Below are 72,089 nucleotides of genomic sequence, written 5' to 3' on the forward strand. Positions count from 1 at the left end.
ACAAACTACTTTTTGTTTTGTTTTTTTTTAAAGTTTGATAGTAAGCTACTTACTAATTAAATGCATGTAATACTTGTAAATTGTTATAGTTTATTGTGGAATGAATTCCACAATAAATTGGATTAAAATATATTGAAATTGGATTTGTTAAAAAATGAATGGCATAGAGACGAAATAGTGGACTCACGTTCTCTTTGTTTCATTAGAAACACTCCCACTCCCAGGTTCACACTTAATATTACTTTAGCAACATATTTTAGAAATTACCACATGTTGGTCCAATGCATTATTTTTGGAATTTGGAGATTTAGCTTGGTTGTTTGTCATTTAATGTGGTGACATTTTTTGTTGGTTTTGCAGTGGTTTGATGATTTGATCAGCGGCTGGGAAAGAACTTAGCTAGAGAAATGGAGAAAGATGGGAGAAGAGGGCCAAATTTGCCGAACAGTACAATTTTAAGAAAAAAGCAATTGGACAAAATTATTTAGTTATGTAGCACATTTTTGGAGCACTCAGGTTTGGCAAACTAGAGTTCCAAGCAATATGGGCTCCACTGTTTGGTGTGCTGCTTGAAACTTAAGTTTGAAAAACTCTAGTTCTAAAAATATGCTACATAATTAAATAACTTTGTTTGAGTACTATTTTCCTAAATTTTTTTTTTTTGGAAATTTTTCCAGAGAAGAGTAAGAGGAGAGAGAAAGGGTAGCAAGTGTGGCATAGGACACATTAATAGCAGAGAAAGAAAATAAAAAACTAAAGTAGGACGCAATAAATATTAATTGATGATATGGAAAATAGTATTTTTCGACCGTTAGATCTTTTGAAAATTTACGATTTATATATATATATAGATATAGATATATATATATATATATATATATATAGAAATTAAATCCAATTAGATTTCAAGTTAGATTTCAATTGAAGTCTAAATTTGTACTAGGGGTGGCAAAATCCGACACGACCCGCGAACCCGACATGACTAACCCATTTATAAATAGGTCATGGGTTGAGGTTGAACGGGTTCGGGTCATATTCGGGTTGACACGATTGACCCGTTTATTAAACGGGTCGTGTTCGTGTTCAACGTGTTTAACCCGTTTAACCAGTTTGACCCGATTAGGTTGTAAAAGTTATTTTACCATTTTACCCTTATAACCTAGGTATATAAGCTTAGATATTTGGTCTTCCCCTCAGAACCAAACCTCACGCCTCTCTCAAATCTCAATCTCAATCTCGTGTCTCTTCGTTTTCGTCGTAAATCCTTACTCTGTCTCTAACTCTTGTTCTTCTCCTCAAAGCTCCAACTGCCCCTCTTTCATTTAGACTACACTACGGATACAGATCTACAGATTGATTCTACACTATAAAATCAAAGCCTTCCCATGTCTCTCAACCTTCTACTCTCTTCCCCTCAAATCCCTAGCCGACCCTTCTAATTTCTCTTCTCCTCAAAACCGTGGCTGCACTCTGTTCTTTTTCTTCAGCTTTCAACCACCGAATCCACTAGCAAGATATATATGTCACATCAAGATAGGGGAAAACCAAACCCTATTCTGCAGAAAAACAAATACTGCAGAAAACAACATAGCAGGAAAACTACACTGCAGAAAAATAACACTGAGCAGAAAACATCACTGTGCGGAAAAACAGACACGACAGAAAATAACACTGCAGAAAACACCACTATGCAGAAAATAGACACTGTGCAGAAAAACAGACATTGTGTAGAAAATCTAGTAATTTTATTGAATTTGATAGTATGGAGGGTGGAACCTTTTGGACTAGTAATTTTATTTTGAAGGAATGAAAGAATTATTTGCTTTTGTTATTATTTGAATTTTTATTACTTGATTTATGGTTGAATTATAAATTTAGATATATGAGAGTTGATAACAGGTTATTCGGTTTAAGTTTAATTAAACAGGTTGTTTGGGTCATAATCAAACAGGTTGTTAATAGGTTATTTTTGTCGACCTTAACATAACCTACTAATTAAACGGGTTAAACGTGTTGTGTTGGGTTACCCGTTTAATAAACAAGTTGTGTTAGAGTTGAGGAGTCCTGACCCGTTTACTAAACAGGTCGGGTTCGTGTTGACCCATATAACATAATACTTACAGCTCAACCCGATATGAACCCGACACGTGAACACAAATTGCCACCCCTAATTTGTACTGTATGTCTTATTTAAAGTTTTTTTTATAAAATTTTTGTGTCAAGTGAGTTGATCCAATGCAAAATACGATGAGTTTAATATAAATGAAGAATAAGAAATCCAATTATATATCTATGAAGTCGTAAGTGTTGGGCCAGCGAACCCATTCCATGGAGTAATTAGATTTGGGCTTCTGAACGCATTTTTTATTATGAAAATTGGGGGTTTGAGTCCATTCTATATAAAGTAATATGTTTTGGGCTTACCCAATGTGAAACTTGAGGATTATTGGGGGGAAAAGCCTAGTTTGTGCAGCTTTTAAGGGTTTTAAGCCTTTTGGGCTTTCCTCGGGCTTTAGTATGGTTCGGTCCGGAGTCTAATATTTATATTTTTGTTAGATTTTATTGATATGACATGGGTTGTCTAAAACAAGTGAGACATTTGGCCTAAGAGGGGAAAAGAAAAAAAAATGAACAGAGTAATTCTTCTCGATGACTTATAAACTATTAAAATTAATGATTGAATTACATGAAAGAATAGTGTAGTTCTCCATGAATTCCACGTTTTTGAAAACATGTTCACTGTAATCAGTAATTTCCCTAGCTTGCAAATAAACTATTCAGGTAATTTTGACTGTGCAATTGCAATTTGCATACAATTATCCTCGCCTATACATGTAGAGAGGGTTTTACTAACGTATACTTTTAGGCATATATTAATAAACTTTTTTTTTTTAATATAAAAAATGAAAAAGTGGCTAATTTTTTTGACAATTTTTTCAAATTTCTATAAAAAAAATTTCTAAAATTAATGATTAATGTTAATTGCACCCATGAATAAGAGTAAAGATTTGTTGCAAACTAAGTTGTACCAATTCTTGCAAAATGCACACATGTCAAGTGGTTATTTGGTGAAAAATTCAATCTTCATTGTGAAGTTTTTATTTAAATATAATCTTGAATAGGTGTCTATTTAAGGTATTGGCATATTTGTATTTTTGCAGGAACTGCTGCAACTTAGTTTGGAACAAATCATCTTTTCATGTATAAAACTAGTTTTTTTTGAAAAATTATTGAAATATAGATGAAATTTTCTACTTTCATACACAAAAAAAGAAAGATCTGACTTTTGTTTAGTGACCAGTACCACTGGACACGTTAGATTCACGACACGTGTCCAATTTTAAATACGTATTGTCAATCTAACGTGTTCAATGGCCACTATATAGAAGTTGAACCCAAAAAGAAAAAGAAAAAGAAAAAGAAAAAGAAAAAAAGAGCAAGGTCATATTTGTGTATGCAGATTGCAGTGTGTGGAGAAGAATTGTCACTGTTAGTAACAGTCAATTATTTAGAAGGGACGGAAAAAAACAGGCAGGTTTCCATGCAGATGAGCATAAGAGAGAGGCAATGATTATAGATTGGTGACTGGAAATCCGAGCCCATGCACTGACCACGACTAAACCTCAAACCCACTTCCCACACGAATCGCTTTTAACAAACCCACCCACCTCTAGCTATCTTTTCTGTCAAGCTTTTTAACTGTCCGAATCTTGGTCGATATTAATCACAGCCTTTCAGCCTTTCAGGTAAAACAAGGATAGGACTTATAAAACAAGGATAAAAAAAGTGTGTCTGTTTCCTTCAAAGGTTCCTAACCATGTTTTTTTTTTACCGGCAAAGAACCATTTCTTGCAAAAACACACACGCATGCCCACTGTACAAAGAGAGCGGGGCTATAAATGAACAGTGGACACTGAATTCATGGTTATTACATGTCTAAGCATCTTCATCAAGAGAGAGAGAGTTGAGGGGACCAAGCAGTACACAGCCAAGAAAATTGAAATCATGAAATACGTGCTGTCTTAGCTGGCTCTCTGTGTCAACTGTCAAGGTAAGGATTTTTGTTTTGGGGGTCCACGACAAGATAATGTTAGTATTAAGAGGATCATCAATGACTCTATGTGTGGTACTTGAATATACAAAAGTTCACACAAAGATACAGTATCTTTGGAAGAAAAAGTACTTGACAGTAAAAGTTTCGAGCCACTATCTTTCTTTCTTGGAAACGCAACTCATTGAACGTGACGTGATACAAACGTATTCAGTGTACTGTACCTAATTCATATTTCTTTCTTTCTTTTTTTTTCTTTTTTTTTGATAGGTATTTCTTTCTTACTTAATTAGTCGAATTTGTGAAATCAAAGGTGAGTTTGGATAGAGAAGGTTGCGTCCATGATTGAGATTTTTACGTTTTAGACTTTTTTTTTTCTTTGCACATGGGTTTCAACTACGGGACAAGGGGTATTGTTTAGAGTGTTCACTATTGTACGGTTACTGTTCACGCACAGTGGCACACTGTTCATGCACTGTTTCAGCTACTTTTTTTTATTAAAAATGAGACCTGCGGTACTATTCATACATTTAAAAATTATTTTACTACAGTATTTTCAGTTTTCAGCTGTTTCCAAACGGACCCCAAATATATTGAGTTATGGCTATCAACTAGTCATGCTTTGTTGAGTAGTAAGTGTTTGACACTTTCATGAACTTGAAACAAACTTAAAAACAATGTTTAAACTCGAGCTTGTGAGAATACTAAAAAGTTTGAACTTAATTAATTAATTAAGTCAAGCTCGAGCTTAATATCAAGTTCAAACTCGAGAGTTCAAGTTAAAACTTTTTAGCTTGGGATCCAAAAAGCAAAAAAAATTGCATCATCAAATGCTTATATTATCAAAAATCAAGTAAACAAAAAAAAAATCATTTTATCATGCTTCTAATTACACTCGTGATTAGAAATTATTCAAATTATAACTTTATATAATTAAATCCATCCATTCATCATTCATTGTCTATAGTTTGAGTAGTTGTTCAAAATACAATTTTTACATCCATGCACATTTGTCATCCGTGCAACTATAATATTCACAAATCTAAATAAATTAACATTAAAAAACATAGATGAATTTATAAATTAAGATTCCAAAACATATGTGTAATGTCATAATAATGAGTTTGTTTAGTAAATAAATATCAAGCTATAAATGAATCTAAGCTCAACATGTTTTGTATTAAGCCCTATTTTTTACGAATAATTTTTTTTTCTTGGGCTCAACTTATTTATCAAACAAGCCTAAAATTAAGGCTCAAACTTGGCTTATTTATAAACAACAAACATGAACGAGTTTTTTATGGAGCTGAGCCCGAGTTGTTCACGAACAACTTGATTCATTTACAGCCCTAAACTGAGTAGTGGCACAATGACTATTCTCATTCTGTACAATTTTTTTTGTACTTTTTTCCTTTAATCTCATTGATTTGAGCATTTATTTGTAATTAACTAATTATTAAGGAAAATGTTAACAAGCACCATGCGGTGTTTGTTAAGATTTCCCTAATGTGGGTCTTATTTAATAAAAAAAAATTATAAATAAAAGAAAAAGACATAAAAGTAATTCCACAGTTTATTTTAATATTTTTTCTCTCATGAAGTTTGCCTCATAGTTTATAAAGCTGAACAAATGAGATAAAGTTGCAAAAAAGACAAAAAACTGCAAAAAAAAGAGTAAAAAAAGTTGTTGTTAAGGCGCCTGTTAACACAACCCAATTATTAATAGTATGTTTGTAGTTTGTCAAGGAGAGAGTATAAGGTTTGTTGAGTATATTAGATAAGCTATGTATAACTGGTTATCCATTTTTCGGACCTTTCTCTTTACTTCCTTTTCAAACTCTTCCACAAGATTTCCACAATTCTTAAAAACATTTTCTTGTCACTGAAGAGACTACCAAAGTCTCATTTGAGATTCTTGTGCCCCTAGGATTAGGGACAGAACCAGGATTCGAACCTGGGTGGCCAAAGCTTAAAACAAGTTTTTTTTATTTTTTTATTTTATTTTTTTATGAAAATAAAAACTAACATCTATTTCATATTCAACAAAATACTACATATAAAATAAGTGTTTCTTAAACATTTGATATTATAAAAATGTCAACAAAGTATAACATATAAAATAAGTGTTTCTTAAATATTTCAACACATTTATCAAAATGGAATTCGACGCTATTTCAAAGGAGATCCAAAAATATATATATTTAAGGGCAAATCTTAATTTTTCAAATTACATATGTATACTAGTTTTTTTTTAATTGGGGGGGGGGCTACTAGGACCAAAATTTAAAATTTCATCACATATATATATACACTAGCTTTTTTTTTTTTTTTTTTTTATTGTGGGGGGGGGGGGCAATGCCCCCCTTGCCCTAGTGTAGGTCCGTCCCTACCTAGGATGCTATTGATGATGTTCCTAGAAACAAGTGATTTACTTGAGAGAACACTCAAAAATTATACTTACATTTTTTTTTTGTTCTCACAATTTCTCTCTTAGTCTTCTATTCTGACTATTGTAAGATATTTAAATATAATTTTGCTAATGTGTGCCTTAAGGGCACACAATAATTAATCATTTTTAAAAATATTATCTCGAAAACTTAAACTCATAGTCATAGTAGGATCACTTTAAATTTGAACCCAAATTTAGGCTGAGTTTGGATACAGCGTTTTGTGGCCACGTCCAGCGATTCTGCGTTTTTTTTTCTTTTTCTTTTCAACGTGCATGAACAGTAATCGGTACTGTTCATGCATGGTATTTTACTGTGTGGGAGACCAATTTCACTGTTCACGCACTGTTTATGGGACCCACAAGCACTTTATTCAAAAAAAAAAATTAAAAATGGGTCCCACAATCTATTCACACATTTAAAAATTATTTTACTACAATGTTTTCAATTTTCAACAATAAACTCTATCCAAATGGACCCTTAAGCAAACAAATGCTTGTGCAGAGTGCATTAAGATCGGCTAGAAGCTTATTTCCTCCCGACTCCCAAAAAAAGAAAAAAAGAGAAAAGAAAAGAAAATCAGTGATCTAGAGAATGTTTTGCTTTCTTTTGGAAGGAAAGATCTGAATTGGTGAAAAGGTACTGCTTTGAGGCTACTTGCTGCATGTGTAGCCCTACCTATGTATCTACCCTAACAACACTCCACGAAGTACGAAATCAGCCGATTTTCTTCACAGCTCATTCACGGTCTAATTGCAATAATTTTTTTTTAAAAGATTTAATATATATGAGAGATATTCACTCACTAACTGCCGGGTAGCTATTGAATTTGAAACTGCAACTGATCAGTCCACAAGAACAAAAATTTATTAAAAAAATAAAGAAACTATCACTTTCACTGCTGAAAATTTACAATTTCATTAATTTTAATGTGCAAGTTAGGTAAAAGCTAAAGGTTAAATGGTGTTTTTTTAGATTGTATGAGAGAGATTAAAATAAATCCGATTTTCACCTGGATTGAAGGGTTTATGAGTAAAAAAGGTTAAGAGGTGTTTGGTATATGTACTTAAAAAGCGAAAATATGTATGAAAATACGTGTGGGTAAAAAATTGTGTAAAAATATGTGTAATATTGTTTAAAAACTGAAAACATGTGTTTGAGTGGGTGTACCAAACATGACCTAATTATCTTTGTTTTATTTTCCAAATTTTTGAAAAAAAAGCAAGAATAAAAAACAAAAAGTATTATTGAAAACATTTTGTTTGCGTGAGAATGAGAATGCTATTTATCATTTGACTATATCCATTCAAAATAGTCATCTCTGGAGTGATAATATTGGTAATTATAATAATTCATTGATTGAACGTGACATTATTTAATTACAGATACAAGTGGTCCTATACTCCTATGCAAGCCTACTCTTCCATTATGATTCTTTTAAAAGGAACTAGCGGCTTTACTAAAATAAATTGAGGTTCTTTGATCAATAGAATTTTTTTTTAGAAAGACAAAGATTAACTACAAAATTGGTTGTAGCCTAAAACTATAACTTTATTCAATAAAATGTACGTTAATACATGTTTTTAAAATTTAATTGTTGAATCGTATGTTCTTTACACTCTTAATAAGTATGTCAAATTTTGTGTCAATCATATATTATTTACTATATGTTCTAGAAATTTATATTTTATGCTTAATTTTAAACTACAAAAACTTGCAATTTAAAAAATTTATTGATCATATAGCTATTGATCTTTAATTTTTTTTGAAATTTTGTAAGTATGGAGTATATAAGAAGAACAAGTAATCCAATAGTGGATTTGTCAAAATTCACCTCCAATAAAATAATATTTTGTGAGGTTGTACTCTTAAACTACAACAAATTTTATAGCTAAATTTTGTCATTCTTAGAATAGATTCTATAAAATTTTAGAGTACAATCCAATAATCCATTACAGTCCTAATAGAGACAGAGGTACCACATAATTTTCTGAATTTAATCATTTAATGACAATTATTCCTAAACTCCTCAACTGTTTCTTTCATGCGCCCTTCAGTACCAAACACTTTCTATATTGTTTTGATGTTTGATATGACATAAAATACAAGCAAATAGCTATAGAAAACATTATCCATAATCAATGGAAAATAAGAAAAGAGAAGCAAAATGTTACTTTTATCAAAGGTTATGTGACCGTTAATACATGGTCTTTTCCCACCCTTAATTTTGAGATATTTATTAACGGTATTTTCCATTAAGATAAATACCTTTTTGAGTTTTTTAGATAATTGGTTGACCATTGAAAATTTTATTTCGAAGATCCAGAAGGCTGTGAAAAATTCTTTTCCATGGTATTTGTATTACTTTCAACGCCATCTTGACCGTCGAAAATACCATTCTTCTCTTTTTTTTCTTTTTTTTTTATACGTTTTTTTTTTTTTGCTCTTCCATTCAAGGGTTTTAACTCTCGGTAACTATTATTATATCTTGTACTGATCATACTGTGACTATTGCAGCCACCGTACCACACCACTATTACTGCAACCATTGCCACTGTTATCGTCACATAATCACTGCCACCGTAGGCTTATTAGTTCCTCTCTTTGTTATTGTCCTTTTCCCCCTCTAATTTCCTAATCATCCTAGATCTTATTTGGGTTATGGAATCTTAAAATGAGCAACATCTTCCTAGGAAATGGATATTATGATCTTTCTAATGTAATTCTGATATCGCTACTCCTTTTTAGACAATATATTGATTAAGAAAGTTTTTATAATAATAATTAGCATAAAGCATAGGTATTTTCTATCCATGATCTTTTCTCTTTGGTCGGAATTTCGTACAACATATATTTTTATTTTTGGTTAGGATCGTACAACATATTAACAACACACATTTGGTTGATATATGAAAGTTCAATTCATACAGTTACTTTATTTTTATAATGGACACGGAGGAAATATTAAAGTTATTACAAAAAAAAAATTACAAACTTATATCACTAATAATGTGTCACTTAATAATATAATAAAATAAATATTGAAATTATTTTTTGTAATTGGTAAGAAATCAATTTATAAAGAGTAATATTACAATCACAAACTATTTTACATTACATTTTCAAAAAAACAAATACCATTTTGCAATATTTTTAGAAACTGTTGATGTGGTTATCTTCTTACTGATTTTCATTTAAATCCATTATTAGCATCATTTTTCATTTACTAATTATCATTTACCACATCAGCAGCTTGTAAATTTTTTTGTAAAAACTTTGTATCTCTAGCTTTACTTATTTATAAAACGTATGTAGTAAATTTGTATTAGCCCTAGTATCACTCTTGACAAAATGTATATATGCTGAGGCTTTTGTGTCAGTATGATGCCTATTTGTGAAGGATATGCTCACTTCACAAGGGAAAAGTTTACGTTCAAACCAGTTTGAAGGAATTTGTTTTCAACTCACTGCATAATGATTAATAAAACCATCTACATATACATTGAGTTACATAATCTATTTAATTAGTTGCATGACTTATTTAAATACTAAACATTAATACTTTTTTCAATCACTATGTAACGGATTAGAGACGTTTAAAGGAAAATTGTGTCCTTTTGCATGGCTTTTGTTGAGGATTTTTAGTGCAGGATGCGGCCTTAAATTGAACCTAAATCATGAAAGAAAATCCCCAGTAATTGAGACTTGATGCCTATATTGAGTTTTTTTTTTTTTGAAGTATTGAGAGTCTAAGATTTAAAATACCATTAATATGGAAATACTAGTACAACACGCTGCCGTGGGGCGGGTGTGGGAGAGAAGAGGTATTCAAATCAGGGTACTCTCGAATTAGATCATTTCTGTGTAACTATGTAATGTACTATCTTTAAAAAGAAAAGAAAAAATTATTTGTCCTTGCATATATAATAAATCTTATATACGAATAACATGTTTAGTGATTATTCAACATAAAAACACATCACCAAAGAAAAAGTGTTTTTTAATTTTTCAATAGAAAATAGGTTCTTACGGTCTACAATCTAATCTGATCAGATCCAATCCAACTTGACCCTCCAACAATCTTATGTAAGATCTTAATTTTAACAACTTTGATTAAAACCACTATTGAGTGGATATTATGTTAATTTTATTACTGAGAAAATAAGGAAATTATTTATTGAATCTTATTACCCTAAATTCAGTCTTTCGTTTTATTTTTCCATATTACCATTCTAATATAAATATTTTATTTCAGTTTTTAGAGTAAGAAATAGTATTAAATTGTGGTAGTTTAAACTAATTACATCCAAAGTAGGTACAAGTAGGAAAATTATCTCCATTATAAATTTAGGAACAATATATTAACTAGCATGTAACTTGCACTATGTGCGGCTACAAGTAGGAGTGTTTGTGGTGTGGTGTGGTGCGTTTTTGGACCATTTTTAGCACCGTACTTTGCAGTATGATTTAGGCAAAATCATAACCACACCGTACCTCATTTTTGCAGTCACATGTGTAGTGTGGTGCAGTTTAGAGTATAGTCAAAACTATAACCGCACCACACCTCATTTTTGTGATCACATGTGCAGTGTGGTGTATAAGATGCAGTTTGAATAATTTGAAATCAATATATTTTTCAAATTTTAGATTTTTCCTACTTAGCAAAAAACTAATTTTTCTCTTTGTTTTAGGCCAAGTTTTAAACTATTGATCGAGCTAGTTTTTCTTTATTTTGGGTAGGCTTTCCTAATCAATACTTGCTTGGGTTATTAAACTTTTTTTTTTTTTTGAAAACTAGGGTTATTAAACTATTAATAATATATTTTATATTAAAAAAATAAATATATTAATATATAGAGAGGGTGAGGTGCGGTGCAGTTTGTGGGTTTGTGCGGTTTTCTTATTATAAAACCGCAAATTGTACTACACAATGTAGTGCAGTGCATTGTTACTTACGGTGCAATACATTTACGCCATTTTGTGGGTTGTTTTGATGCATTTTGTGCGGTTTGGTGAATACTACAACATATACTAAGACTTGTAAAATGTAGACTCTTTATATATATATATATATATATATATATATATTTGTAGATCATATATTTAGCTATCGTATTTTAATATTTTTGGGTTGTATTTTTATTTTAACTTAAACCATGATAATTTCATGTAATTTTTTGTTAGCACATTTCTTTTTTTTAAAAAAATTCAATCATATAGTTTTAAGGTGGTGTTTTGATCGTAATTAACTTGTATATACTTATTATAATTTGGTCAATAACAAATATTTATAATTTTTTTGGATACTAAAACAAAACTTATCAGTTACCCACATGGGTGATTCTACCATACTACATGGTCCATAAAATGCGACATATTATCCCAAGATCAACCTTAAAGTGGTTTAGATTATAGGTATTTATACAATGAAATGATTAGATTAGGTGTATGATTGGTTTTTATTTTTTATTTTTTTTTCATATATATACTTCATTTAATATTGGACTTAACTTGGCACAAAGAGTTAGAATCTTGAATATATAGGACATGTGGTGCAAAATTGGATCTTAATTGAAATCCAATTTAGAATTTAATTAGATTTACTCTCAGTTTTGACTTTATATATATATATATATTTATTTATTTATTTTCCTAAATTTAATGTATGAAATATTAAAACCAGCAACTAACAAACATGATTTTTCCTCAATTTATTTTTGTTCATGCCTTTCCTGTAAAACAAGTACAGGTTAAGTAGATGCAAATTTTCAAACATGGTCTTACCTGGAAAGTATGAGCTTTTGAATAAAATTTTTTTTTTCTTTGAAATATAATTAACGAATGGGAAGAACGACAAAGATGTATGTTTCTGAAGTAAAAGGAAAAAAAAAAAAAAAACCCTTCAAAAACATACAAATCCATTTATATATTCCGTTATAGGCTTTTGAATTTTTGTTAACAAGAAAAATGTTTGGCTCCAAACATGTTTGGAAGCACCAATAAAAAGATGATATGTATTTTGTCATGTGCAATACACATAACTAACTTGGTTAGTTGGGTTAAATAATTATATGTATTGCATATGACAAAGACAAATGTCATCTTCCTATTGGTGATTGGAGACCAAGGTTCCAAACAAATTTAAACCCAAACTTTATACATACTGTTAGGTTTTTGAGTTTGAAATGTTGACAAAGCATGACAAAAATTAAGTCTCATTGGTTTAGAATGGTCTACATTGAAGTCCAAGACAAAAAACTCAAGTCCGGGATGAAAAAAATGAGTTACAATCCATTTCATTTGATTGGTAATCGATCGATCGAAAATCGCATATCGGCAAAAAATCAGCAAACGTAAAAAACTCATAACTTGACCATTTGAAGCCCAAATCGCAAGCTATTTTTTCCAGTATTTAAAGGACATTATAAGCTAATCCTAGAGAGGGTTTTCAAATTTTTTTAGAGAGATTAGAGTGCATCTTGTGCCTCCTTTGTATCTAGGGTATTGTACCTAAAAAGCTCTCTTATATCTTCTACCAGTGTTATTCCTTAAAGAATCTCAAGATTCGGTATTATAGAAGTTGCTGCTTTCTCTAGTCATCAAAAGTGCTGATGATCTAAACCTTCAAGGGTGGTCTTGGAGTCACAAATAGGAAAGTTTTTGTTGATAAACCTTTGAGTGGAGTCTCAAAGTCACAAGTGTGGGTGCTTGTGTTGTAAAGGCCAAGGAAAGAAGTAGTCCATGGACTCGAAACTATCATGTGGTCGTGGTAGTAAGTTTTACATGTAGTAGCAATAGGACGTTAGTGGTCTAAGTCTTATTATAAATTTCAATTCGTTCTAGTGAATTTGTTTTTTATCTTGAGGATAGCTAAGTTAAATCTTCTCTAGGTTTTTTACCGGTTTAGTATTCCTGGGTCATCATATCGTTGTGTTATTTACTTTTCAACTGTTTTTCATGATATAAATTAAATTGTTATTCACTTGGTTAATTAATTATGTTAAATAATCTAGTTTACATGGATCTAAAACTTAACACATACATGATGACCATTACTTAATTAAACCAAAAATCCCAATTTTCAATTTTTAGAAAGTCCTTAAAGGATTAGAGAGGAGCAGAGATACAACATTATTTACTCGTTCTCACCCGAGTGAAAAGATTTGAGTTCTTACATCCCCTAATTACAATTTAGGAGGTTTCTCAAAAAAGAAAAGAAAAAAAATTACAATTTAGGAATGTTCCACGACTTCACTTTTAGAGAGTTCAAGTCAACGCAAAAATAGTACCAAACTATTGTAGACTTGTAGTATCCAGAATAAAATCTGAGATAAATAAATTAATAAGGTCCAAGGAAGCATGGGACCTCCTTGTTTATTACATCCCCCTCACGCAGTAATAACAGTAAGGTTAAAGTATATGCTAGTAAATTTGTATTAATCCTAGAATCACCCGATTTGAAAACTAATAAGCCTCTATCCCAAAAAATAAAATAAAATAAAATAAAAAAGAACAAAGTTTAGCTATAAAATTAGTTCTAACTCTAGACTACAATTTTACTTAATAACTTTTTATTGGAGGTGAATTTTGACAAATTCATCATTGAATTATATCTTCTTATTATATCCTCCATGCTTGTAATATAGAAAATTAGAGATCAATAGCTATGTCATCAATAAATTGTTTAAATTGCAAGTTTTTGTAGTTTAATATTATGCATAAAATGTAAGCTTATAGATCATATAGTAAATAATATCTGATTGATATAAAATTTGAAATGTATATTAAGAACATATAATTTAATGGTTGGATTTTCAAAATATATAGTAATATTTATTTTATTGAGTAAAATTGTAGTTTTAGGCTACAACAAATTTTGTAGCTAAAATTTGTCCAATAAAAAATATAAGTAAAAATATAAAGCCTAATTATATTGTAAACAAACATGTTGTAGAGAAAGTGGGAATTAGAAAAGCCAAATTGCTCCACTTTGGGTGATTGTTGATTAGTTTTAAAATTGTGCCATCTCATCAAAACAAATCTGCTTCATAAGCTAATTCTATCGTACTATTTGGTATGGTAAGGGGAAGGACCAAAACGAAGCTTTTTGGAAAACATAAAGACCAATTTTACATGTGAAATTTTCTAGGGATAATTTTTCAAGGATGAAACATATAGGAGAAATTGTACAAAATCCCCATTATAGTTTTTCAATAAAACACAAAACCCCTTTGAGATTTTGTGTGTGACACTTAATCCCCTTGTTGTATTTTTTTTTATGTATAAATCATTAATTATGTAACATTTGATCCTCTGAAATTTTTGAATAACAAAAAGCCCTGTTGTGGTATTGTGTCGTGAAAATGCAATTCTAATAAATATGGATACATGTCATCACATGAACAACTGACTATTTATTTTAATAGATGTTTTATGGCTTACATATTAAACAATACCACATGATGGTTAAGTGTTTCATTTAGAATTCAAGAAAGTTCCGTATCTTAGAGAAAAACCATAAGGAGGTTTGTGTACTTTTCCCAAACTCACACACATGTATTTAATAAGAAAGGGCTTCTAAGTATATATAGGTTAACATAGCTATATAATTATTTTTATAGGAGATATGAAAATTCGCAAAATGCATAACGTTCACTTGATTTTTTATACAAAACAACTTGAAAAATATATTAAAGGTGATATTAATAATTTGGTCCTCCAATTAATGGACACATTTCAATTTAATCTCTGAATTTTAAAAATAAAGTTTATATTATCCTTAAGTCTCCTCTCTATTTAAATCTTAATAGGATTAATAGTTGCAATGAACTTCATTTTAAAAATTTTATACTTTCTATAATAACCTTTTAATGTGTATTCAATTTGTCACTTCAACTAATAGAGTTTAAATTTGAATAAATAGAAAATATAAGAATAAAATTGACCTGATTTAAAAGTAGAGAGATTAAATTGACACAATTTACAATTGACAGACCAATTGATTTTTTTTTAATAATTGGAGGACCAAATTAACAAATGTAAACTTTATTAAATTAAAGTTGAAAAAAAATTACGAAACTTAAAAATTTATGCAAAGCTAAGTAAGAAAAAAAACTAATAAAAGTGGTTGAATTTCAAATTCTTTAACCGTAATTATAAGAAAATAATTATAATAAGTGATCAACATTGATAAGTTTAAATACAAGGAAAGATATAATTTGAAATGAGGAAATTTGCTTAAAAGAAAGGTTTGGTTTTTATTGATGAAAAAAAAATGCGGAAAACTTACATGAGATGATTTGGTCATATGCAGAAAAAAAAAGTGATTAATGTATCAGTGAGAATGAGTCAATCAATTGAAGTACTTAAGGGAAAAGAAAATAGAGAAAGACCTAAAATAACTTTAGTGGAAGTAGAAAAAATGAACATGCCAATTAAAGAAGTAACAGAGAACATGGTTTAGATATAATAGAATTTGTGATGAAAAATAATACATGTGAATGACCTTAATTAGTTTGTTGAGGATTCGTGATCGACTCTAAAATTTTGACATTAAGGCTTTGATTTTTGTTATCACTACAACAAAAGTGGACTATGGTGACGAAACGTTTCGTCACCACATGTCCTTATTTCGTCACCAAAGACATATGGTGACGAAACCTCATTCGTCACCTAAGCCCCGTCATTGCATCGTCTGGTGACGAAAATTTTTCGTCACCAATAAAAATATGATAGGTGACGAAATATTTTCGTCACCAATAAAAATAATAGGTGACGAAACTTTTTCATCACCTAATATTTTGCGTCACCAAACCAATGATTTTTCATTTGTAATTTTTTTTTTATTTGACCATATAAGGTGACGAAATAATTCGTCACCAATGGTTACTTGCCATTACATTAACCTGTTCATTTCCAATCACTTCCATAAACAAATCATCCATATAATTTCAACCACATTCATAAACAAATCATCCATTCATTTCCAACCACATCCATAAAAAAAATCATCCATACAATCTACAAAGGAAATAAAGAACCATTATACTTTTAAAACCATTGAACCGAGTTGTTCACAAAATAATTACAACCATTTATGTATAAATGATGTCTTCTCATACTTTACAAAAAGTGATATGAGTTCAAGTTGCACCACAAAAACACTCTTTGCCACCAATCTCAAATCTGCACAAGTATAAAGAAAAATACATTAATACTCTATCTATTGAAAGAAGCAACTACTTGTACAAATAATCACAAGATTGCCTAAAATTCATCTAAATTTGATACATTGATATTACTATCATGGATCCAACTTAAAAATAAAGTTTGATACAAGGAATATGTTGCCCAACATGTTAAAAGTTTCAATATCACCAGTGTGGCAAACACTAAGCTTATACTGAAACTCTACTAAGTGATCTATTTATAGAGAAGAATTCAAATATGCCTTTAATGGCTTCAAAGTTCATTATTCCTTTAAATTGCTCCAAAACAACAAAAGATTAGAGAAATTACCAATAACAACAAAAAACTTATAGTCCAGTCCATTTAGATTGCAAACCTATATCCCTGATAAGATGTACAAAAAAAAAAAAAAGAGTCATAACTATTAGTAAGACAATGCCAAAAATGTCCACAGAAAACCCAATTACATAATGTAACTAGTTATGCTATCTAAATCACACAACCGAATGAAAAAGTACTAACTGTACTGCACAAACATGACCCAAACAACTAGAATCAAATAGAGATAGAGACAAAGAAATATAGTACCTCAACAGTCCAAAATAAAGAAAATCTAGAGAATATCCAAGAGGACCTAAACCATTTGCAACCAAAAAATGTTTGTAAGACCTCAAAATTCCACAAATATCCAAGACAATGAGAGGTTAATAAACATTGCTTATTAGGTAGGAAAATAAAATGCTAACCAAGGTGTGTTCTAGTTAGTAGATGAGCTCCCCCCACTGCCACAAATGTCATTGAAACTCTTGCTCCTCAAAAATTGTATGATGCTAGCTATTTGAGTATTTTGCAAATATTCAATATAGAGTACTTACTATATACTAAAGTCACTTGCCCTTCTCTTTTTGCTTTAGTGCACTAGTACACTACAAATAATTTTAAGAAAAATGAATCATAGATTGTAATAAGATGTGCATGCACATATCAAGTAATAATGATACATGCGTGTGTGTGTATGTGTATATATACATACATACATATATATATATATATATAGGTGATTAACCATAAATTAAATTAATTGAAAATTTTAAATTTAGGTTATGTGGACTGTGTGTAACTACTCAATTATGAGCATGACTACCACTACCCCTACACGTGGACAAGCCCCCAATCATCACACCCGTTTGAATTGCAAGTAGTCATTATTTTATTTTGTGTTAAAGACTTAAAGTTACTACAATGGAAGGCAGTCCCAAAAGTGTAGGGCTTGTGGGACTCTATGACTCTATAATCTATTTGCCTTTCTTTTTGAGAATGAACCCAGGTGCACTTGCACCTATATATCTTTTCATTTTTCCCATTAAGCACAAAACCAAAGTACCCTTATTAGCAAAAGTTTCTAACAGCTACTTTCTCTCTTTTGAACCTTTTCATTCAAACAAACTCAACTGTCAAAAAAAACCCAATAGATCAAACCAAAAGAACCAATAGAGCAAACCAACAGTTGAAATTTGAAAAAAAAAAAAAATTACAATCCAATTGTAAAATTTAACAGTTTCAAAAAAAATATTTTACAATCCAAAGTACAAGGGTACCTTCACTGAGTGTTTCATCTTTATCTTAAGCTTTTAGATGTAATAAATATAAATATAATGTTATATAAGTAGGACAAAATATATGATAAGTTATGCATTTTACCAATTCCAAACCATTTTCCAATCAAAAAAGTATAAAAGAAATATTGGATCAATCTCAATATTTCTAAAAAAATAACTGTCAAATTTTGTGTGTATCTAACATTTTCTGTACCCACTATAAATCTAACCAATAAAATATTAAAATCCATTATTAAGCACAACCTGGAACTGTCCTATCTAGCTAGTGTCCCTACAAGTTGAAAGCTATTGACACAATCCCATGTACTTATTTAAGAGTTTTCTTTTTTTACTTTTTCCCCTGAGACCTGTGCTTTCATTCAACAAAACCACGTGTAAGACATTTGTTATATATTGCATTAAATTAATGCTTACAACCATATGAATCTTCGAAATCTTCAAACTTTTTGGATTTACATATAAATGGGACTAGACTGAAGTGGAAGGCAAGTGTTGCGGCTTCATATGCTTATTTTTGAGTCACATGGATTGCCCATACTTGAAAGATAAATTAATTAAGGTTCTACAAAATTTAATTCCATGCTTATCAGTGTGGGACTTGAATACCGGAGCAGATAGCTCCCTTTCATAATCATCACAGTGAATGAATGTGTTAAGACTCTTTCATTCACAAAATAAGTAATTTCATTATACAGTATTCATGTGTGTGTGTGTTGTTGGGACGTACAAAAATCCTCAGCTCCCTCAGCTTTTTAAACTGATACATAGCAGAACAAAGCATATAACATAAAAATATCAAAATTTAAGTTTCCTTTCGAATTCCCTCAGCTTCCTAAGCAACCAAACAGAGACTAAAAATTAGCCACTACTAAATTATCCAGCAACATAAAAATCATGCATGTCCAGTATGATTGTCCCCAAAATTTCACCTAAAAAACGTTGCACATTTCACCACAGTCAAAATTTAATTTTGAAGAAACTAAAATTTGACAGATTCCTCATCTTTTTAAACTAATACACAGCAGAACAAAGTATATATAACATAAAAAGATCAAAGCATTCATTTCCTTTCGAATTTGCCCAGTTTCTAAGCAAATAAACAGAGACTAAATTTTTTTTAACTAATACCATTTCTCCAGCACTCCACTGTTTGGCTACTCAGAAAAATGAAAGGAAAAAAAAACATTCACATGGGTTTCGATCAAAGCCACCACCAACGCCAAAATTTGACACACATACAATTGGGCATCATACCCGGCCATCCTCAATGGAAAAACTTTCAGATGGGTTTCGATTGGGATGAATAAACTTTGGGGGAAAATCGAAGCATACCTGAATTGGGTTTCCTTGCGTCGGTGAAATCGACGAATGAACTCTCCTCTTTACTGAAAATTTCGCAAAGAGAAAAACAATTCGTACAAATAGAGAGAGGATTGGTGAGAGAGAAAGAGAGAGAGGATCTATGAGAGAGAAAGAGAGAGAGAGAGAGAGAGAGCTTACCGATTGATGAGGGAGGCTAAGAGGCGTGAGGTTTGTGTGTATTTGGGTTTTGTTTAGGCGTGAGGTTGAGAGTTTTTTTTTTTTTTTTTTAAGAAGGTGGGAAGCTGAAACTTGAAAGGCTAAAAGGTTGGTATTGGGTTTTGTTTAGGCGTGAGGTTGAGAGTTTTTTTTTTTTTTTGAGAAGGTGGGAAGCTGAAAGGCCAAAAGCTGAATAAAAATAATAATTTTGAAGGCGCTGAAAATTGGGCATGGGCACCGCGCAAAAAATTGAGAGCGCGCTATTATATTTGGTGACAAATTTGGAATTTCGTCACCCAAGTTAGGGCTTTGGTGATGCAAATAAATATTTCGTCACCAATTTGAACATTTTTAGTGATGAAATATTGATTTTGTCACCCATTTAAACTATTTGGTGACGAAATCTTCTTTACCTCACCTAATGCTAACATCCAGTGACGTAATTGTTTATCCTCACCAGATTTCGTCACCATAGCCCACTTTTGTTGTAGTGTATTATAGTAGTAATCAACCCCTTAAAAATTGGTAAATATAAATAATTGATTGATTGATTTTATGTCATATAAATTAAAAAAAGGGTAGATGATGCTTTCACTTGTACATGCTGTAAAGTTTTAGATTATGATATTGATGATAGTAACATAAAATATCAATTGATAATTGTAACTATGGTAGATTTTTTTTTTGTAATAATAATAATAATAATAATGAAAAATACAAAAAGAAGAAGAAGGATGAAAGAAAGGAAACTAGATCTAAGAGATCAGCACATCTTAGAACATTCACATTAATTTGTGTAAATTTTTAATTATCTATCATAGTATAAGATCTTATTTTTCCTATTTTACAAACACACTTTTTAAAACACCCAACATCAAATTATCTATTTTACACAACAATTTATTAAGATATTATTTTTTCTTGATTTTTTAACTTGTTTTTCTTTCTTCACATATTACAACCACCATTCACTCTCTTCATTCATATTCGAAAATACGTAAAAAATGAATTAAAAACTAAATACAAAATAAATAGTGTAAGTGTAAATTTATGGAATTATTGTAACAAACTTGTAAATTTATATAATTATTCACTTACTTATATAAGTTATTTTTAAGTAAAAATACGTCAATTTTATATTTTTTTTTTATAGTTTAATAAATAAAAATACTGCATGTGTATTATTTGATAACTGTTCTGTTTAGTGTGAGTATCTGTAACTGTGTAGCTTCTTGTCTAGCTAAGAAAGGACGGGAGATAGAAAACATGTTTGATTGATTACATTGATAGAAGAAGTTCCCTTTGTTTCCCTGGTTTCTACTTGTTCTTACATATGATGATGATGATGATGATGTAATTTGTTTTTTTAGTAGAATGATGATGACGTAATTAAAGTTCGAAATTGAAGAAATGTACGTACTTCTATTATCTATTACTTAAAAAAAAGAACTGGCAGGTTGGAAATCTCTCCACAGGGTATTCTACAAAAATGGGTAACTATTTAGATGGTAAATTAAAAAAGTTTTACTCCTGTTTACATTTAGTAAACTATTTTAGAAAATCCTTAATTGAGAACTGAAAAAATTATAAAATTTTATGAAAACTTTTTCAATTCTTGATAAAATTTTTACTAAGATGAATGGTTAATACATATACTTTAATTAAGAGCATACATTAATCGGACCTAAATTAAAACAATATAATGAAAAATGGCATACCTGTAATTTGCACTAAAAAGAGGTGCGAAACCCTTAGCTTCTGTGATAAAAATGGAAAGACATGCCCAGACAGACTTTACTCAGAAATCTGGAACAGAAAATGACACTGCACTGCAACCATTACCAGTACATCACTCAAAACCCTAATCTTCTTTCATTACTCTTTTCTTTTTTAAATAAATCCTTCCTTTTCTTTTTTCCTTTTTTGCTTTGATTTTACAGGGTGCTGCTTTCTCTTTTTGGCTTTTGGTTTTTTGTATAATCAATTTGCACATTCAATTTCACTCACACACAAACAGTACTGCAAGGCACACAAAATGAAATATAAGAACCATCAGATAATATGAAAAAAAAAGAGACTGTATCTTAAACATCTCAGTGCTACTCTCTTCCTCAAACTGCAAAGCATAAACCTAGTACACACCCTCACACACTGTGTTGTCTTGCTTATTACGATGGCATCGGTCTTTGCCCCAAGCGAAGTTCTAGATCAAGATCTTCAATATTGTTATAATTATCTGTGGTTGGCGAGTAATAAGAAGAAGAAGAATTGGTACCTGGTTGTGTCCCCAATGGAAAATTCGCGGGTGGTGATGCATAGGGTGAAATAGATAGGAGAGTGGAAGGTGACTGATCAATACATGCTGTACTATCTATTGGTGTTGAAGTAGTGAAAGCAGCAGCGTTATAGTTTGGCAATTGGTAGAGCAAGCATAACCCTCCACCATTTGCAAGGAATTCTTGAGTTGGGATTATAAATGGGGTATTGGAATTAGGCGATGAGGTTGGAATATTGCCAGAATTGGGCTGCGCTTGGTGGAGGCGTGCACGGTCACGGCGGTGCACGTTCATGTGGCCGCCCAGGGCTTGAGCCGACCGGAATTCCCGTCTGCAAAAGGTGCAAGTGTAAGACCTAGGAGGCCAAGTAGTGCCCAAAATATTCCCAGTGTCTTCAGCAAAGGCTTTCACCTCCCATGACTCGTCGTCTTCTTGCTGCTGGGCTTGCTTTTGGTTCCACATCCACGCACTAGGGTTTAATTGATTTTGATTTTGTTGGGATTGAGACAATTTTTGGAGCTGGGTCAAGGAGAGAAGGCCAAGTTCAGCGCCCATAGGACCAATACCAACATTTAAGACAGATGATGATGGAGTTTAATGTGGAAGGAAATGGAGGAAAAAAAAAAGGTTAAATAGGGGATGGGCTAAAGAGTGAGAGTAGAGACAAAAAATGAAGCCCTTACACCGGATATATCACCAAATTTGAAGTAAGTAATTGGATTTTAGCGAGATTGACACAAATAATTTAGACAACCCAACTAGATATTTACTGCCTACAAGGACGATTTGTTACTTTGGCTTCACCGCCCAACTATTTACTGGTTCATATTTTAATCCAATCGTTGAGAAACATTAAATAAAATATAGGTTGTATGTATAATTTGGATAGCTACATTACATATATGATAAAGAAATCAAAACACAAATGTCAGGAAAGAGAGCAAAGCTTCAGACTCATTAGAAATTAGTGATATGCGATTAGCTAGAATTCAAGCAATTGGGATTAATGCTAATGAAATTTCCTGGCCCCTTAGCTTTTTACAGAACCTGAGCCATAACAAATGTCCTTCATATTTCATTACTCCTTATGACATGTCTAGTTCAAATCTGAGTATATAGAAATAAATGCGTGAAAGAGGAAAACCTGTGTGACTTTAATTGTTTTTCCTTTTATTGGTTATTTGTTTCAGTTGTTGAGTTTGTTCATTGAGGGTCCACTCTGCTTGCTAAAGGACTTGTGCGCCAAATTTCTGCAGACATCAAGCAAGAAAATGTAGAGAGACCAACAGCGGAAGTTTATGGTCAAACTACAATACTTTGTAAACGAATACTACTTTTTATTAGAATGGCTTGAGGTTAATGAATCGGCTCGCGTAGAAAATACCTCATGTGTTGACCTTGGAATAGAAAATTAGATCATCATAATTTTTTCAAATCGGCACTGAGATCACCAAAATTTATTTCAATAGAAGTTCTTTGCTATTTATTTATTTATTTTTAATTTTTAAGATGCATGCTAATGCAGGAGGGGCTTCAAACCACAAACACGGCATTATAAATGAATGTAATTATCATTAGACTGTCACTTAAATCTCAAAGTTGCTCATGGTTTGAATTCCAAGAATGACATTGTTCTTAATTTCTGTAATAAATATAATTACACTATAGCCTTCATATTGTTGGTCAAAATGGCCATATAAAATTGAAAACCTAAAAATCATTTTTGAGTGTATATATATTTAAGATAGGATTAAGTTATTTTTTATGCAAATCTTTATTCAGGGTTGGCTCAATCATTAGGCCACTTAGGCAAGGCCTAAAGGCTTCAAATGAAAGAAGAATCCATTTATTAACCAATAAAATATATTATACTAGCTTATAACCTCACGAATATGTATAAGATATATTTACAAACAAGTATGACTAAATGTGTATTAAAATTTTACCAAATTTATAGATAATGTTTGTATATTTGAAAATATAAAATATCAACTAATAAAATAAATATAAGTTTATTTGAAAAAAGTGAAAATAAAATCATTTAAATCATTATCTATGAAATTCTCGATTTTGGTTTGTCCAACCACTATTTGTATAATAATACTATAAGAGAAAGTTTCAACCTATAGTGTTTGCTCCCGTTAATAACTCTTTATTATCAGATCAAGACACTAACCGGTTTTTGGTGTAGGCAGGAATTGAACCCTAAATTTCTTATTCAATCATCAAAGACTTTACCAATTGATTTAACTAGAACCCAATGATAATATAAGAAAAATGATTCAATGATGGTGATTTTTTTAAAAGTTTATTAATTTTGATTCTATGGTTTTCTTACCTAATAACTCATTTAGCACAAAAACTTAAGAAAATTAAATTTAACTCCTTTATTTTTTAGTGTAGTAAATAGTTGCACTAAGATTTAAAAATATTGGATGGGACACATGGCATAAAATTAGACTCCAATTTAAGATCTAATTAATTTTTCTCTTAGTTTTGGTTTTAAATATGTACTAGTTTGTAACCTTAACGCATATGCATGAGTGCATTTTAAAATATGGAATTATATACATTTTATAATTCATACAAAAGCTAAATATGATAATTATTATATTGCTAACTCTTTAAAAACATTGTAAGAATATTTTTTTAGTATAAAATGCAAAGTTTTCATACTTTTGTATTTTATTCAAGGGAAAATATTATTTTACTTCTTAACTTAATTTTTTTTATTATGATGCAATAATTTACGATTTAATTTTTTAATTATAGTTTTAGAAAAATTTTATTCTTGAATTATCTTACTCCATTCAGATTCAAAATTATATTATCTCTTTCCAATGATAAGGTACTTAAAAAAAAGAGTTGTCTAGCTAGTTGTCTTAAAATAAATTAATTAAATTTTCAATATGCTATAGAATTATCATATTTAAAAAAGAAATAGCTCTTATTGAAAATGGTGTCACATTTAATATAAAACTACCAAAACTCTCAATTGTTGTAATAAGTGATAAACACTTGCACAAAAATTAAGAAATTGATTAGACACATGGTATAAAATTAGATTTCGATCAATTTTATAATTTAATTTAATTTAATTTTCTCCTAGTTTTGACTTTATATATATGCTAGTTTATAACCTATGTTTGCGCACATGAACATTAAAAAACGATGATAAAAAGGAATTGAAAATTAATAAAAATTAAACGAATGATGTTGCAAAATTCCTAAATTGACACAAACCCATCAATATTCCAAATAAGAGAATCAAAACTAAATGAGAAATTTCTGGAGAGTGAAATAATAATTGAACAACTATTTACTTAGAGAGAGGGGGAAGGGACCTAAGGTAGAGAATGATGGTGTAGTGAAGACAACGGACTCTCTCTAAAACCTTCGAGTAATAACAAAGTTACTTGCTTTGATTTTTTTGCTCTAAAGCTTCATCAACAATTTCATATTTTCTATTAAAGATAGAGAATTCAAAGAGTTTAGCTTTTATGACAATCCAGTTTCTCAATTGCAGCATTGATATAGTTTTTGATATGTTTTCCATTAAAGAGAGAGAATTCAAAGAGTGTAACAATTTTTTTTTTTTTTTGTTTAGTTGACAAGAATGATTTCAAGTCTCTCGAGAATGAGCTTGTTTTCAAGAGGAGAGTCTGATGTATGATAGAATATGGAATTCAATTTTTTTATCATTATTAGTTTTGATGTTTTCATGTAATATTCAAAATTTTAGATTTAGTGCTGCTATTTTCATGATTTTAGGTGTTTTTAATCTTTTTATGTTCAACTAAGGGTTCTTTTATAATAGAGTATCAATTAGGATCTCTTTTAAAATATTTTTACTTGTCAATCAAGTTTTATAGAGCCTTTATATTGGCCTTGAAGTCTATAAATAAATTTTCAATTCATGGTTTAGTTTTTTTATTAATAAATTTTGAGAGAGTTTTCTCAAAATTTATTTTGGTGGATTCCAAAATTTTTCTTGTGGATTCAAGAGTCATCTTAAGAAGATATATTCTGTTTATTGTGACATTCTACTTGCGTCATTCATAAAAGGGTGGCAATTTTTATATTTCATTCTTTAGCCCATGATAGATAAGATCCTGATTTTGTAGCTAAGCTTATTAACAACTTGATGTCAAAAGCAAATTATTGCAGATTTGAATGCCCTGGTTTCCAAGGAATGTAGATGATTTCCCTAGGCAACATTGTAGCCAAGCTTCTATGTTCTATTTCTTTTTCCCACATTTTGAATAAAGATAACCATTTTTCTAATTTCAAATTAAAGCAAATTTAATCACATATGAGTGAGCCCGACGGCCGATTCTTTGATGTAGACTGTCATTCACAATTTAATTAAGTGGTTGACAATTTAACATGCTTATCATCTTGCTCTTAAATTCTCTCTTTCGTTACTTTCTTCTTGTCACTTCTTTATAAACCCTCAACTAAGAAGCGTTTCTCTACACCTCGAAAGAATTCTCGTAAGACAAATTTGGAAAGCAAGAGAGAGCAAGATAATAGTAGACATCATGATCAATCTTTAAAATTCTGTAATCTTTGTCAAAAACTTAACTGGAACCAGTTGTTTAATCTCCCACATCACATAGCTTTTTTCACCGACGATTTAACCAAGAATGATTGATCTTACTTTTGAATTTAATTGCACACCTCTTCTTGCATATAGTAATATAGTAAACTCACTTCCAGTCAGAATGTGTCTCTTTTAATTGTCATATCCTACTAAGTATAAGATGTCAATTATTAAGGCCAAGGCCTTGACCACTTGAGATTTAATAGTTTATTAAGTTCTAAATTAAACCGTTTCTTTTCCATTGCTCTATCTCATTTTTCTAGCTAGCTAAAATCTGTCACATTCCTTGCCCGAATATTGATCTTATCGTTAATTTGAAAGGATATTCTCGATGATTTATGTCACAATACACAAATGCCTTTTCTTTATATATGGCAGAGTAGTACGCTCTCAATAAAGACAAAGATAAAGGGCCACTCGGAAAAGATAAAATAGATAGGGCAAAAAATATTAGAAGGTGGCTGTGTGGAAACAACTTGTATTGTATAATAATATGTATTGTTCCTTGTCTCAATCAAAACAAATATTATCTTTGTGAAAATGTTTAAAAAATTCAAAAGAATACTTTCAAGAACAATAGTACAGCGAGGAATTTGATTAAGGCGTAAAACTGAATTTAATATTCAGTAGATAGGATGCTCAATATTTGATCAGCAACACACGTACGGTCAATCATACATACTGTTGTTGTGCTTAGTGTCTTGAATCCTAAGTGAGTTTCAATTCGTTTAATTGACAAAGTCTATTGTCATCAAATAAGAAATTTGGATTTGAATCCAGCCTAATCTAAAAACAAATTGATGTCTTAATTTGATGGTAAAGAGTAATTATCAGAGAACATACACAATAGATTTCAAATCTATATCGTATATAAATAAAATATAATAATAATAATAATAAAAGTGTCTTAAATCCCACCCTAGTTTATCTCTTACCCATGAGTTGGGGATTGCATTACATGGGATCGAGGGATCGATTTGAATAGACCTAGTTACAAGAATTAGCCTAATTCAATTGGATTTAGCGCAGGTTTTTTGTCTTTACAATATACAGTGAATAATATTGAACATTCATAGTAGAAAATATTATGGAACATAATATCTATCAAAGTATCAATTACTATTACTATTAATAGTATTAAATAAATAGCCAAGAGTATGATAGCTCATTTGGTACTTCTAGTTTTTTCAATAATAATGTTTAGAATTCAAATTTCCCCACTCTCAACTCTCAAATCATGAGATTTTTTTTATAGCAATATACTAGTATTAAAATCCCCAAATAACATTCAATTTATTATAAATTAGCATAGGCTTTTCTAATAATAGGTTAAGGATGAGAGAGAGGTGGTAAATTTTATGGAAAACCTAGAATATTGTAATATTGTTCATATTATGAATATTTTTGTAATTGAACTACACAATTAGACTAGGCTTAGTTTCCCGACACCCATAATTCAAACCCATCCTAATTTAAACCGAATTGAGTTTTAAGTTCATTTGTATTCAAATTTATGCCAAATTGTGTTAGAAAATGAGTAAATTTTAGACACGGTTCCTTAGTGTTGGGAAATTTAAACCCCGGTTGATAGAATTAACAAGTTTTAAACCCAAGTTGTTAATTAGATTTATTATGAATAAACATTGTTAAAACAAACAACTATCAATATCATGTTAATATCATGCACAACGGAATAGTAAATAAGACAAGATATGACGACTTAGGAAAACTAATGAAACAAACTAATTTCACTGTAAAAAACTTGGGAGGAAACCTTCCTGAAAAAAAATTCATTATAGTAAAGAGAAGTTTCAGATTTAGTACAAAACTTTTGTCTCTAAACTCTACAATCCCCATAGATGAACTTACAGTGGAAATCTTCTACCGTTTCAGAACCTCTGAACTCTTCAATATATACACACCACCAATGATGCACGGATCCTAGTACATGACTAACCCAAGCAACTTGAAGAAGATATTGTTGGCTGCAAAGTTATTCATTTCATCAATAATGAAGATCAAGAAGCATTTGGTTACAAAAATCTAAGGTGCAAAAGACGCAGTAACTTCTTTGAGAGAGATTAAGGCACTAGGTCACTATTTGCATGTGTTCTCCTTGTATATTCACTTAATGCATATGTGACAGCCTTTAAAATAAGCTTTATATATGTCTAGGGTTGTGAGAAAAGAAACCCTACACAAATATACAAGCATGGGTCGAAAATCAGATCTGAAAATTCTGATTTTGTAAGTCTCGATAGATTCAGCTACTGTCGAGCTTCCTTCATTAAGTCTCGATAGATTTTTTGTCGAGGTATCTATTGAACTTTAATGAAAAACTTTTCTTCACTTGTTTCTTGGTCCAATCTTCATGGCTTTAATACTTGGCTTGAATAACATGTTTCTTGAAGTACTAAACTCATCCTAGATCTACCCAATTACAAGTAAAGTGCATTTTTTTCAAAGGATTAGCTAATTACATAAAATATGTCGTTAACACTTAGGTAAATTAAAGTGAGATTCTTAATTAAAATCAAACACATAGTTATATTAACGAAAAAGCACGATGGGCATGAGACTCAGGACGACTTGCATGCAGCTTCGTCTCATAGAGAGAGGACAGTCTATAATGAACCGGAAGGTTCATACCATAGTGATCGGGACCGTGAGCTGGAGAGTCTATGTAGGCAGGTTAAGGAGTTGGAGGCACAACTAAGGCGACAAAGGAGGACTCTAGAGAGATCGTGCCATGACCAGGACTCGGAGAGTAGTCATAATGAGCGGTTGTCTCACCAAAGCCACTTTCGGCGGTCAAGGGAAAGGTCGAATAAGTCTAGAAATAGAGATTTGTTATTGCCAAGAAAAAAGGGAAAGGCGCTGAAATGCCACCATGGATGCCATGAGTCGAGCACTTAAAAGGATAGCCTGATCACCCTTTTTTTTGAAGAGATAAAGCGTACCGAGATGTAGAGGCATTTCACTCGTTTGCCGTTTACTTGTTACGACGAAAAGACGGACCTAGTAGAGCATGTAAGTCACTACACCTAACGTATGGCTCTTTATTCTAGGAATGATGGGCTCTTGTGCAATGTATTTCCTTCTAGCCTTGGTCCTACAACAATGAGATGGTTCAATGGTTTGAGAAAGGGTTCCATCCACAACTTTGGGGAGTTAATCTAGGTGTTCGAGGCCCACTTTGTGACATGCAGCCGAGTCCCCTAACCATTGATGCCCTATTATCCATGAAGATGGGGAGTGGGGAGACTCTTTGATCTTACACAAATCGATACTAGGAATTGTATAACAAGATTGGGGGAGGTAATGCGTAGGTGGCTACACGCACCTTTAAATTGGGGCTTCCTTATGAGTCCAAGTTGAAAGACTCCTTGATTATGAAGCCTTCTGAGAACATGCACCAGTTGTTGAGACGGAGAGAGAAACATAAGAGGCTGGAAGACGAAAAATTGCATAGTAAAGGGAAGGCCTTAACTACATCTCAATACTAGAGGGAGCAACGAACTAAGGGATTTTAGCAAAGGCCCAGAAGAGATACATGGATGCGAAACCCTATCAGCCGATCAAAAGGAGTAAATGCAGCATTCAAGGAGCCTGTACACAAAATCTTGGAGAAGATCAAGCATGGGCCTTATTTCTGCTAGCCCGGTAAGTTGGGCGGAGATCCGAGTAGAAGAAACCAAAATCTGTATTGTATTTATCATCATGATAAGGGGCACACCACTGAGTAGTGCAGAACATTCAAGGACTACTTGGAGCAGTTAGTCAAGGCAAGGCATTTGAGGGAGTATGTGGTCGGCCGAGGAAAGGGTACCACAGGGCAAGCATTAAAAAGCCAATGGAGGACAATGACACCTCCCCTCAGCATTATCGAAGTTATAAATTCTGCATCCATCAGAGTTAGCTTTAGCTAGCGAGGAAGGATATTCAGCATTACCCTTTAGCAGGAACCAGAGGAAGTGGAGTGCCCTAGGAAGAAGCCCCAGTTAGCCAAAGAAAAGATTGCCTTCGACGACGACGATCTTGAGGGAACCACCCAACCATACGACGACGCATTGGTTGTGCCCCTTAGGATTGGGGGATTTCTCATCAAAAGAGTCATGATTGACCAAGGGAGTGAGGCTAAGATAATGTACCTGGAATTATATAAGGGTTTGGGTTTGAAAGTTGAGGATCTCACAAAATATGATACTCCGCTGGTGGGATTTGATGGAAAAATGGTAATTCTAGAGGGGCAGATCAGGCTCCCCGTGGCAACAGAGGGAAAAGAATTGTGAATTTCATAGTGGTGAATGCATTCTTGCCATACATGACAATCTTGGCACGACCATGGATCCATGCCATAGGAGCTATACCATCCACATTGCATTTGAAGGTAAAGTTTCCTGCCGAGTAAGAAATGTAGTAGTGAGGGGTGATCAAAAAGCAGCTTGGCAGTATTTGGTGGCCGCAATCAACCATGAGGTCAAGCAGAAAGAGCAGGCAAAGTTGGACCCATTATAACAATCATAGTTCCCCGAGGAATTTGGTGGGGCTAACAGTGTTGAGGAATTGATTGAGGTCTGTATATTACCTTATGAGGATAGGCATTTTCGGATAGGAAGGAGCCTTCCAACTGAGGATTATGTGAAGGTACTGTTATCACTGGTCCAAAATTTGGATATTTTTGCATGGAGTCTGTATAAGGTTCCCAGCATAGACCTAGAGTTCATAATGCACTGATTGAATGTGGACTCTCTGTTCCCCCCCCCCCCACCCAAAAAGCAAAAGCCGAGACGATCTGCAAAGCCTCACGTGGAGGCCGTGAAGGAGGAAGTGGAAAAGTTGAAGCAGGCTGAGGCTATAAAAGAAGTGTTATTCCTGGATTAGTTGTCTAACACTTTGGCAATAAAGGAGAAGAATGGGGAATGGAGGGTCCGCGTTGACTTTACTGACCTCATCAAAGCATGCGCTAAGGACCCTTTTCCCATCCTAAAGATAGACCAGTTAGTGGACGCCACGTATAGTCATCTGAGGATGAGCTTCCTGGACGCCTTCCAAGGATATCACGAAATTGCCCTGGCTCCTGAAGATCAAGAAAAAATATATTTCATCTCTCCTAAAGGTAATTGCCACAATACAGTCATGCCCTTTGGTTTGAAGAATATTGGGGCAACTTATTAGTGGATGGTTACTCGAATGTTCGGGTAGTAGATCGGTAAAACCGGGGAGATGTATATTGACGACATGGTAGTCAAGAGTAAGCTTGAGGAGCAGATTCCAAACCTACCCAAGATATTCAAGATATTAAGGCACCACAAGTTGTGCCTCAACACTGCCAAATGTGCATTCAGAGTAGGGTCTGAGAAGTTTCTCGGTTATATGATAACATGTAGAGAAATTAAGGTCAACCCCAATTAAATCAGGGCAATTCAATAGCTTAGTCCATCGAGTAACCTGAAGGAGGTGCAAAAGCTCACAAGGATGATAGCAGCCCTAAACCAATTTGTATCCAAATCAACTGATAGATTCAAGCCGTTCTTTTAGTTGCTCAGGAAGTGGAAAGGGTTCCAGTGGACCAAAGAATGCGATGATGCCATCTAGAGTTTGAAACTTTACCTAGCCCATCCTCCTATCCTATCTAACTCGAACTCGGTGAAGACTTATACATGTACCTAACAATGTCTAAGCATGCCGTAAGTGCGGTACTGATAAGAGTTCAAGACGGAGTGCAGAGACTAGTATATTATGTTAGCAAGACTTTGTTAGATTCGAAGACCCAATATTTACCTTTGGAAAATATGGCATTAGCCCTGGTACGTTCTACAAGGAAGCTACTACACTACTTCCAAGCCCACACAGTGTACATTTTAACCAAGTATCCCTTACAAGCTTTGTTGAGAATGTCAAATTTCACGGAGAGGACAGCTAAGTGGGGTACAAGGCTAGGATCTTTTAATGTCAAGTACAGGCCAAGAAACACTTTCAAGGGACAGGTGCTAGTAAATTTTGGAGCGAAGTTCACTCCACCTATTGATGATGCACATAGGGTCTGCCAGGTCTCAATTTGGCCTTGGAAAGTGTATGTGGATGGGGCGTCCAATGCTCACGGAGTTGGGATAGGTATAATGTTGGAGTCTCTTAAGGGTATAAAGTTCGAACACTCGCTCAAGTTGGGTTTCCAGATCTCGAACAATGAAGCTAAGTATAAAGCACTAGTGGCTGGACTCCGAGTAGCCAAGTTGCTAGAAGTTATGGAGTTGGAGATTTATTCAGATTCACGGTTGTTGGTAAGCCAAGTTGAGGCAAATTCGGAGGCAAGGGATTCAAGAATGGCGGATTACCTAAAGCTAGTGCATTCGCTGCGAGCATGTTTTGGTTTGGTGAAGGTATCGTGGGTTTCTAGGGGGTAGAACAGTCATGTAGATTCCTTAGCCACCCTAGCTTCATCCATAGGAAATTACATACCTCGAATAATCTCTGTGGAGTTATTGGAGTATTTGAGCATAGATCATTAGTGTTGTGTAGCTGCGACTTTGACTACCTCCCTGAGTTTGATGGACCCCATTATCTCATTCATCTCAGACAGAACACTCCCTATTGGGCAGAAGGAAGTCAAGAAGGTAAGAAGGAAATCAGCCAGGTTCTAGTTAAGAGGTTGTACTAACTATCATTTGGGAGCCCTTATCTGTTGTGTATGCACCCATAAGCCGTGAAATGGCTTCTTGCTGAGTTGCACAAGCGGGTTTGTGATAGCCACACCAGTGGTCGATTTTTGGCTCATTCTTGCAATGACACAGGGTTTTTGGTAGCCGCGAAGTATGTTAAGAAATGTGACCAATGTCAAAGGCAAACACCGAAAATCCACTAGCCCTAAGGAAATCTCAATCCGATCTTTATTCCATGGCCCTTCACCCAGTATGGGCTAGATATTATGGACCCATTCCCTTGAGCTACTGAGAATTGAAGGTTTGTGATAGTGGTAACCGATTACTTCTCCAAGTGGGTAGAAGCCGAGGCTTTGGCAAACATCCAAGACATCAATGTAAAGAATTTTATCTAAAAGAGCATTGTCACTTAGTTTGGAGTACCAGAGGCCCTAATCTTAGTCAACCGATTGCAATTCGATAGCAAGACGTTCAAAAAGTATTGCGGTGACCTGGGGATCAAAAACATATATTTGTCTCCAGCATATCCCCAAGGTAATGATCAGAATAAGGCTACGAACAAGGCTATTGTTAACAGACCGAAGAAGAGATTGGAGAGTGCCAAGGGAAAAAGGGCCGAAGAGTTACCTAACAAGCTGGGAGCCTACCAAACCATGCCTAGGAGATCCATAAGTGAAACCCCTTTCACCATGACTTTTGGGATAGAAGTAATAATACCCGTGGAGGTTGGCTTGTCAAACATAAGGATTGTATGTTTTTCCCCGAACATAAATGATATGGCCACGACCGAACAACTGGATCTCTTAGAGGAGAATAGAGAGATAGCATCTATTTGGTTGGCATATTACCAGAAGAAGTTATCTAAGGGGTACAATAGAAACGTGAGGCTGAGAGAATTCGTCGCAAGAGACCTTGTCTTGCGAAGGGTGCTGGGAAGTATAAGGGACTCAAGTTTAGAAAAACTAGTTCCAAATTGGAAAGGCCCATATCGAGTGACCGTTGTGGCTAGTGCTGAAGCTTACTACCTAGAGGATCTCGAGGAAAGGCTGCTCCCTCGGCCATGGAACATGAGCAATCTCAAGAAGTACTTTTATTGACTTGCTTGCAATTTTTACACATTAAACATCATTCTGAATTTATATTATCAGAAATTCAATTGTCCATAATCCTCTACGAATCAGTGTACTATTATTCTATTGAAGAGATATAAGTTCGGTCTAGAAAAAGACAACGAATAATAAAGATTTACTAAGGACGGAAGTATAGCTTCGGCCTGACTTTGGTCTCCGACTAGGTGGAAACCTGACGAAGGACATAAGCCTAACCTTAGCCTAACCTTGGTCACCGACTAGGTGGAAACTTAACAAAAAAAGAACAAAAGGAGTGAGAAGGCAAGGCAAATGCTTGAGACTCAAACACCATGCATATATACTTAGTTATTTGGAAAAGGCTAAGCTGATTAAACGCCAAACATTGTGCGAGCACCGTACATACATACTTGTTTGGTTCAAAAGATAGGAGTTGTCCCGTTCAAAGGCTGAGCATTATACATATGTACTTGGTTATTTTGAATGCTATAGTAAAACGCAAATAAATATGATTTGCGCAACAGATAGAAATTCAACCAAACATATTCAATGGACATGTAAGTAAAACAAAAGCCAACTGTTTAATTAAAAGTTCCTTATGAAGTACAAGGGAAATTAATATATATATATATATATATATATATATATATATATATATATATATATATATATATATATATATATATATATATATATATATATATATATATAATTTACTACAAAACCAACAAGCCCAGCCTAAGGGTTTAGCCTTTGTTTGGTAGCAAGGGGAGCAGGATTTGGGCTCGACCCGAATGCTTGGAGAGTAGGATTGTGGCCCTAGTCGGCCGGGAGGAGTGGATTCAATGGTTGCTTAGGTGACAACAGCCCTCGAGGGTTAAGCAATCGCAGGAGGATTCAGGTTCTCCACGATGACAACCTCGTCGTCAGAAGTATAAGCCACTATCTCCTCTAAGAGTTCCCCGAAAACTGGGGATATCATCCTGCTCTTTGACTAGACCTTCTTGGAGGACCTCTTCTACTAGTTAGTCCTTGAGCAATGGAATCTTGGGCAAGTCCTTATATGGGGATGTCTCGGGGAGAGGTATAGCATTAAGAAGAGGCACCCACTCCTTTTGGAATCCCGACAGTCTGGCCTCCTTAATAACCCTGGTCGCAGAACTCTCGACATTATTGAAACTAAGGTCGTACTAAGTTTGCTCGGCCTCCTCCAATTTCTTCTTCATGGCCGTGAGTTCCTCGCCCTTGGTCGTGATAACACTCAGTGCTTAAGCAAACTTGGTGTCAAACTCCTATGGCTTCCCTTTCAAAACCTCCAACTTGAGGTCGGCGAAGCCCGAATCCTCTCGATGACGGCTAACTTCTTCTCTGCCTATGTAACCTCTAGGGTTTTCTCTTAAAGGGTGGATTCGGTGACCTGCTTCAAGGTCTTTTCATTGTTTGCCTCTTTGACGGCCTTCATTAGCCAATCCTTTAGTAGGTGCACCCCCTATGCTGCTTGCCATCCGAGAAATAACAGTTAGTACAGAGATTGCAAGGCAATGACTACAGTAGAATTATTTGAAGAATGACTAAAGGAGAAAACTTACCACTATGGTGTGCCATTTGAGGTTGAGAACTGATAGGCCAAGAATGTATTGACCCCTTGTGATTAATTAATTAGTTAATTACCCAGGTTTATTAATTAATCAAATTAACATGCAATGTACGTGGCAACACAAAAAAATCACCAACTAAAGTATAATGCAGCAGAAAATAAAGTTGAAACGGTGATTTGTTTACGAATAGGGAAAACCTCTGAGGCAAAAACCCTACCGGGTGATTTTAAGGTCACTACTTCCGAGAATCCACTATTATCAAAACAAGCTGTTACAAGTAAAGGAATCTCAGTACCTTATACCAACCTACAATTGAACCCTTATCCTAATATCCAATTGGACTTGTTCTGTAGTGACAATCACTGCTTGTATTGTACGGCTCCTAGTACATGACTAACCAATAAATGCGCGGATCCCAATACTCGACTTAATCACCAACTTGAGAATAATGTTAGCTGCAAAGTTCTTAAATTCATCACATGATGAAGATCATGAATTTGCTTGGTCACAAAACCCTACGGTGTACAAACACAACAGCTTCTTTAAGATGAACTAGGGTAAACTAGGTTTCCGGTCACAATTTGTACGAACAACACTTTGCCTCACACTTGTGCAATTGTACTCTTTGTGACGGCCCTTAAAATAATCCTTATATATGTTTAGGGTTGTGAAAAAAGAAAACTCAAACACATACTCACAGATTGGATGAAAATCAGAACTGAAAATCTGTTTTTCATAAACCTCGATAAATACCCTATCTATCGAGCAACTGTCGAGTCTAGGGCTGAAGGAGCTTTTTAAACCTTGATAGATACTAGCTGTCGAGCTTTAATGACCAGCACTTCTTCACTTAATTCTTGGACAGACTTGCATGATTTTAACACTTGAACTTGAAATCTTGTTTCTTGAAGCATTAAACACATCTTAGATCTACCCAAATACAAGTAAAATATGTTTTGTCAAAGGATTAGCCAATTACATAAAATGTTGACATATGTTCCTAATATGAATCACATATGTCCTAACAATTTTCCCTTTTGGCAATCCGTGACAAAACCACAACAAAAAAATGAACATATGAGAGAAGTTATAAATCACTCAACTCATACTCACTTGTTGAATACAATAAAATCTATCCTAACACAAACTCTTGAAAAACTTTGCAAGAAGAGAGTTCATGGCAAAAAATATTTTAACAACGTGTATTTCTGAAACATTTTAAACAAAACTCATCAAGGCATCTTAGTGTGAGACAAAAATAAAAGATTGCATACAATATATAAGAAGCATGTGCATAAAGAGAGAAAATAAACAACACATGAAGAGATAGGTGAAAGAACTGTAATAACAACCTCAAATGTATATATATCATCAACAAGTACAAGGTTTGCTATCACAAAGTGATCATAAGATCAAAGGTACATGAACAAAGTATCTAAAAGAGAAAGAAAAGAAAAAGATACATAAGTCCTCACCACATCCCTCAAAAATATAAACACTCCTAACAAATATCTCCTATACTAAGCCTCCCCCATATAAGTATAACTACTCTCATATCCAAAACTACTCCCCATTTTTGTCACAAGTGACAAAGGGTAAGTATATAATCAAGTAGACATCTTATCATCACTGGGCGAGCTAGCACCATCGTCCTCATCAGCATCATCACTACCGGAGCCATCATCACTTTCATCCTCTAAAGCTGGTGGAGATGGAGAGGCAGCAAAGAAACCACCCATGACAGCCTGTTGTCGTGCGATACGACCAACACGGGTGTTCACCTTACACAACTCATCATTGAGAGTGTGAAGGCGAGCATCCACACGCACAAGCTGTGCCATGATGTCCTCAAGAGTCACCCTACTCGTGGAAGAAGAAGGAGCGGAGGTGGATGGAGTGGTAGAAGCTAGAGGAATCGCCATACCAGGCCGCCTTGATTGTAGCTGCGCCTTGCTCCATTTAATGGTAGCGGCATCTATGGCACACATGACTGAGAAGTGGTTTGACTCGGGATAGGAGACAAAAAATGGCAAATGATTCTCATGATAGCCGAAGGGAAAATGAGTTTATCACGGGTCGTTGTATCCCTATATACATCTATGAGGGAAAGAATGAAATGAGAGGGGAAATTTATAGTAAGATGCTCTAGAAAGGAAAGCAAAAATTGAGCACGGGGCTCTGTGATAGAGTTATAGTGAGACAAATGATGCAAAACAAAAGTCATCCCTATGTTAATGAACCTCAGACCTTTAGCAAAGGCCGAGCAAGGGGTGTACTGACGATCACAAAAAGAAGACATGAGCTCATCTTTGGACACAGTCCTCAAATGACCACAGCCAAGTTAGTCAGGATGCGCTACCCTCGAGACATGGAGCACCTTGGATATAATATACGGAGTGACCACAATGCGCGTACCTCGAACACGAGTGACAAAGAGAGGTACTGAATAATCAAATCCATGCATGTTGGAGTAAAACTTTTGTATGATCATGGAAGGGCAGGTGACCGGGACGCCACATAGTGACTCCCAACCTTTACTATGAATGACAGCGGGTAGGTTAGTATCAGAGAAGTCCGATAAAATGACTTGGCGTTCCGAATGAATGTCTCATCTAGAAAAGTTCTCTGAAAAGTCCTTGTGGGCTTTATCATCACAAAACCGAATATGGGAGGGGGTAGAATCAGAAGAGGAGGAAGCCCTAGAATGAAGAGGGTTTTAGGACAGAGTAGATTTTCGTTTAGGTGCCATAGAGCAACTAACCAAAAGAAGGAGAAAGGGAGAAAGAGAGACACGCAGAAAAGCACCAACACAATCAATATCAATATAAAGATAAATGAAGGTACGTATGCATGAAAATGCATGAACATATGACATGCAAACTTAAAAACATCATAGGCTCAGCCCAATCCAAACCTACCAGCACATAAAATTGCAACAAAGTAAACACACATCTAAAATGCATAAAACATTGTTATAATGCAAATGTGATGCAATGCATGATGATTTAAAACCACTTAAACAAGACCCATCCCAAAAATTTCACAAAAACTTCATCAATGTTGAAAAAATCCAAAATTTTTCAAAAATCCCATAAGTTAGGTAAGAAGACATGAAATGCATGGTAGAATAAGTGAAAAGATCATACCAGATGAAAGAAGATGATCTTTAGGCCGAAAAACTCTTGGGAAAGAAGTTTGGAGTGAGAGAGAGAGGTTTTGGGAGGTGAAGAGTCAACAGGAGTCGAGAGAGATCAAGAGAAATGAGAAAGAATTCGCGCAGATCCTATTTATAGAATCTCATAATTCTCGACAGATCGAGAGGTGTCGAGATTTAAAGGCTTGAAGAGATACGGCTATCGAGCAGCTATCTAGAGGTGTTCACAGCAAAAGGGGCTCGATGAATCGAGGAGCTATCGAGTATCTATCGAGGAGACAGAAACTTTCTCGATGGATCGAGGAGTTGTCGAGAAGCTATCGAGATTACGATAAAAAGAAGTTGAAGAGCTCGATAAATAGCCTAACTGTCGAGAGGTGTCGAGAAGTTGTCGAGATTGCTTTAAAAATAGTTTTTCAAGAAGAGAAAAACACAGACATGAATGCAATCAATCATGCAACTCAACCAAAGATCCAACCAACATTTGAAGCTCTCAAAAACATCTCTCATCTAAAAAAAATGCCATGCATTTAGATCCAAAACACACACACACACACACACACACACACACACAAACCAAGTCTAACTAACTTTATATTTAAAAAACAACCAAAACAGTTTAGTGGGTATACATTAACACATGAAAACCTTGTGATGGCCAAATCATATTGTACCTGCACATGTATCAAAAGTAGCAAAGAATATTGCATGTTATGTATGAAAAACATCACAAGATTGCATGAGTGTCTATATTTTATGACGATTTGAGATATGAGTAAATCAATTTTACTCACACACGATCATAACTGCTTGATGGGGACTATCACCTTCGAGGTACATCCTATAATTCTCACATCTCCTAGAATACACGCTTGCAATCATATTTTAAAGCATTTTGATTCTTTTTGCTTTAATTTTTCTTTGCATATTTTCTTTTAAGTATATCATGCATGGACATATAAAAGAAAGAAAAGAAATACTCAATTATGTTAAGTTTTTGATATTGCACTTTTGCTATGGCAAAGCATATCAATGTCATTCCATGACTGGCGGGCAACAGTGGTGAGATGGTTATCTATGCCTTTTTCTTAGAATTTTTTAGTCATTCCCGTCAAAAAGAGTGATACGAGTGTTAAGTACAAGAGATTACTTAATCTTACTCATCACAAACAAGAGCCATAAAGCTCACTTGCTTAGTTGTGCATAGAGATGCTCATCTAAGTTACAAGAGATACAAAATTTAGAAAATTTTGTTTCAATGGCCATTCAAGGTACACAAGTACCAATGTACACAAACACACATTGTTTTTGTATTTTTTTTCCCTTTTTAAATTTATTTTTAAAACAAAACAAAATAAAAACTAAACAACCAAACAAAAACAGAAAAACAATATGAAAGCATGAAAGAAAGATGCAAATGCATGAAAGCATGATTCCAAGATCAGATAAGAAATCAAGCAAAGAGAGTCCTACTTTAGATAGAAAGAATTAAAGCAGAGGACAACAGGAAAGACAATTAAGTCTTAAGCTCCTTTCTCACCCACATAGCACGAGTCTTTGGCTGTCAAAATGAAAAGGCACGTGTCTTAGTATGTCTACTAAAGAACATAGAAGAAGTAAGATTCTCCCGAAATTGAGTTAAAAAGCTCAAAACTTTTAATAACGCACCAAGAGTAGGTACGGAGCCTTTAGTCAAAGGATGAGACCTATTTGACACTTGCTTATGAGGAAACAACTTGAAACAATTAGGCCGAGTGTGACCGGAAGCACCACAATGGTGACAAACATGAGTAGTTTTCGAACTACTATACTTCCTAGAAGGAGGTCTAACCTTAGAGGTTAACAGAGACCTCAACTTAGGACAATTTGGCCTAATATGACCAACAATATGACAATGATGACAAATGGGGACAAATTCAGATTTTTCATTCAACTTAGGAGGAGTTTTAGACATAGGTTTAGAAACTTCAGCGTTAACATCATAATTTTCACCTTTGTTTATCCTAGCAATATTAGCCTTTAACTCTTCGTTATTCCTTTTAAATGGAGAAATATAAAAATCTTTTTCTTTTGAGTTAGGCTCAACAACAAGTTTGACACTAGTTAATTTTTCAACTTCAGTTTTTGATTCAACTAGTTGCTCTTCCAAACTCTTAATTTTGTCCACCTAAGATGTAATTTGATTTTTAAAATTCTCATTCAATTTATTGGCTTCATCCAATTTTGCAATCAAATCATCTTTTTCAAGCTTGACCTTTTTAAATTTAGCTTTTAATTTTGTAGAACATTTAAGAGATTTCATACAAAAATTATAAAACTTGCAATAAGCATCTTGAATATCATCATCATCATTCAACATAAGATCATGCAAATTAAAACAATTAAGAGTTTTCATGATAACAGTGGTCAATGGATCACACAAAAAAGATTAACCCTAAGCAAAGTGTGCCCGCACTGATCTCACTTGATAGGCCAAGAACGTATTGACCCATTGTGATTAATTAATTGATTAATTACTCAAATTTATTAATTAATCAAATTGACATGCAATGTACGTGGCAGCACAAACAAATCACCAACAAAAACCCCATTGGGTGATTTTAAGGTCACAACTCCTGAGAATCCACTATTATCAAAATAAGCGGTTACAAGTAAAGGAATCCTAGTACCTTATACCAATGTACAGTTGAAACTTACCCCAATACCCAATTAAACTTGTTTAGTAGTGACAATCTCTCCTTGTATTGCACGGCTTCCAGTATGTGACTAACCAATAGATGCACAGATCCCAGTACACGATGTGATCACCAACTTGAGAAGGATGTTGGTTGTAAAGTTCTTCAGTTCATCACCTGATGAAGATCATGAAGTTGCTTGGTCACAATACCCTATGGTGTACAAACATAGCAGTTTCTTCAAGATGAACTAGGGCAAACTAGGTTTCTGGTCACAATTTGCACGAACAACACATTACTTCACACTTGTGCAATTGTGCTCTTTGTGACTGTCGTTAAAATAATTCTTATATATGTTTAGGGTTGAAAGAAAAGAAAGACCAAACACATACTCATAGATTTGATGAAAATTAGAACTGAAATTTTTTTTTTCATAAACCTCGACAGAGACCCTATCTATCGAGTAATTGTCGAGCCTCGAGCTAAAATAGCTTTTTAAACCTCTAAAGATACTAGCTGTCAAGCTTTAATGACCAGCACTTCTTCACTTGATTATTGGAAAGACTTGCATGGCTTTAACACTTGAACTTGAAACCTTATTTCTTGAAGCATTAAACACATCCTAGATCTACCCAAATACAAGTAAAGTGCGTTTTGTTAAAAGATTAGCCAATTACATAAAATGTTGACATATGTTCCTAATATGAATCACATATGTCCTAACAAGAACAACATCCTCGTCTGTTGCATCCTCCCAAAAGTGCACATCCTCGGGAAGCATTATGGCCTTCCTAAGGCTATTAGCTACCTGACCACTATCGTCCCTCCTAAACATTCGCAGGGACACAATGGCAGGACAGGGCTTCCTGCCGAGCATGAACGAGTGTTGGAGGACTGGGGTTGATAGGGTGGAAGACGAAGCCTCGTCTATTCTAATGGTCAACAGGGGCTTGCCCTGCATGTCGACGGGGATGGTTTGTTGGGGTGCTATCGGGTAGGCTAAGACAAGAGTAGTTGGAGCATCGCGCTCCCTAAGTTAAACTCCTACCTTTCCCCCAGGCTATCGACGACCCTTTGCCTTTTCAACAATAAGGAGGAGCATGACCAAGGATCGGGAAGTCGGCCAAGGGGGAGGTGTTTATCCCACGGGAGCTTGGGCCCCGAGAAGGTAGTTGGTCAATTGGATGTCCTATAGATGGACCATATTCTCGTCCACCTTAGTTACATTGGACTCGTTTATGGGAGTGCGCTGAAATTCTATCTGAAAGACTAAATCTCCTAAAGCGTCACTAAGTGGCTCGAGGGAATCTGCTCTCCTTTTGTAAGGGCCTCATTCTCGAGCTTCATTTTTAGAAACAATAGGGAGCAACCCTTTCAACCGCATGTCTATATACATCAGCAATGGGTTCTTCGATTGAAAAGCAACTCCTGGATCCTGGAACCCAGTGTAGGAGGGAGTGCAGCCGAGGATGAGATGTAAAGCTTGTAATTGTCTGTTGGAGTGGACAAACACTTTTGAACGAAGGATCAAATTATGATCCCAAGCTTCAATGAAATTGATGTTTGGCTTAGTGTACCCATAATCTGCAATGACAGCCGAGAGAAAATGGTTAATGAAAAGAAAAGTGCATAACATATATAAAAGATAATGAAATACACACAAACTCTTAGGTTACAAACCTACCCTCAAAGGAGAGGTCGGGCATGTGAGCTCACCACCAAGCCATTCCCCGCTCACCTTTTTGAACTCCCCTTGGGAATTCCTAATAGAGTTCAAGAGGCAAGAGATCAACCTTATTTGGGGATCTCGGACTTTACGGTAATAACCATTCTTAAGGCTACCATAGAAACTATACAAAAAGTTAATGTTGTGATGGTTAAGTTTTAAGTTATACAACCTATTTAGTCAGCTAACATAGCCGAGCACCCTATAAAAATTGGGTAGACATTGGTTGCGGTTAAGCCCGTAAAACCTAAGGGTCCCTAACAACAACAAATCTAGTGGAAACCTCACCTCACCCTCTAGGATTGCCATTAAGGGGATAAATATCACCCTCGACACCCTTTTATCCTTTATATCCCTTTCCAGACAGTACTCAATATGTATGTCTCGGGGGATATTATATCAAGCCTTAAAGGCCTATACAACAGCATTAGTGTTAATTAGGTGGGCAAACCCCATTTTAAATGAAAGCTAAGGAGTGAGAAAGGTAGGGGTTAGGACACTTACAAAGGGAGAGACGTTCTCGGAGGGGAGAGTACTCTCGAGAAGAAGAAAGCTTGGGACTTTGGGGGGCTCAAAAATGAAATTTGAGTGAAAAATAGAATAAAGAAAGTAAATCAGAGGCAACTAAGGTGCTATTTATAGAGGGAGGGTAATTAATGCTTTGGGCGCCAAAATCACCAACCGCTTGACCCTTCAAGCTACACGCGCCTCGGTAACTAAACTGTCAAAAATTCTGACTGCAGACCTAGACAGCTGGCTTAATGCGTGCAAGAGGGGAAGGTTGTAAAATTTGATGCATTTATTGCCTAATGTTTTTCATCCCCGAGAGCCAACGGTTACATCAAGCATGATCTCCCATGTGCCAAGGAAATTGAATCATGATCCCACTCCCACAATTTGGAAATGGAATCATGGGGGGCTATTGTATGTACCAATAATGTTAGCCCATCCCCAAGTTTCAGGCTCGTACTTCCAATAGTCTCAGCCCATTTAGCCTGTTAGGTTAAACTCATCAAGCATCAAGCTAAGAGATGCCCGACCGAGCATTCAGACCAAGTATCCTAAGATTTTGCCATGGATTGAAGGTAATGCCTTGGGGAAATTTTTCTGCTGAGCATTATTCGGCGTCTGGTACAAGTTTCAATGAGGTCATGTCAGCAACAGGTGGTGGGTCTTATCTGGTCAGGAGTATTGGGAAGAAGGACCTACTAACGTGGGAAAAAACCCCCTCATCATGACAATCCCACTAAGGAAAGACTATAAATAAGGGGAGGAGGGGCAAGATGGGAAGGGTTAGAAAATTTTGGGAAGCGAAACACGAGAGTAGTGAGAAAAGACTTAACTCAAGGAGAAGGGATCCCTGCTCGGATTCTAGGGTAGAAGCTCGGCTATCTAGTGGTCATCTCGGTTGAGCTAAGAACTAGGGGGTTTGGTGTAAAAGAAACATTATTTCTCTTAGATACTTAAAGAAACACCTCTTGGACCTCCCATTGTGGGATAAGCCCAACCCAGAGTACAAGTAAATTGGAGGTCAAGGCATAAAAGCCCAAGGTTGTTGGGCAAGGACCACCTAATAGAAATCTTTCATGTGTCTGTGTGTGTTTATAGATTGGATATTTTCATTGTTGTCAAGTTATTTGAGAGTTTTTTTTCCTTGAGTTGCAATATTGTGACATGTAAGTGTGTTACAATGAGTATACTATTGCTAATCACACACGTGTGTATATATATATACATCATCCGTTTTTAATTCATACAAGGGATCTAATGGATCATGTTTCAATGATGTTGTAATGTCAGAGAATGAGAGTAGTCATATTTGATTATTCAAGGAAATATTGCAAACACTGCATTTGAATTAAATTTTTGTTTTCCTTTTTAAAAATGTTTTTTTAATTAATATTTGCTTGCTTTTATGTTTACGTAATTTTATTTTCATGGCTGATCAGGCTAATGATATTTGAGGGTATTTGTTGAGGAAGAGGATAATAATTTGTGATATTTGTTCAAAGTCCATAAAGATTTGGTTTCTGAGACTAATTTATAATTAGTTTTAGTAATAATTCACCAAATAAATTGATTGGTTAGAAATCTAAAAAATTAATTAGAAAAATAAAATTATTTAAAATTATTTACATTAAAAATATAGACGTTGAATGAATATTGCAATTTGATGTGAAATGGTGAATTTTCCATTACGTATGTGCATTGGGAATGATGTATGTATGGTGGAAAGTACAAAAAAATAAAAACAAGAAAATTTGTGGGGTTTGTTGTTTGATTTGACAACGGCATGTCTTGGAGATTCACAAAATTGATATGTCTCAGTTGAGTAGGCTAGATGGTTGCGTTAGGCTGAATTTTGCATTTGGTAATCTATTTGGGATTCATAATTATAAAAATTAAGATTTCTGGTGAAGTTTTTAATGTTTCATAATCTGGAAGTGACATATTAGAGCATCCACATCTCTTCAGCTAAAATTTTGTAAAATGAAAAAAAGTACAACTTTTACATATTTTTTGTAAAAAATCACCCACATCAGTGGGTGTATAAAAGTGCAAAAACGTGGAAACCCTTAAACGAGCTACAGTACCGTGTAAATATACACGAGTACTGTAGCTTGTGTATAGATTATTTTAATATTTTCGTTCGCTCCATTTTTCCTCTCTCTCTGCTCCGTTCTCAACGACCTCAACAAACTCAATATCAACACAGAGAAATTAACACAGAACAGCTCCTCAGTAACAAACTCAGACATACATTTGCTCCCAAAAAAAAAAAACACACGGATACACAAACTTTGGTCGGCGGAGCCGCGGATCGGAGCCGGGATCGGTGGTGCGTGAATCGGAGATCACGGCCGGGCTAGGCGTGGATCGGAGATCGCGCCGGGCTCGGCGTGGATCGGAGATCGCCGCGGGCTCGGCGGTGCGAGGATCGGAGATCGCGGCCGGGCTCGACGTGGATCGGAGATAGCCGCCGGGCTCGGCGTGGATCGGAGATCGCGCCGGGGCTCGGCGGTGCGAGGATCGAGAGATCGCGCCGGGCTCGGCGTGGATCGGAGATCGCCGCCGGGCTCGGCGTGGATCGAAGATCGCGCCGGGCTCGGCGGTGCGAGGATCGGAGATCGCGCTGGGCTCGGCGTGGATCGGAGATCGCGCTGGGCTCGGCGGTGCGAGGATCGGAGATCGCGCTGGGCTCGGCGTGGATCGGAGATCGCCGCTGGGCTCGGCGGTGCGAGATCGGAGATCGGAGTTGGAAGATGGGTAGAGAGAGAGAGAGAAAGAGAAATGAAGAGAAGGAGAGAGAGAGAGACATGAATCAGAAATGAAGAGAAGAATCACCAAAAAAAATAAACAGTAGGCGCGCGCGTGTTAGTTGAGAGATATAATTAAAAAAAGTGAGAAAATTATTATTTAATTAATAGAGGTAGTAGGATAGATGAACTGATGTGGGTGATTTGTAAAAATGAATGTGTAAAATTTTAAAAGGAGGTTTTTTGTGTAAAATAGATGAAATTTTTAGCTGATCTGGTGTGGTTGCTCTTAGATAATTTGTTGGTAGTGAAGAAGTTTTTGGAATCATAATCTACCTTTTTAAAAAATAATAAATGTTTTTATGTTTTTTTTTTGTGAGTGAATAGTAATATTTATTAGAATACACACGAAAATAGTAATACTAATATTTTAAACTGATTTTATAATATACTACATAACCAGAATATAATTATAAAAAGTTCTAACCTTTGTAGTTGAATGCTATTATACTTTGATTCAAGGTTTTATTATATATAGTTGAATGTACTAGCTCTACGAAAGCAATAGTGGGCATTGAATTGGGAGGTGAGGTTTTTTCCAAATGCTTCCCATTCTAATATTCAAACTTGGAACTTCATCCCCCAAACCATTTAAGAGTAATTGTAGAATTCAACTAATATCGTACTAAAATGGTAAGAAACAATAATAGATGCTCAGGCTGTAAGCTGGAATTTTGCTTATCTGAAACTATTGTCTCTGACTATAGTCCTTTCTAAATAATCCATACACTCTATATCAAAATCTGTCAGAGAAGCATATTAATATGCTCATAATTTGTCCAACATCGGACCTGTTGAGTTGGTGCAAGCCTAGCATATCCATAAAAATTTCCCATAAGTCAGAATTATATATCGTGGTGGTCAGTCTCACATTAATCATACAAAAACCTTCATTAATTGATCAAGGACCGGTCGCAGATTGTCCCATCGTATGATTAATGGGTAAGAATAGATGTTTATAATTTTAAAGTTAAGAATAGGGGGGGGCGGGGGGGGGGGGGTGGGCGAGAAAAATAAAAACTGGAAGGCTTTGGGCCTAACAGGCCCATAGCAAGACACAATCTATACCAAAGGGCCTTTGGGCCCATGTTAAGGCCCACCTTCTCGGGCTCTCCATGATAAACTATCTCGACCCAAATTGGGTGTTGGCCCGAGCTCAATTGTTGATTGCAGCTCGGTCCTTCTTGATTGACCCACCTACTATAACAAATTACTTCTTCACTGAATATGAATTTTCCAATTGGTTGCATTGTCCAATTACTTTTGTAGTTCCTATGAAATTACCGATTGTTGTAAAAACTTACGTTATTAAGAAATAATGAGTTTAATCACTTAACCATAATTCTAACACTTCTCTTCACTTGCCCTTACTTGTGAGTCTAAACTTCCCTTTAATAAGTGGGGCTCATTAAGTGGGAATTCAACATTTTAAATGGAAGGTAAAGTGAAGATACAGATCGAACTTAAGATCTCCTGCTCTGATACCATGTTAAAATACTGATTATTCTAAAAGTTTAAGTTATTAAGAAATTGTGAGTTTAATTAATTAATCATAATTCTAACAGTTACTACAATATCCTTGAAGTAAAATGGTTACATGTAAAAAATATGATAGATATAATAAAATGGATACACATTGAGATTAAGTTTTCCCCTTTTGCTCTGTTGAGAAATTTTTTCCCGGGTTTCTATTTTTGAAGGTTTTAACTTGAACGTTACAATTTTTTTGTTTTATTTGCTTTACATGATAAGTTCCATTAAGGAAATTTTTTATTTTTTGACTTCCTTTATTCTTTTGAAGGCTGAGCTCTAGTTATTTCCTGTTTATGAATCCCGTAGAAAAGGTTTCAAGGCGGAAAATAATTGAATCGAATCTTATACAAGGATCTAAAATGTGGCATTAGTAAAATGTGAATATGTGATGAATACTTGTTTGTTGTGTGTTAATAACAATTACTTTCTATTGGTGTGGGTGTGTTTTGAACACTTTGTCTTTTATTGTGAGTTTTACATTGATTTGGAACGAGCTAGTTCTTGTGTATCTAAGCCATTCAAAACTAAAATTGATATATTAAGATATGAGGTCTAGAGTAAACTTGAATCATTGTAGACATCCCATTTGGGCTAGGGGTTTGGTCACTCGCTTCATATTTTTATGCACATGTGCCTTGCTCTTTTTTACTTTGGGCGTTTGTTTTTTTTCTCTATTTTCCAACTCATTAAAACTTAGAAGAGCTGTTTGTGATCATTGGGATAACTTGTTGGAAGTTAGCTTGCTTTGTTAGCTAGCTTATTATTCCATCATTGCAGACGACTAAATTTCTTAGTTCGAAATAAATCAAACAAGTAAAATAGTTTCACAAATACGAATTTGTATTGATAAATGTGTGGTACAATTCTCTATAATTACAAAAGAGTGATCCTCTGATTCGATCTCCCTGAAAGATTTATTGATTGGAATTGTGGTAATGTGATTTTGATTTGAACACAAGATATCCTTCAATTTGGCTGAGAAATGGATTGAAGATCTTTGAAACGGAATTACAATGAATCTCTGGCTATGAGCTTGTTAGAAATTCTTTGTTCTTCGTGTTCTTCGTGTGTTCTTCGTGTTTAAAGGTTTGTGGTGGAAGTTCTTCGGTGCTTTAGAGGCTTGATTCCGTAGAGCTTCATTGATTTATGGTTTGTTGAGGTTTCTGGAGGCTTTTGAGCTTGATTCCAGTGAACTTTGAGATCTGGATGAGTAGTTTGGATGATTTTGCTTCGAATGTTGTCTGTATTCGAGGTTGAAGTTCTTGAAATTCTTGAAGGCTTTGGAGTTTGATTCCGGCAGAGCTTCTGGATTTCTGAACTCAAGATATCTTCTTCATTTTTTCTGTCCTGAATGTCTTAGGAATGCTTCTATTTATAAGAGTTTAGGGGTGTGTGAACGACACGTGGCGAAGTCTGATTGGTGACACTTGTCACAGCCTGATTGGTCCACTTATGTCATCGCTTACACGTGCTTGATTGCTTGTGTCATCGCTTACACGTGCAGGGCTACTTGTGTCATCGCTTACGCATGTTGATGCAGTTTCATGCCATTATTTCAATGACACTTGGCAAATTTCTATTGGAATCTGAATAGTGATGGCAAAACCTAGCAGCAGTACGTGGCGCTTTGTAATTGGTTGTATTTTGTGGACTTGGTAGTATGATGTATCAGCTTGTGATAGGTCGGGAATTTTCCCTCTCTACAAATGCCCTCTCGAGACTCGTTCATGCACACAGTTTTGGAGTGTGGTGAATGAATGAGTCTTGAAAGAAAATGGATTTTTTATTTTTTTATACTCGACTCTTCTAGTGAAATAGTTGAAGGTGGTGGAGCTTTTATCAGGATGAAGTAATTGCAGAAGAGTAGACCCACCCATATGAAAGGCTTTGATGAGACCGAGAAGGGGTCTGCCAGTATTTGAATGTGCTCGTGTGACCGAGCTTTCTCAATAGAGGTTAAGTCAAAGTAATTTCAGAAAAGTATTTTGGATCGTTGGTGGCGATCACAGGGTGTTGAAGATGGAGAAGATGTGAGAATGTTGGCTGGGTACAGCATGCAGAGCTCTGAAGCTAGCCTCTTATTTTTAAGGAATTTTGGTGAAGTTATATCTGAAGGGTATACTTCGGATTACAGAGAGAACATGTGGGAGTGTGGTTGAATGTGCTTGTGTTATCGCATCACTCTGGTTAAGTTGAGGTAATTTCAGAAGGGATTCTGGGCATGTTGTTGTTGATGGTGAAAAAGATGGTGATGAAGCAAAGTGAATGGGTGAGGCATATGACGCCATGGCCCTGACCCTGCATGTTGGGGACTCTCTGGCGTAGATTTATCTGAGAAGTACACCTTCAGATGTGGGACTGGCTGCATGCTGAATGAGGTCCGACGGCAAGTCGTTGAATGCGCATGTGTGACTGGACCATACTGACGGACATTAAGTTGAAGTAATTTCAGAAGTATATTTTCTGAAATTCTTCAAGCTGATCTTAAGTTGGAGTAATTCCAGAAAGTGTGCTTTGTGGTATCAGCAATGATGACCTTTGGACCCCATGCTGGTGGAAACAGGGAATGAGGCTTTGGTGACCATTCACCGACACCAAAGGCTAATTTCTGATGAGCTGGTACCTTGGAGGTCATCACAAGTGTTGGATGGGAGACAATTTGTAAGATACCCTAACACTTTTTACCATCTTCACCTGATGCAACTTTGTTGGGAAAGCACAACAAATGAAAGATGGAGCTAACTTGTAATCCTGGTTTTAGAGACCAGCCAAGCTGCTGTTTGTTCCGAACCACTGCTTCTAATGGAAGACCAAACAGTTGAAGAGAGACTACGGAAGCCCTGTTTTTAGGAATAGGTGTCTCTGCTGGACTTGGATTTCCTGGGCAACCAATTCCACGGAGGCATGGAAGGTCGATGCAGAACTTGTTATGAATAACTCTATGAACAAATGTGGTCATTATGTGAGGAAACAAAATTTGTTTGAATCCTAAAACAGTGATGATGTTGTGAGAAGGGTTACTACTGAACCATGAAGGGGTTGATTTCAAACTGATCATGAAGCGATCTTGGTTGCTAGGTATTGAGAATGACGAGACCATAGTGAGAACTGGCTGTGAGAAGGAGGATTTGAAAATTTGAAAGAAACAAATTTTCATTTCATCACTCAGTGTATGTGTTTTTTTTTCTTGATGGATTTATCAGATCCAGCCCTCCTATTTATAGCGAAGAGATGAAGAATGGTAGCTGGGTAGTTAAGAATGGCGGACAAGACTTTTTGGTGAGAACGGTGGATGGGAACGGTAGGCGCCGAATGGGAATGTTAGGTTGGAGACTGGTAGGCACCGACGAAAATAATAGGCTAAAGTAGTGACCCAATGTAATTTCAATTTTGAGACATACTTGTGAGAGTTCGTCTGTTTTTGAAAGGGGGGCCTTGATCAAGTCTGGAGGATAATTTTGAGGGAATCCAGACCAAATGGATGAATCTCAAATTATGATCTTGAGAGCTTAAATTTTGGACACCGCTAGTACTTTGGAGAAGCGGGTGTAGTTTCTAAGTCCAAAACAAATACCTAGATTTCAAAATCAAAATCTTTGCGAAAACCTGATAGGACAAGTTTTGCTTGAACATCTTGATCTTCGGTCAAAGTTTACATCAAAGCCAATAGTTGTAGAATCACACTATTTGAGAAATTTCAGATTCTCAAATAAATAAATAGACCCCAAAATTGGAAAGTACGCGAAAAATTGAGCAAGACAGGTCAATCTTAAAAATTTTGACTTTTGGTCAAAATTTGTGCAAAAGTCAATTTTTTTAGAAATTGGACTGTTGTGCAATTTTTGAGTCTCGATTGAAGAAACAGACCCCAAAATTGGAAAGTACGCGAAAAATTGAGTGGGACAGGTCCGTTTTGAAAATTTTGACTTTTTGGTCAAAGTTAAAGTCTTAATTTGTCAAAGTTTTTTTTTTTTTTTTTTTTTTTTTTTTTTTTTTTTTTTTTTTTTCAGGCGGTCTGGATCCGGGTCGGTTTTCGGGTCTAAGCGGGTCGAACCGGGCCGAGGAGGATGACGTCATCGACCTGGAGCGCATGTCACGCGTGGCGCGTGAGAGATCGCCGGCGCGTGGGCGCGCATGGACTCATCTAGCGGTGCGTGGGAGCGCGTGCAACTGAAGCTGGGATTTCCGGACCTTCTGGCGGCGCGTGGCAGCGTGTGGCAGCGTGTGGCTCATCGTTTGGGCTTGAAATTTTCACCTCTTGTAGTTATAAGGTCGTAGAAGACTGCTATATGGTCGGTTTTGTGAAATTGTGCACAGATTTACACAGTTTTGATGGACTAAACTAGTGGTCATCGCGATCTTGTGGCAGCGCGTGGTGGCGTGTGGTTGATCGTTTGGACCTAAAAATTTCAGGTTTTGTAGATCGAAGGCTGATAACTCTAATGGTGGTATCAGTTTTGTAAAATTGTTCTCAGATTTGCCCAGATTTGAATGAGAAACCCGCGGGTCACTGAGAATTTGTGGCCATGTGTGGCGGTGCGTGGCCGGGTATCTGGGCCTGAAACTTTCAGGTTTGGTGGATCGAAGGTTGTAGAAGACTCCTGTGAGGTTGGTTTTGTGAAATAAGGTCTGGATTTTCACAAATTCAGCTGAGAAAGTCGTGGGTCTTTGTTGACCTTATGGCCTTTTGGTCTAATTTTGTGGTGGCCGCCCTGACAAGATGTAGAAATTCTGGTGGCCGCCCTGACAGGCTGAAGAAATTCAGGCAGGCTGTGCGTTCATGGTAAGCATTGAATGTTGATTTTTTTTGGGTCATCTTTGTCAGAAAATTTTGAAAATGTGGAAGAGAAGCAAGCATTGTTGGACTTCTCCTTATTTGTTTAAAGTCCTCTGAAGATTGCATGCATTGTTGGACTTCTCTTTAGTTGTTTGAAATCCTCTGAAGATTTTTGTGGCCTCTTGTCAGAGGATTTTGAAATTTGGAAGAGAAGCTTTGATTGTTGGACTTTGTTACCTCTCTTTTTTTGTCTGTTATCTCAGAGGATTTCTATATAAAGGCATACGGGGTATGCATGAAGTTCTTCAAAGCATAATCTTCTGAGTAACGTAATACAAGTGTAGAGATTTTTTTTTAAAAAATTATTTATTTGTTATTATTATTATTTTTTTTCACTTTTTGACTGATTTTTTTTTTTTTTTTAGCGAATCATGATGCTTTATTTCAAGGATTCGAAAGTTGGACAAGAACCGGCCTTATTTATTTGTAAAGAGAAAGATGACAAGGATGCAAAGGCTACAACTTTGATTGTTCGTCCGCCCATAATTGGAAGATTTTCAGAGAGATGGGGCTGTAACTCTTATCCTCTCAATTTGCCAAAATGGTCGCAAGTTATTCACTCTGATGGCGGCTCTAATTTGGAGATAGTTACCCTTCTTGCTTCGCATCACAAAAATGTTGCCACATCAAAGCCGTACATCACTTTGGGACGAGAGATAATCGCAAAATGCGCCAATTGGGATCCTTCCTTTAGCACGAATGGAGGGTTTTCCTATTTTTTTTTCTTTATTGGGATTGGCTAGAAGATGTGCTTGGTCAGTGTAAGAACCTTCTTGATGCGGTCCACCTTTACAACGCTGTCTTTGCCTCTCTATTCACATATGATTATGATGAGAATCTCATGAAGGCGTTGTGTGAATGTTGGAGTCCGTCTACCAATACCCTCCACACCTCAGTTGGGGAAATTTCTATCACACCATGGGATCTTTCCATTCTTGGCGGACTTCCTTGCACCGGCTCATTTTATGATGAAGTGGTACCCAATGCACAAGAGCTAGATGGAACAAATGACGAAGGATGACCCTATCTACCGCACAGCTGCCGCTACCTTTTCATGGCGTATCATCACCTTCAAAACCGGATGAAAAGGCAAGGGAAAGTGAGTGTTCGTGACTGAATTACTTTTTGGTACAAAGGAAACAGCAAGTACCCAGCTCCCAGAAAACCAGCGAGACGGGCAACCATTCCCAAGTGGAGTCAGAATCCCTTTGGCGAGATAAACAAGCCTGGACCATGGTCTGATAAAGAACACGGGGTCTTTGCAGATCTTCAAATTGAGAGTGACTCAAAGGAGGAGACTTACCTATCGACACTTCTTTCCTGTTGGCTGTGCATATTTGTCTTTCCTAACAAGGATCTGAATAGCATCCGTCCCGGCACTTTCAAGATTGCTAGTTCTATGGCCAATGGTCGTTCATTTGGCCTTGCCCCCCCAGTACTGGCTAGCATTTATCGTGGGCTTAACACCATTTCTTCCTCTCCTACTCCGAGCAAGTCTGGAGCTAGTTTTGCTATTCATTATGTTTACGCCTGGGTGGGTCATTTTTTCAGAAGCAACCACATCGTTCATGCCAAACTATCCCATCCTTTAATGAAAATACTCCGGTGTAGGTTCTGCCTCTGTATTCAGTGAATTGTCCGCACGAAAGCAGATACGAACTGCCACTGACTTCTTTTGGAACATGACTGCTTTTAATAAAAGCTATGACCAGACATTCGTTGACAATGATTGTTTATCCATTCAGAGGTTCGACTACTTTATGAGCCTTCGTTCAGGGTACTTGACATTTCGATGTGAAGACCAACACATTGTAGAAGCATATAGCCCCCACAGATTCGGTCGGCGCTTTGAATTTCATCAAGACATTCCAAGTGACTTAAAGGAAGAAATTCATACAGGTTCTTTAAAAGATCTGTACCAATTCTACCAATCTTTCACTTGCCGCAACACAGATTCCAAGGTACTCATTCTGGCTTTTGCGTCAGACTTTGGAAGCCGGGTCAGACATAGCTACAAACGATGGTGGGAAGGAGTATGTAAAACTGATTTTACCAAAGGAACAAATTTACTAGTTGAAATTGCCTCCTCTGTTAAATCACTGACGTCCAACAAGCCTCAGAAGGGAAAGAGGGATCTTCAAGATTCAGACATTCCACAATCCTTGTCAAAGTTTGCACAAAGTCAAAGCATTAAAGGTTCGCTTGCTGTACCAGTTAGGGGTGCCATCGAAATTTTTGAAAAGGAGGTGTGTGATGACTTCGACCCCGGTTGGAAACATTCGAAGAATCCAATGAAAGGTGTTGATGCGGAGACTTCTACTAATCATGCACATTTTCTTACACATAGCCAGTCTTCTACCTCAAAGCCATCTACGAAGAGTTCGGATCTCAAGAGGCGTAAGTTTGCTGATGCTGGCACGTCATCCAAATTTTCGATTGAGACAGAAATGACACCTCTCTTATCCTTGCAACCAATTGACCCTCCAGAAGCCTCTATATTTCATGCCAAGGTGCATATTTCTTCCGTGCGTAGGACAGGAGCTTCTATGCTGGGAGATGTTCTTTTAAACAGGCTTTCGAATCTTTCTATAGACAATATCCTCCCACAAGCCGAAGCACATGAAATTTATAGTGAGATTGCAATTCTTGGAGTGGACCCTCAATACTTGCGCGAAAACATTGACAAATATTGCAAGGGTGTTGCAGACTACTTGAAGATGAAAGAATCTCTGAATACATGACCAACACCTGCTGTCCTAATTCAACGTGAGACTGAAGTTGAATCCCTCCTTGCTGAAGCATTGCATGAGAAGGCATCTTTGAAGACTGAGCTTGATACCGTTACTTTGAGGATGGCTAACTTGCAAACCGAGCTTGGCCAATTAGAACAATCATTGTCTCAAATCGAATCTCATCAAATTGAACAAGATGACGTTGTGCAAGCTTTGGAGGAACAACTTGAAGAAGTCAAATCCGCTCCCGTTCTTGAAGACCAAGATATGGAGGCTTTAGAGAAGATACGAACCTTGCTGGAAGATAGTCGTTCTAGTTTGAAAGACTTAAAATGGATTTCGTAATCTTTTGTATTTTAATTCCTTTCATACGTGTCATCATGCTTTCCCCTGTATCACTTTCCTTTAATCAATAAAGAAGACTTATTCCCTGCTCTTTTCTTTTCATGTTTTAACAATGAAACTATTTTTTTTTTGAGTGACTGAACTTAGCAAAAAGATACTAAGTTGCCTACGTACCCTTGAGAGGGATCAAGTCATTACGTAGTTCAATAAATTTTTTTGTTTTGTTTTTTTTGTTTTTTACAAAAAAGGGAGGGCTCACGTGTGTAATCCTCGCCCTACACTCCACGACATTTCATGGGTACCAATTGTGCAATAGTGGGTATCACCTCTGATCGAACCCGAAACCTTGGCCTCAAGGGTGACATGGGCATCCAACCACTACGCCACACTCACAAATGGTGACATAGAGTGAGATTAATTTCTCCTTATTTGTGCACTTTCAAAGGTAATAGGAAAACATCATGTACCCTTGTAGTGCTGCAGTGGGTAGTTTAAGCTCTTACCGAGGAGCAATTCTTGATTTTCAAGCATAGAAGCGTTTGAGGAACTTCCCATTGATGGGGCCGATCCTTACACCCTCCTGGTCAATCAACTTGTAAGCTCCATTAGTGTAGACTTCTTGTACAACATAAGGTCCATCCCATTTCGAGGTGAACTTACCGCCTGTACGATGAGTCATGATGATAGGTCTTCGAACAGCGAGGACTAAGTCACCAACTTGGAATGATCGTGGTTTAACTCTTTTATTGAATGCGATTGACAAACGAGCTTGATAGCACTCAAGGCGTTGTTGGGCCTCGAGCCTTTTCTCATCCAGTGCCTCCAACTCTTGTAACCTAAGCTTGGCATTTTCCTCTTTAGTTAACCCTTCTTGAATGGCGATCCGTAGTGATGGGATCTGGCGTTCTAAGGGAATGATAGCTTCTGCTCCATAAACGAGAGAATACGGGGTCGCTTGAGTAGGCGTTCGAAATGTTGTTCGATATGCCCATAATGCTTCTCCAATTCTTTCATGCCAATCTCGCTTAGTTTTGGATACCACTTTCTTTAACAAACTGCCAAGAGTTTTGTTAAAGGCTTCGGCTAATCCATTCGCTAGGGCATTGTACATAGAAGAATTGTACTGTTTGAATGCAAATTTCTCGCACAACTCTGTCATCAACCTATTCTGAAACGGTTTGCCATTATCGGTTATGATATATCGAGGGACACCATACCGATAGATCAAGTGAGTTCGGATAAAATTGACCACTGTCTCTTTCTTTACTTCCCTAAGAGGCACAGCTTCTGCCCATTTCGAGAAGTAATCAGTTGCAGCCAAGATGTACAAATGGCCGCCAGATGATTTTGGTAATGGTCCTATTGCGTCAAGCCCCCATGCATCAAAAGGCCAAGAAGCTACAGTTGGGTGTAGAGGTTCTGGTGGCTGATGGATGAAGTTTGCATGATATTGACAAGCTTCGCACTTCTTAGCATACTCCATGGAATCTTGCACCATCGTAGGCCAATAGTAACCCATTCGCTTGATCCTGTAGTGTAACTTAGGACCTGATTGGTGTGCACCACATATTCCAGAATGAGCTTCTTCTAAGGCTTGTTTAGCCTCTTCCTCTCCTAAGCAACGGAGAAACAAACCATCAAATGAACGGTGGTAGAGAGTTTCTTTATAGTAAATGAATCGAGCAGCCCTTCGCTGAACTTCGGTCTTGTGGTGTACATCATCTGGGAGTCTTCCATGTTGAAGGTACTCAATGATTGTTTGTCGCCAATCTTCCTTTTCGACAAGGCATACAGAGATGACGTTGGCTTGCTTTTCTTCTTTTTCTTCTTCAATCCCGGAAGGCACCACCCACCTTTGGGAAACAACAACTTTGGCGGTCTCTTCTTGGAATAATGCTAAGGTGGTAGCAATATTAGCTAAAGCATCAGCCTGTCTATTCTCCTTCCTTGGTATATGCTCCAATGTAATTGCCTCAAAATTTGTGAGCAACTTCTTTGCATATTTGCAATAAGGGACAAGGTCTTCTTTCTTGACATCATACTGCTCCAAGATTTGGTTGATAATTAATTTGGAATCCCCAAAGATCTCGAGTTGCGATATGCCGATTTCAATGGCCATTTGTAGACCAATGATCAATGCTTGATATTCGGCTACATTGTTAGAGCAAAGTTCGCTTAATGAGAACGAATATAGAAGTATTTGTCGTTGTGGAGAAATAAACACTACACCTGCCCCCGCTCCTTCTTGACGTGCATCCCCATCGAAAAACATCGTCCATGGTGGCATTACTTCAATGTAAAACACATCCTCATCTAGGAAATCATCAGAGAACTCCCAATCAGATGGAACTGGGTGATCAGCTAAGAAATCTGCCAATACTTGTCATTTGATAGCTTTTTGCGGAACATATGCAAGGTCGTATTGTTGCAGCAAGACTGCCCATCGAGCTATGCGACCCGAAAGCACTGGCCTGGAGAGGACATATTTAATCGGGTCCACCTTTGCTATCAAACGGACTATATGTGCTTGCATGTAGTGCTCCAGTTTGTCTACGGCAAAGAAAAGAGTGAGGCACATCTTTTCAATAGGAGAATAATTTAATTCAGCTCCATTGAGAGTCCGACTTAAATAATAAAGGGCTCTTTCTTTCCCTTCTTTATTTTCTTGTGTCATAAGAGCACCTAGAGACCTTTCTTGTGCCGCGATGTACAACACCAAAGGCTTTCCCGGGATAGGAGCACCTAAAACTGGAGGATTAAGCAAGTATCTTTTGATGCGTGCAAAAGCATTGCTACAAGCCTCATCCCATTGAAAGTGTGCATCCTTCTTCATTAATCTATTGAAAGGTTGACATCGACCTGCCAGGTTTGAAATAAATCGTTGTATGTAAGCTAGTTTTCCTTGCAAGCCTCTAAGTTCTCGCAGGTTCTTGGGCTCTGGCATTTTCTGGATAGCTTCAATTTTGGACTGGTCAATTTCAATACCGCGGTGCCTCACAATGAAACCAAGAAATTTCCCGGATGTTACACCGAAAGCACATTTGCGAGGGTTTATTTTAAGCTGATACTTTCTTAAGCGGTTGAACACGGATCGTAAATCTACCAGATGGTCTTCCCTCCTTTTTGATTTAACCACCAGATCATCGACATAACACTCCACGTACTTATGAAGTACATTATCAAAGATCTTTTGCATGGCTCGTTGATAAGTAGCACCAGCGTTCTTTAATCCAAAAGGCATCACTTTGTAACAGTAAATACCTTTAGGGGTACGAAAAGCTGTGAACTCTTCATCCTTAGGATTCATTCGAATTTGGTTGTAACCAGAAGAGCCATCCATGAAAGATAAGGCTTCATGACCAGTAATGGCGTCAACCATGATCTCAGTGATAGGCAACAGAAAATCATCCTTGGGACATACATTGTTCAGATCACAGAAGTTAACGCACACCCGAATTTGTCCATTCTTCTTTTTGACAGGGACGATATTAACGATCCACTCCGGATACTGTACTTCACGGATGAAGCCTGCCTCAATTAGCTTATTGACCTCAGTTTCTATTTGAGGGATAAGCTCCGGCCGAAAGCGTCTTTCAGCTTGTTTTATTGGGTGCACGCCCTTCTTTATTTCCAAATGGTGTAAAGCAATACTTGGATTGAGCCCAGGCATTTCTTTGTAAGTCCAAGCAAACACATCTTTATATTCTATCAGGAGCTGGAGGTATCCTTCTTCTTCTGCAGGAGTGAGAAGGGCACTGATGAAAGTTGGTCAAGGTTCTTCAGTAGTTCCTAAATTGATCTCTTTAAGTTCATCAACTGTAGCCTGTACTCCATCTTCCAAGGCTAGGGGAGCTTCATCAACCTCATTCTTTGCGGCTTCATCATCTGACAGTGTATCTTCTTCTACTGTAATGTGAAACAAGGATGATACTTCTTCATTTTGCTCATTGTGGACGAGTGACTAATTTGTGTGTACAATCGTTCGCCTTTTGACTTTGAGAGCTCCTTCAGTGCTGATATCCAAGATAAAGTTACGCTTCATGCGTGAAGGAATACTACTACGTATCTCATCATTAGTTTTCTCCTCCTTTTGGTCCTCAGAGTTTATTAAACTTTCAGAGCAAGTATCAATGGGCCTTTTTGTTGCCCCCAATCGATTAAAGACTGATCCACATGCAAAAGTGTCCAGACTTTGTATTAAACAAGCCGTATTCAACCTGTCGAACACTGTAATTCGTGACGATGAAGCCTTAATGCGATCGAATACTGAGATGCGTGATGAAGAGTGATCTTTTCTTTGATTCGGACTTTCATCAACCTCTACTGTTATGTATTGGGAACTTGAAGCATTGCTTCTTTTATTGATCCATATTTGAGCTGGTGGTTCTGGAGTATAACCTATTCCGGTCTTTGGGATAGGAATTTCATGCCCTTCAAGTCGCATTTTCCCTTGCGTTTTACTAAGACCATGCATCTTTTCTCCGGTGGCTTCTGGAATTAGTTTCCCTAGGCCGCTTTGTTTTGAGAAATCATAGCCTGCTTTGGCTAATAGCCTATATGCCTTTGGGTCAAACCATTCTTTCGTCCGTTTACTTGGTAGAATACCATGCTCTGTCAGACTTTGTGAAGACTTCACGAATCCATTTAGTGGCTTTGAGGGCAAAGGATTTGTGGATGAAGTTAAAGGCATTACATGATTTTCTTTCAACATGGCTACATCCTTCATTGTAAGCTTTGTAGGCGGTCTTCGCATGTCCATTGTAGATTGAAGGCATTCCGTGAATGGTGATTGTCCATTTTTGCGGCGTGACAATGGTACATAACGGAGGAATGGAGGGTTATTGGAAGGCGTAGAACTTTCATCCGCTCTCTCTGAATTGCTAGTAGACTCACTAGATTGTTTATTCCCATATCGTGGATCTTCCTTTGGGGAAGGAATATCCTTTCTAGTGATGAATTTAACATGCTTCTTTTCACCCTGCTTGCTTTTCATGGATAGGACTTCAACTGGGAGAACTTCATTAGGGATATCATCTTCTACATAAAACTTCGCGTCAGCAAAGTGAGCTTCAGTTTCAGAAAAAGGCTTCAAGTCGGCATCTACTTTCTTTATTCCACCTTGAAGATACTTGAAACATTGGTGCAAAGTTGACGGCACTATTCCATTCCCATGGATCCATGGACGTCCTAACAACATGTTGTAGGTTGTCTTGGCATCAATGACATGGAACAAAACATTGCTTGTCAATTCTCCAATAATTAACTCCAAGTGTATCATGCCGATGGCGCGTTGTCCTCCTTGGTTAAAACCTTGTATGACCAAGCGACTGTGTGATAATTCCTCCATAGCAAGACTAAGTCGTCTCATTGTCATTTTCGGTAGTATATTAATAGCTGAACCTCCATCAATGAGAATGCAATCAATCTTTTGTTCACGAGCATAACCAGAGACATAAAGTGGATGATTGTGAGGCTTAGGGCCTAACAATAGATCCTCGTTAGTGAAAGTCAAGTCTGGAGAGCATGCGAAACATTCCTGTGTTTGTTGAAGTGTATTGGTACAAGGAGTGTAAATCTTTGGCTCTTCAAGAGCTTGGATGATCCCTTCTTTCAGTGAGGTGGAGAATTGCGACGGTTCATCTTTATCAACCTGAGATTTGAGTTGTTCTAAAGACGACAAAGTCTCATTTGAACTATCATGATCAACACCTTTTTTTTTTTCATCAACTTCACAACGAGAGACCGTGTGAACAGCCTCCGCTGACTTGTTTTGAAAGAATTTTATGGGGAAAAATTCTTCCAATGTGACAAGACTTCGAAATTTTTGGGTTTGTGCAGAATCATCACACATTTTCATTCTTAGTCTTTCTTTTCTTTTATCATTCTTTCTTCTTGACTGCGGCTGAATTTGGTTTTGTGCTCTTCTGGACTCTTGGGTGATCAAATGAAGAGGGAATACTCGTCTCTTCTTCCATCTCTTACGAGTAACCAACGTCCAACCCTCTTCCTCATCCATTGTTGACTTTTTATCATCATTTGAGTTATAATCAGATGCTTTTTGTGAGAGCTGAACTTGAACAGGTTCCAAAGAACCAAATCGGATGAACGTGGTATTCGCCCTTTGCTTAGTAGTCGGAGACTTGCAACTAGGCGACCCGTAAGCAAATGTTACAAGGTTTGACTGAGCAACATCATTAACATCTAAGTCGATTTTCCTTTCCTTGGCTAGCTTCATGATGAGTTCTTTAAGAACAAAACATTTTTGGATCGGATGACTTATGATGCGATGATACCTACAATAGTTCGGGTCATCAACCTTTCCTATTTCTTCGGGTTGTTTGCATTCTGGCAATTCAATTAATTTCAAGTTAAGCAGTTGTTCTAGCATTTCGGGTATATCTGCATCAAGGAAAGGATACACCTTCTGTTCCCATTCCTTGAGTGATGAGTGACGCGTCTCGCGTCGTTGGCCTCCCTCAGGCCTCTTCTCGTTAGCCTTTACATTTCCCGTTGAAATTTTGACTGGGGCAGGGTTGACATTCATGGAGTGTTTGACATTACTTTTTGTATTCCTATCATTTCTCCTTATTTCTCGCCTTTCTTTTTTTTCTTCAGGTACGGGAGGTTTCATATTTTCATGGCAAGAGATACTCAATTCCATGTCATGCGCACAAGTTGCCAATTCTTCGAATGTTCGGGGCTTTACCCCTTGTAGGATGTACAGAAGTCCCCAATGCATGCCTTGGATGCACATTTCTACAGCAGATATTTCAGACAGTCTATCCTTACAATGTAAACTCAAAGAATGCCACTGACTGATGTAGTCAACAACGGGTTCGTCTTTCCACTGCTTAGTATTGGTAAGCTCCATCATGCTTACCATACGGCGCGTGCTGTAAAACCGGTTAAGGAATTCCCTTTCCAACTGATCCCAACTATCAATTGACTCAGGTTCCAAATCTATATACCAATCAAAGGCATTCCCTTTCAGAGAACGAACAAACTGCTTTACAAATAGGCCTCCTTGAGTCCCTGCATTCTCACAGGTTTCTACAAAGTGTGCAACGTGTTGCTTAGGGTTTCCCTTGCCATCGAATTGCAAGAACTTGGGGGGTTGATACCCATTTGGCATTCTCATATTGTCAATGCGCTTCGTATAAGGTTTTGAATATATGATAGAATGTGTAGAAGAACCTCCATATTGTGCTCGTATGGTGTTCGTTATCATGTCCTGCAATTGTTGGACAGATATCGAGGCCATTGAGGTGGAATGTCCTTGTTGAGAAGTGCCTTCACCTCCTTTTCCCTTATCACTCCTAGCGTTTTCTCCCTTCAAGGTAAAGCCAGGAGGGTGCTCAAGGTCTGGATTTGATTCACCCGAATCTTGGACTTCCAGTTTGTTCATCAGGGTTGCAATTTGGACGTCCTTATCTTCAAGTGCTTTTGTGAGAAGGGTGACCCTTTGTTCCATTTCAGCCATTTTTTTCTTCCACAGTAGAGGTGTTGGTCATCATTACTGGCATGACCTCTAGATATGATGGAGAAAACGATGAGACAGGATGAGTCAAAGGCATTTTGTTCCTTAGCCTTCTCATCACGGGTGAAGAGTTGATAGAAAAGGTCTTTGTTGGGGATGATTCATCATTGATCTCAAAATCCTTCGAGACAGATGAATCCTTAGCGGTGTCTTTCCTTTTTGCAAGAAAGTCTAGAGAGATGATATTATGAAGCTTGCTTTCTTTGGTTGATTGGGGTTGCGGTTGATCAAGAGCTTTAGATCGACTACGAGTGATTGGGTCGACATAATCATCCGCAACGGAAGCATCTATCACCGATTTTTGAGCATTCTTGTTAGAAGCCATCGAAGCTAGTAGCAGATCGAATTTCTTTTCTTTTGAAGGAGAAAGAGATGAGAGGCAGAGATGTCCCACTGGGTGTGCCAGAATTTGTAGACGACTAAATTTCTTAGTTCGAAATAAATCAAACAAGTAAAATATTTTCACAAATACGAATTTGTATTGATAAATGTGTGGTACAATTCTCTATAATTACAAAAGAGTGATCCTCTGATTCGATCTCCCTGAAAGATTTATTGATTGGAATTGTGGTAATGTGATTTTGATTTGAACACAAGATATCCTTCAATTTGGCTGAGGAATGGATCGAAAATCTTTGAAATGAAATTACAATGAATCTCTGGCTATGAGCTTGTTAGAAATTCTTTGTTCTTCGTGTTCTTCGTGTGTTCTTCGTGTTTGAAGGTTTGTGGTGGAAGTTCTTCGGTGCTTTAGAGGCTTGATTCCGTAGAGCTTCGTTGATTTATGGTTTGTTGAGGTTTCTGGAGGCTTTTGAGCTTGATTCCAGTGAACTTTGAGATCTGGACGAGTAGTTTGGATGATTTTGCTTCGAATGTTGTCTGTATTCGAGGTTGAAGTTCTTGAAATTCTTGAAGGCTTTGAAGTTTGATTTCGGCAGAGCTTCTAGATTTCTGAACTCAAGATATCTTCTTCCTTTTTTCTGTCCTGAATGTCTTAGGAATGCTTCTATTTATAGGAGTTTAGGGGTGGGTGAGCGACACGTGGCGAAGTCTGATTGGTGACACTTGTCACAGCCTAATTGGTTCGCTTATGTCATCGCTTACACGTGCTGGATTGCTTGTGTCATTGCTTACACGTGTAGGGCTGTTTGTGTCATCGCTTACGCATGCTGATGCAGTTTCATGCCATTATTTCAATGACACTTGGCAAATTTCTATTGGAATCTGAATAGTGATGGCAAAACCTAGCAGCAGTACGTGGCACTTTGTAATTGGTTGTATTTTGTGGACTTGGTAGTATGATGTGTCAGCTTGTGATAGGTCGGGAATTTTTCCTCTCTACAATCATATTATTAATACTTTTTATCTCAATCAGAATAATAGCACTATTCTTTTATTCTCTTGAAATTGTTCTTCCTCTCCCACATATTCTCTCTTTTGTGATTCGCAATTTTTGCTTAATCGATCTTAAAAAAAGATATTATTTGAAGGTTTTTCATAAACCTGGAAGTGCATCCAATATAAATTAAAGTTGATACTATAATTTGATTTTGGGGGGTTTTCCATAGGAATGATAATAGGTCGGGTTCGGAGCGGGTTTCTTTATGCCCGAATCCACCCCTGAAATCCAAATCTGCTCCGTTTAATAAACGGGTTTTTTTAACCCCCAAACTCGCCCCGTCAGGCCCCATGGGTCCCGCTAGATTTGCCACTTCAGGGCTCAATCTTAACTCCTTGAAGGGCCTAAACCATGGTCCAATTTAAAAATAAAAATAAAAAATCAATAGCATTTGACAGCAAAATCACATAAATTACAATAATTTTAATTCAGATTTCTCATTTTTCCTTTGAAAAACACAAACCCAAATACAAAAATCCTAAATACATAACCTTCAAAATACATTTGACAATGAAATAATACATAAAAATCACAAACCCAACACACCATAGTCCACTTTTGTTGTAGTGCTTTTACACCAACACAAAACAAGATCTTTTTACAACCTGAAAGATACCACTATTTTAGACCCTCCAAAACTCCAAAACAAAACCACAACACACCTAGAAAACCCAACAAAAATCCTTCCTTTTTCCAATCAAGGCGAGGTGAGGGAGGCAGAAAGAAGGGAGCAGCGTCTGTGGTGAGGTGGAGGAGTGAGCAGCGGGGTGAGGGAGGTAGGGAGGAGGGAGTGGCGAGGTGGAGTGAGCAGCGGGGTGAGAGGCAGGGAGGATGGACCGGTGAGTTGGAGGGAAGACTGGCGACGACGACGTGGAGGAGGGCGGCGCAGCAAGTGGGAGTAAGAGTAAGGGAGAGGGAGGCGGCTGGACTTGAGAATGAGTGATGAGGGATTAGGATTAGGGTTGGAAATATTAGTATTTATAGTTATGGTTTTTTTAATATAATATATGCATGTGGGTTGGGTTAAGGGTGGGTATGCTTAATACTTGCACCCAACCTGAACCCGCTTTGGATGGGTTTTTTAAAACCCAAACCCGCCCATTCACTTTGTGGATTGGGTTAGACGGGTCAGGCAATTTTTCCCATTCCTAGTTTTTCGGTCAAGAGAATTAGTCATATCGAGTTTTTCTCCGGGTTGTTGGGCTATTGGGAGTTTGGTTTGTGACCCGACCCAACTTGGAAGCATTACAGTTTTAAATGAGAGATTTTTTGAGACTTAGTTTATAGAGCAAAGACTTAATCCATTAATGTAGGCACATTGCTGAACCACATAAATTTTTTGCTATGTAATTGCTTTTTTTTGCACATTTTTCTCTCTATTTTTTGCCTCTTACAGATCTGGAAATAAGTTAAATTCCTAACATGGGTGACAAAAATCAACGTTTAAAGATAACGCATTTACGTTATTTTATAGCACTATGTGATCGTTCTTAAACTCTTATTTATTTTTTGTTCTTACTAATTATTTGGATTACTTTTTTTTCAATCAAAACTTGCCTATGCACTAAAATATTTCCAACACTTTCAACTTAAGAAGTCTTCTGTTTTCTGATTGTTGATAACAATGCAAAAAGTGCATTTTTCATCTTAAACTAGCTCTACACACAAGAATCGATGAATAGAATCATATATTGTATGTTTATCATGAAGTCATTTGACATATTAATAAAAGGGTTTTATTTTTTATAATCAAACTATCATTTTTTTTTCTCTCTCTGAATGGTCAATATTTAGATATATGCTATATAAATGCCATATAAAAAATAAAAAGAAGTTACTCATATGCTCTGTTATTGCATTACAGTGCAATTATATAACTTTGAATAAATAAAAAAATCTGAAGCTTTATATATGCCAAAAAGAAATATCTTAGTTTACTAAGCTTTCATACTATTATGGTCGAATTGTTAATTCTACATTATAATTTTACTAACTGTAAAACAGTGAAACGTGTTTTATCTTGTTTTGACAACCTCAAATTTGGGCCTGATAAGCTTTAAAGGTCTCTCTCTCTCTCTCTCTCTCTCTCTCTCTCTCTGTCTGTGTGTGTTTGCACTTGGTAGGACACTTTGAGCAGCATGCCAGAAAAGTTGGTTGACCTTGGGAAATGAAAATTGATTAGGAGAACGAGAATGCTTTCCTCCATGCAAAAGGAAAAAAAGAAAAGAAAAGCAGGAAGTTTAGACAAAGCTTCTCTCTTTGTGCAGTATCTATCACCATTGTCACCACACTTCCCACATGCATATGTGCTCCCACCTATAAAAGGAGGCTTGTGCCTAGTCTTTTGGCTCTAATAATTATGCTTGATGTTGCTTTGTGACCATCAACCTTTTGGATATTAAAAGTAATTAATAAATTAGCACAACCTCGTGTTAAGAGTCTTTAGTTGTTCCGACATTATAATAGATATTATACAAAGGATAGGTTCCTATTCCATTGAAGAAAAGTGTCTTTTTTTTCTAGGAAGGAACTTTCACTTACCTCGAAAAAGCTTACAGGAATTCATATGAAAAATATTTCCGATCCCAAATTTAGTTATACTTTCCAAACCAAGTTTTCCATTAAACCCCAAGCCCAAAGTGCAAGTTTATGGGCAAGCCCATTAGACTCTCTAAGCATAGGGATAGGAACGGGCCCTTTAGTGGAACAAACGGAAGCCCAAAGTGCAAGGTTATGGGCTAGCCCATTAGAGTCTATAGGGTGGGTTTTAAACCAAAACCCAAACCCTCCTCTTATTAGGGTGGGTTCACTTTACTTTTGGAAAAAGATCATATTTATTGACCTATTTTTGTTTACAAAATACACTGTATAAAAATATAGATGTATCTAGGAAAAGTGAAGCTTTAGAAAAATCTATATATTAGTTAGATATGAAAATAAACATCTAGACATAAATTATAGCTTAATCAAAGTAGCAGAAATTTACAAAAGTTTTGCTTGATATCTATCTAACAAGTACAACTATAAGCTTGTGAATAAAACCCTAATAGAAAAATATAATACAATGAATAGGTAATTTTATTGTGGATTTCTTGCATTCCAATAAACACCTAGCATTCACATGAGTGAATTGTATTTTTCAAATTGATTTATGTGTATACCACCGGGCCTTTCGGCCTAAGCGGTACCCGGTTCTCCTAGTGACCGTCAACTCAGAAGTTCTATCCTCTGCATAAACAATTACCCAACAAAAAAAAAAAAAAAAGATCTGTGTATATATTCTCATGCACGTGCATTAATGTATGTGACAATTGTAAATTTTTTCCTCCCTGAATCAAATCTTAGCTCCACCGTTGTTAATATGTTGAAGTTTGTAAATTATGTTGATTCTGTTTTGATCTTTGTTAAAAACCAAGTTGTTCCTGGCCCTGCAAATTTGATAGTACGAACTCCCCCTCTTCTTTCGTATTACTGAGACCAAGTTGCACAATTGCATTTAGAAAAGTTTTAGTTCCATCTACTATTGAGGAAGTTTTTCCATCACATTGGGATTCAAAGGCCAATTGAAGGATGTTCTGTTTCTCTTCTTTTCTTATTAATGAATTAAATTGAACGCAGAATCTTGTTTTGGAATTCTTAGAAATTTAAATTTTGGTAAGTGAAATTTGCCTTTAAACTCAGCAGGCGAGGGATGTGCATAAATTGGGTTAGAGAATTTTTTCTGTCCAAACCAGTCCTCGTTTGGGTCAGGTTGGGATTAAATATTTCATCTCTTCTAAAAAATAAATAAATGAAAGAAAGAAGGGATTTCCATCAGCGACTAAAGTTATTTTTTTATTATTAATTATAACTTGTCACATAATATGCTCAAATAATACTCCAAATTTAGAAATTTATCAAACTAATTCTTAAAATATCAACATAAATCAAAATTATCTATTAAAATAAATTTGTATAGACAGGTTGAAAAAACTGTCAACCCGAAACCAACCAACCTAAGACTAAAAAAAAATCAACCCAATTTAACCCATAAAAAAGAACCTGGGAATGCACACCCCTACTTAAACTCTTTACATGTTCCAATGCTTAAGTCTCTGAGGGTGTGCAAGAAGGAAAATTTCTCTCACACACATTCTTCCAGTTTGGTAGCAATTTAAAAAAAAAAAAAAAAATCTTAAAAGTCTAAAAAAATTGCTTTTATTATTCAAACAAGATTTTTTTTTTTTTTCCAAAAAAATTCTATTTGGAAAGATGTAATTCAAAATTTGTTTTTAGAAAAAAAAAAATTCTTGGTAACAATAATTAAAAAGTGTTCTTTATGCTAGGAGCTACTCTAAGACGTACAAACAACCATGCTATAGCAATTAAGCCATGGTAATGTACTTTAAAGGGAAATTTCAGAAATGTTAAGCAAGTTTAACCTGATCAGTGACAAAGGTTGAGATGGGTTCAACGCAATTGACAATAGTGAGAAATGATATTGCTTGTGTCATATGACCCAACTATTTGGAAAAAAAAAAAAAACATTGAAGAAGAAGAAGAGAAAATGAAAATGATTAAGACAGAAATAAAAGGCTAGTGGAAATTTTATATATCTTCTACAAACTATTTTGCACTAGTAATTTGTGTGAAAGTAAGATACTTAGAGTCTATTTAGTTTAGCATTTCAAACTCACATTTTTACATTTTAAACAACATTACACACTTTTTCACCCACACGTATTTCAAAAAACTACAAAAATCTTATCTCAAACTACTCTATCAAACACCCTCTTAAAATTCAGGAGTCTTGCTTGTGTGTTTTTACTTTTTTTTTTTTGGTTAAAGATGATTCTATTTACATTATTGTTAGTTCTACCCAACCTTGGGTGATGGAGGATGTCTTACATGTTAAAATATTAAAATGAAGAGAGTTTTGGCCCAAACATTTGGGCTCTACCTTACCTCAAAAAAGCTTTGCCCAATCTAACTTAGTTTAAGATCTTTGTTTAGCCTTCCACCCTATGGTTGTCATAAGATTTAGTAATAACGCTTTGCATCTTGATGGATTTCATAGAAACTCTTTTCACCCTAGCTTGTGGACTTGGTTTATTAAATAAACTTTATTGGAATTCAGGAATTTCAATTTTGCCTCTTCCTAGATGTCAATGGGTACAAATTTTTGTTGAAACCACAACTCAAACCTATAATTTTGAGTTGGACAGAAAAGAGAATATTACTAATGAAAATTAAGAGTATGGTACAATATCTAGTAAAGTATAGGATCAAACAATGTTTCTAACAGTTTAATTTTTCTATAGAATGATAAGCATTGTGGGGGAGATGGGCCTAAGAATATATATTTATATGCATAATGAGCCGAAGGCTCAAGCCGAGGACATTAAGCGGTTCGAGAATGAGTAAACATCTTACTAAGGGCTTGTGTTAATTTATAAAGAAGCAAGGTTTAATCGTGATCATCTGAGAAGTTGGTCCGAAGAGGAATGTCTCATCGGATCAGCTAGGCAGAGGTCGGAATGAGTTATCTGCCATCCAGAGGCAATGTCCCATGAGACTCTGTTGATAAGGATGTGCAACACATGGGTATAGGACAAAGGAAAACCATGAAATATCTAAGGAAAACCATGAAATATCTAAGGAAAAAACTGCTGTTATCGCATTAAATGCTCTGCAGCTAACTCTTTGACCACGTTAATGAAGAAGTGATGTCTGAGTAGCAGTGTTTAGACTTATAGTTATTTTCAAAGACTTCAGGAAGGTGCTAATGGGACAAGTATCCTGACTGGTAATCTGATCCATACGTGAAGGGTAGAGAGAAAAGAAAGGGAAGTATAAAAGAAAGAGGAAAGCCCAAGATAGGGGGATCGAGAGAGCAAGAAAGAAAACACTACAGATATAAGAACAATATCTGTAATCTGTCTTTAAAAAAGAGAAATATAAGATTCAGTGTCCTCGGCTTGAGTCCGATAATAATTTTCATTACACAAACTAACCCGTCTGTGTCATATTGTGATTTAGCTCATTGTTTTTGTTATCTGAACTCACTAAAATCTAAATTTCTAACCCACTCTGTACAAATTCATTGTATTGGGTTTTTTGGGTCTATTCCTTTCCTGTTTTTGGCCTTAGGTGCAAATTATGTCCTTACAAGCATCATTGTCATTTAGTTTCACTCTAAAATCATTTCATGAAACTACTGTAATTAAACCTATGACTTATTTTATTAGCTGACTAAAATTATCGTTCGTTTGTTCTTCTTTTTTTTTTGAAAGTGATTCGTTTGTTCTATTTTATATATATAAATATATATATATATATATATATATATATAAAGTTGACTAGACAACTTAAAATTAATTTAATCATTAACTTTAGTAGTGCATCTATGTTTTTATAGTGATTACACATATTTTATGCATATTCTATATTTATATAATATTAATAAATGTAGAAAGTTGGCACATGTCATTACAGTATGCTTTGAAAATGAACACATGTCATCATCGTATGCATCCACCAATCTTGGGATCCAACACAGTATAGTAATCCGTAGGTTTCAAACTTTATTACACCAATTCAATTACAATATATTTTTGTTTATATAATACTAATAAAGGTAGAAAGTCGGCACTTGTCATTATAATATGTTCTGAAAACGAACACATTATCGTCGTATGCGTTCACCAATTTTGGAATCCAACGCAGCATAGTAATCGGTAGGTTTCAAACTTTATTACATCAATACAATTACAATGGAACATAATCCAACAATTTACAGGAAAAA

General features: G+C 35.8%; 2 protein-coding genes across 4 annotated transcripts; one reads left to right on the forward strand and one right to left on the reverse strand.

Annotated features, from left to right (window-relative positions):
• Positions 1-16,457: 16,457 nt before the first annotated feature.
• On the reverse strand, positions 16,458-22,728 carry LOC142614071 (uncharacterized). 3 transcript variants are annotated; one of them, XR_012840352.1, is made up of 4 exons: positions 17,433-17,701; positions 17,275-17,320; positions 17,017-17,070; positions 16,458-16,683 (listed from the first exon to the last, which is right to left on the reverse strand). XR_012840352.1 is itself a non-coding variant. In XM_075786613.1 (3 exons), exons 1-2 carry the CDS (start codon positions 22,652-22,654, stop codon positions 17,063-17,065), a joined length of 564 nt encoding a protein of 187 aa, XP_075642728.1. In that variant the 5' UTR covers positions 22,655-22,728; the 3' UTR covers positions 16,458-16,683; positions 17,017-17,062. The 3 variants fall into 3 exon arrangements, 2 of the variants coding, with proteins under 2 accessions (XP_075642728.1, XP_075642727.1); XM_075786613.1 differs by lacking the exons at positions 17,275-17,320; positions 17,433-17,701 and adding an exon at positions 22,099-22,728; XM_075786612.1 differs by lacking the exons at positions 16,458-16,683; positions 17,017-17,070; positions 17,275-17,320; positions 17,433-17,701 and adding an exon at positions 21,840-22,728.
• A 9,649-nt stretch (positions 22,729-32,377) lies between these two features.
• Positions 32,378-34,461, forward strand: LOC142611923 (uncharacterized). Its single transcript, XM_075784074.1, has 3 exons — positions 32,378-33,090; positions 33,225-33,319; positions 33,887-34,461. The coding sequence occupies exons 1-3, from the start codon at positions 32,378-32,380 to the stop codon at positions 34,459-34,461; spliced, it is 1,383 nt and encodes a 460-aa protein (XP_075640189.1).
• Positions 34,462-72,089: the final 37,628 nt, after the last annotated feature.

Source organism: Castanea sativa, chromosome 10, assembly GCF_040712315.1.
Source record: "Castanea sativa cultivar Marrone di Chiusa Pesio chromosome 10, ASM4071231v1".
NCBI lineage: Eukaryota > Viridiplantae > Streptophyta > Magnoliopsida > Fagales > Fagaceae > Castanea > Castanea sativa.

Excerpts from the sequence above, each read along its gene's own strand:
- LOC142614071 (XM_075786612.1), bottom strand. The coding sequence starts at position 22,654 with ATGGGCGCTGAACTTGGCCTTCTCTCCTTGACCCAGCTCCAAAAATTG.
- LOC142611923 (XM_075784074.1), top strand. The coding sequence starts at position 32,378 with ATGTCTAAGCATGCCGTAAGTGCGGTACTGATAAGAGTTCAAGACGGA. Across the intron at positions 33,091-33,224 it reads TTTGGTTTGGTGAAGGTATC|CTGCGACTTTGACTACCTCC; the intron begins GTGGGTTTCTAG and ends AGTGTTGTGTAG. Across the intron at positions 33,320-33,886 it reads GGCAGAAGGAAGTCAAGAAG|CATATCCCCAAGGTAATGAT; the intron begins GTAAGAAGGAAA and ends ATTTGTCTCCAG.